This window comes from Kogia breviceps, assembly GCF_026419965.1.
Source record: "Kogia breviceps isolate mKogBre1 chromosome 20 unlocalized genomic scaffold, mKogBre1 haplotype 1 SUPER_20_unloc_9, whole genome shotgun sequence".
Classification (NCBI taxonomy): domain Eukaryota; kingdom Metazoa; phylum Chordata; class Mammalia; order Artiodactyla; family Physeteridae; genus Kogia; species Kogia breviceps.
The window spans coordinates 136,966-205,000 of NW_026711575.1; the positions used below are offsets into that span (position 1 = coordinate 136,966).

Below are 68,035 nucleotides of genomic sequence, written 5' to 3' on the forward strand. Positions count from 1 at the left end.
ATGGCCTTAGGTGTGTGTGACACACACCTGGTGACAGTGATGAGAGAAACAAGTTTCCAGACGGGTGGGGGAGCAGATGTGTCATCAGGTGAGTCCAGTGTGAAAGGTGCTGGGGTGGAGGTGGTTGCTGGGCAATGAAGAGTATGAGGAATTATTTACTATTTCTAACTTTTAAAATATTAAACTTTTTATAGACCATATTTCAAGATTTTTATATCTACAAAAGAAGATAGATAAAAAGTTCCTTCCTAAACTTCTTCACAATAACTGTTATCACGTACTTTTCTTTTTAAAGCGTTTCTAATTTATTATTTATTTTTGGTTGTGTTGGGTCTGTTGCTGAGCACGGGCTTTCTCTACTTGCTGCAAAAGCAGGGGCTACTCTTCATTGAGGCGCAGGGACTTCTCATTGCGGTGTCTTTTATTGCTGAGCACGGGCTCCAGGCGCGCAGGCTCAGTAGTTGTGCCTGAGGAGCGTGGCCGATCCGCAGCACGTGGGATCCTCCCAGACCAGGGATCAAACCCGTGTTTCCTGCATTAGCATGTGGACTCTCAACCACTGTGCCGCCAGGGAAGTCCCTCCTTATATGTTCTTCATCTTTGTTCAAACTTGAAAACTGAATGTAACATACGCAATTATTTTCTTAACTGTAGCTGTGTATTGAGGAGAAAGTGTATGATAGACAAATGAGATGTAGGGCACTGGACAGCAAATGACAGATCAGGGAGCTCCAAGCCCTCACTCCCCGCTAGTGACATCAATAAAGCAACCAGAATTGGTTCAGCGCTGGGAACTCAAGAAGTGGCAACAATCATCTCTTTTCTGCTCCCACCACTCTTAGACCTGGCAGGAGTACGGATTACCTGCCGATATGTGTGTGTGCGTGTGTGTCTTTTTTCTTCGTGCCATAGCTAGACTTGCTGATTGAGCCTGCGTGGATTAAGAAAGCCATGGCCATGTTGCACTCACAATACAGTGGACCCTCTGTCGCTCTTGTGTCTTTGGGAGTTGAGTGCACACAAAGTTTGTATGATGGATCCAGGCGCGAACTTCCACTTGTCCCCTTGGCTCATACCTGCCATGCAAGGGGAATGTTCTTCCCTTGGGATATCAGCTCAAACGTTTTGCGGAGAAAGGCTGCACAGGTGTAGGTTGGGGCCCGCAACCCTCGGCATGGACGATGGGGCAAACCAAGTGGATTGCTCGGGGCTCCTGATATGAGGAAACAGGCTGAGGACATAGGGAGCCCAGTCCTGCAAAGTGAAGGTTCAACTTGCCTTTAGGTGGCTCTGGGTGTGGGTGGAGGAGAGACATTGAGGGGCTGAGATGCCAGCTGCCTCTCCCAGGACTGTAGAAGGAGGGGGCAGAAAAGCAGGAAGTGTGGTAGGAAGTGTGGTTCAGGTTTGTTTCTGACACACTCATCTTTCTTGCTCTTGACCCCAGGCTATAAGGAGGAATTTATTCTTGTTTTTGAAAGTTGCTTTACCTATTCCAATCCTTTACTTTTCCATTTATTTTTTTCAAAAGGTATATATATATATTTAAACTTGCTATTTTCATTAAAGTTTGTCATCATTTTTTCCCAAGTCGATACCTATAGATCTAGATCATTTACAAAATATCAATAAACCAAAGCACAACGTGATAGTACTGTATCCTCTGACTATACTTGAAATTTACTTACTTGGTCCCTCTTAATGGTTGCTTTCTAACTGTTCTGTTCTTAATACTGGTATCAATATTCTTATTGCACATGTATTTCCACAAATGTCCCCACCCATCCACTTCTTATCATTGTGGAATATGTAAAGATCAATTAGGTGGTTGTCAATCGTTTCCTTTATGGCTTCTGGGCCCTGGTTTTTATGTTTTAGTAACCTCTCCACTCTGCAATTACAGAATAAAATGTCATCCGTGTTTCCTATTGGTACTTCCATGGTTTTAGTTTACGCAGTCCATCCCCCTGCAGAATTTTTCTTGTTTACAGCGGCCGGCGGCCCAGGAATAGCGTGAAGAGCGCGTCTCTTTCGCGGCAGCCTCCAGGCAACCTCCTCCCAGCTCCTCGTGCCACGTCTGTTGCCGGGGTCGCGCCGTGCCGTGCCGAGCCGTCAGCTAGCTCCGAGGCGAACGCCCCGAGAGGAGCTCGGTCGTTTGGGCGGGCCGCGCTGCACCCTCGCCCTTCCGGCGATCGGGATCCGGCCCGGTCACGTTCGAGCCGGTTGTCGGGCGCCACCTGGCGGCCGCTTTTATATCGTCCCTTGTCTCCGGAGCTTCGGCGGTCTTCGCGGGTGCTGAGACGCGGCCTCCGTGTCTGAAGCAGAGTTCCGGGAGGCCGCCGAGGCTGGTGGCGACTGCCCCGGTGGCTCCGAGGTGTGGGCGCCTCCTGCTATCGATGGAGATTGGGCGTGCAGGTTTGTTAGTGTGTGCCCGTTGCCGCGCTCCCGCGTGAAGTGTGGGGGTTGTCTGGCTTGGTCGACCAGCATCCACTTGTGCCCCTCCAGCCGCGGGGACCGAAAGGACTCGACACGACCAGGACTAGCCGCCGCGTTCTGAAGGGAGACAGTGTTCCGAGACCCTCGGTGCACCTGAGGCTTGATGATCCATCCTCGTAAGTCACTTTAGGGGCGTTCTACCATCTCGGTCCACCAGCGTCCCACTCCGGAGGTGGGGAACGGCCCGGGCCCGGTCGTTGAGGCCGTTGGAGGTCGTGACGTGCTTGTTGGATGGCGCGCTTGGGTCCCGGTCTCCAGGGTATGGGCGCCACGTGCTCTCGCAGGGGATGCAGACGTGCATACACGAGTATTGTGAGGCCAGTGCCGCACTCCCTAGAAGTTGCTGAGTGGTGGTCTGGGCAGTTCGAACGCCCGCCCTGGTTCCCTCTGCCCTCGGGGAACGCCCGCATTGCTCCGCGTGGTAAGGGAGGGTAACAGTGCACAGGCGTCGCCCTCCGTGTGTCCTGGTGGTCATACTTTCGTTTCCCAAGTCTCGCCTGGGGGTGGCTGAAAGTCTCCTACGGACGTGGACGGCGCCAAGTTTCCGGCAGCCTTCCCTGTGGATCCCGTTTGCCCTAATTCCTAAATTTCTTTCTCTCTGCAGTGGTAACGGCCCGGGTGCTGAAACGAGGACGCACTGGGAGGGGGGGGACGCGACGCCCCCGCCAATAGGCCGCCCGTTGCTGCATCCCGGCAACCTTGAGGATCCCTTGCGTCCCGGTCCTGTCGCTGTGGTGGACCTCATCCCCAGCAGCCACTTTCTCCGCGATCCGCGAGAAGCGACCACAGGCGGCTCAGACTGAATTCGCGCAGGCCGAGGTGCGTCTACCCGTGAGTGCACGGCGTCCTCTCTTCTGATGACCTCATCGTTAAAGGGCTTGTGTGTTGACCACACACAGGTTCCCTCACTGCATGTGACGACACGTACAGTCGCGAGCGAGTAGGGCGCTCAATGAGCGCCCACGCTCCTGCCTGGGACTTATGGTCGGAGAAACTTAACAAATGGGAACTGGCGATCTGCCTGGGGGTGTCTGTTGACGGTCGTGAGAAAGCCCGAAGTTCAACGCAGTCCTGGTTGGGCGCGGTTGTAAAAGGATCTCATCCCAGAATGGTCTCTGAACTCGCGTGTGGACGGGGACAACCCGGGGAGAGAAATAGGACCTGTAGTGGACCTAGCGAGTGGAGAAGAGTTGAGGTGCACATTTTCTTCCGTGCCATCCAAATCTAGTCCAATGATTTTCCTTCCATTTGGACCTGGCGTACCTCGGCCTGCGCGAATCCCGTCTGCACCGCCGGGCAGGAGCTCCACCACAGCGACAGGACCGGGACGCAATGGATCCCCAAGGTTGCCGGGATGCAACAATGGGCGGCCTATTGGCCAGGGCGTCGCGTTTCCGTGGGAAGGAGGATGGGGTGTGCGGGGTCCCCCTCCCATTGTACTCTCGTTTCGCCATCTGGTCCGTAACCACTGTGAAAAGAAATTTGGGAATTAGGGCAAACGGGATCCACAGGGAAGGCCACGGGAAACTTGGTGCCATCCACCTCCGTAGGAGACTTTCAGCCACCCCCAGGCGAGACTTGTGAAACGAAAGTACGACCACCAGGACACACAGAGGGCGACGGCGTGCACGGATACCCTCTCCTGACCACGCGGAGCAACCCAAGCGTTCCCCGCGGGCAGCGGGAACCAGGGCGTGCGTTCGAGCTGCCCAGAACGCCACTCAACAAGTTCTAAGGAGCACAGCACCGGCCTCACAATACTCGTATGCACGTCCGCATCTCTGTGAGAGCACGGAGCACCCATGCACTGGAGAACGGGACCCAAGCGCGCCATCCAAGAAGCACGTCACGACCTCCAATGGCCTCAACGCCCGGGCCCGGGCCGTTCCCCACCTCTGGAGTGGGACACTGGGGGACCGAGATGGTAGAAAATTGAACGCGTCTGAAGTGACTCACGACGACGGAACATCAAGCCTCAGGTGCACCGAAGGTCTCGGAACACCGTCTCCCTTCAGCACGCAGCAGCCGGCCCTGGTCGTGTCGACTCCGTTCGGTCCCCGTGGCTGGAGGTGCACAGGCAGATGCTGGTCGACCAAGCCGGGCAACCGCCACACTGCCCTCGGGGGCGCGGCAACGGGCACACACAAACAAAACTGCACGCTCAATCTCCATCGATAGCAGGAGGCGCCCACGCCTCGGAGCCACCGGGGCAGTCGCCACCAGCCTCGGCGCCCTCCCGGAACTCTGCTTCGGACACGGAGGCCGAATCTCAGCCCTCGCGAAGACCGCCGAAGCTCCGGAGACAAGGGACGATATAAAAGCGGCCGCCAGGTGGCGCCCGACAACCGGCTCGAACGTGACCGGGCCGGATTCCGATCGCTCGACCGGCGAAGGTGCAGCGCGGCCCGCCCAAACGACCGAGCTCCTCTCGGGGCGTTCGCCTCGGAGCTAGCTGACGGCTCGGCACGGCACGGCGCGACCCCGGCAGCAGACGTGGGACGAGGAGCTGGGAGGAGGTTGCCTGGAGGCTGCCGCGAAAGAGACGCGCTCTTCACGCTATTCCTGGGCCGCCGGCCGCTGTAAACAAGGAAAATTCTGCAGGGAGATAGACGGCGTGAACTGCAAACTGAAACCATGGAAGTACCAATAGAAAACACGGGTGACATTTTATTCTGTAATTGCAGAGTGGCGGGAATACTAGAACATAAAAAACAGAGCCCGGAAGCCATAAAGGAAACGATTGATAACTTGACCGCCTAATTCATCTTTACATATTTCACAAGCAAAGTCAAATGATAAGAAGTAGATGGGTGGGAACATTTGTGCAAAACAGAACATTTAGAAAACAGCCACTAAGAGGGATCAGGTCAGTAAATTTCAAGTACATTCAAAGCATACAGTACTATCACTTTGTGCTTTGCTTTATTGATATTTTTTAAATGACCTAGATCTATAGGTACCGACTTCGAAAAAAATGTCGATGACAAACCTCAGTAAAAATAGGAAGTTTAAATATATATATATATATATATATATATATATACCTTTTGAAAAAATAAATGGAAAAGTAAAGGATTGGAATAGGTAAAGCAACTTTGAAAAACAAGAATAAATTCCTCCTTATAGCCTGGGGTCAAGAGCAAGAAAGATGAGTGTGTCAGAAACAAACCTGAACCACACTTCCTGCTTTTCTGCCCCCTCCTTCTACAGTCCTGGGAGAGGCAGCTGGCATCTCAGCCCCTCAATGTCTCTCCACCCACACCCAGAGCCATCTAAAGGCAAGTTGAACTTTCACTTTGCAAGACTGGGCTCCCTATGTCCTCAGCCTGTTTCCTCATATCAGGAGCCCCGAGCAATCCACTTGGTTTGCCCAATCGGCCATGCCGAGGGTTGCGGGCCCCAACCTACACCTGTGCAGCCTTTCTCCCCAAGGCCTTTGAACTGATATCCCAAGGGAAGAACATTCCCCTTGCATGGCAGGTATGAGCCAAGGGGACAACTGGAAGTTCGCGCCTGGATCCATCATACAAACTTTGTGTGCACTCAACTCCCAAAGACACAAGAGCGACAGAGAGTCCACTGTATTGTGAGTGCAACATGGCCATTGCTTTCTTAAAACACGCAGGCTCAATCAGCAAGTCCAGCTGTGGCATGAAGAAAAAAGACGCACACGCACACACACACATATCGGCAGGTAATCCGTACTCCTGCCAGGTCTAAGAGTGGTGGGAGCAGAAAAGAGATGATTGTTGCCACTTCTTGGATTCCCAGCGCTGACCAATTCTGGTTGCTTTATTGATGTCACTAGCGGGGAGTGAGGGCTTGGAGCTCCCTGATCTGTCATTTGCTGTCCAGTGCCCTACATTTCATCCTATCAGTTTCTCCTCAATGCACAGCTACAACTAAGAAAATAATTGCGTATGTTAAATTCAGTTTTCAAGTTTGAACAAAGATGAAGAACATATAAGGAGGGACTTCCCTGGCGGCGCAGTGGTTGACAGTCCACATGCTAATGCAGGAAACACGGGTTTGATCCCTGGTCTGGGAGGATCCCACGTGCCGCGGATCAGAACGCCCCTCAGCCACAACTACTGAGCCTGCGCGCCTGGATCCCCTGCTCAGGAATTACAGAAGACACCGCAATGAGAAGTCCCCAGGCCTCAATGAAGAGTAGCCCCGGCTCGCAGCAAGCAGAGAAAGCCTGTGCTCAGCAACAGACCCAACACAACCAAAAATAAATAATAATAAATAAATTAGAAACTCTTTAAAAAGAAAAGTACGCAAAGGATAACTCAGTTATTGTGAAGAAGTTTAGGAAGGAAATTTTACCTATCTTCTTTTGTAGATATAAAAATCTTGAAATATGGTCTATAAAAAGTTTAATATTTTTAAAAATTAGAAATAGTAAATAATTCCTCATACTCTTCATTGCCCAGCACCCACCTCCACCTCAGCACCTTTCACACTGCACTCACCTGATGACACATCTGCTCCCCCACCCGTCTGGAAACTTGTTTCTCTCATCACTATCACCTGTGTTCACCACACACCTAAGGCCATTGTAGTCATTCACATGGTAATTAGGGGATTTTTCTCTACTTAACCTAAGGGCTGTATTTATTGTTTTTAGTGAAAATCTCTCCCATCTGTTCTGCGAAGTCACAGCCTTAATGGAGTCTGGAACAAGTGGGTGTGAATGACGGGAGGAGATTATTTCCACATCAGTCTCCCTAACAGGGCGGTGAACATAATTGGCATTTGTATTTCAGGGGTGCACTTAGAAGATCCAGGCCAAAAGGAGAAACCGGACCATTTGGCAAAGATGGACCAATTCAAGAACAAAAATAAGTCTCTTCTCACCTGCTGTTTCCTTGTCAAGCACTCAGCCACAACTTGTCCTCCTCTGCATCCTCATGCAGGGTCACATGAAAAACTGAGCAGATAAAGATGAGGAAAGAGAAAGCAACCAAGAGAATCCAGGCATTTAAAGCATTGTCAGGTAGCCAGGCATGAATCCCCTACCATTCACCTGGGAATGAGCCCTACCACCTACCCACAGGCATGTGTAGATATGGTGAACGCCCCTCTCTCCAGGGTCAACAAGAAGCAGTGTAGGCTATTGCACATAATCAAGAGAGTAATATTTTCATTTACACATAAAAAATGAAAATCCTTGGGTGTTGTACTTTTATTAGAGCTACTTTTTCAGAGTTATTTCATTAATGTTCAGTTCCTAGGATTTACACCAAACTCCAGGAAACCCGCACAATGATCAGTTGAGGAATGTTGACTCCACAGAAAGAACACCACTCTCAAATGTTTCCTGAAATAATTCTTGATCAAATGCAGCAGCATTTTTTCTCCAGCACCCGCCCCAGTGCTTCAGAGCGCCCACGCCCTGGATGCCCTTGCCCACAGTCACTTTGGTTCCTCCCCATGTGGGAATCAGGCAACATGAGAGCCTAAACCCTATTGTTGCCCTCCATGGCCGTGCACATGTGACCAGTCCACGCTGTATCTACTAAATGGCGGGGAAATCAATCCAGGGACTCATGTCTTGTTGGAAGGCCTTGTCACAAAAATCAGGACTAAAACCCCCTTACACAGGAATGCATCAGGAGTACGTAGATCATAAGCCCACTGTTGGGTACCACAATCCACACAGGGCAGACACACTCATCAAATATAGAGTGAAGTTTAATTTTGGGGGAAATTTATTCGACACTTTCAGATACATTAGTGAAATAGTCGTTGGAGTTTTTTCCTACTAAATGTCATGGGGAGAAACATTCTTCATTTCATAATTTTTGTATAGGAAAGTATGTGTAAACTGTCAAGTGCTACCTAAGTCAATGTTAATCATTAACTACGACGAAGACAACTACTGATAATGTGTCAGGAACGGGGTGGATCACAACCCTTTGATCCCGAGATACTGAAAAGAGAAAACATTCCTTTGGAGACCCTTTGATTGAGATTTACCTACGTTTACTTATTTATCTTTAGTACAACCCCGTTACTCATAGATTAGTTGTTGTTTTAACACGTAACATAAGCTAGGTTCTGAAATTATGCTTATGTGAGAAAATTGTGCAGCTAGATCATGACAGAGCTAGAACTGAAACGTAGCTCAGGCTGTTTCTAAATCTCAAATTCCTATATATGCTGGTGTTGAGCTGTGGACCCCAGATTCAAGATTGGCCTAGATATGTCACCTACCAAATCAGTGGTTGGCATCCGCCCTGTTAACACACTTCCTCCTCCAGTCTGTTCACACAATGACTACCGTGCTTAGGTTCTCCCAACACAGGAATCCTCCAGTGTGCTGACCCAGCCTCCCGATCACCCCCATGTCTCCTGAGTTTTCTGGAACAATTCTCATGCCCCTCTGACCTCTCACCACATCTGATGATCAACACCCCAAACAGAGATTACAAAAAAGATCTCCCCTTCCTATGGCTGCATCTAGCATACGTATCTCCCAATGAGTTTTATAAATATCTGGATTCCTACGACGAAGTGATCTTAAATCATTCTCCCAAGCTTTGCACACACTTCAAGTGTTCCTCTTGTTTTTCTGAATCCCTGAAATTCTCGCCCTCCCTCACTTTCAACAGTGTGCTCACCTCTTACCATGTAGATGAAGTAGATAATTTGAAGAAATGTTTCAGCTCACTGTCATGAAGTCAACACCTCTTCCTGCATCTTCACCCATTGGCGATGCTGCTCCTGTTTAAACTGAAAGTCATTTCTACGCCTGGATAAGCCCATTTTTCTCAAATGTATCCTCTACTCTCCTGCTCTCTGGAGGATGTGTTATTATTCACTGTAAACTGAAGCTCTTCTACCAGCAAACACCCATCTCTTCCCAGTCCATTCCCTTTCATCTTTTTCAGTTTCTTCATTCTAGAAACAAAATCTCTGAACCAATTTATCTCTAGTTCCTGCCCAATGCATTTCCTCCTTCCAAAGGAAACTGAAAGAGTAGTGCAGGATTAGTGACAATCTCTGGGCGCCCCTCCCACACTTTGATTTACTACCGGTGATCTCCCTGTTAGTATTGACCTGCATATACAGAAACCTTTATAACATTATAGATATCTCTCCATAATTAAATCCAATGAATGTTTCTCAATATTTTACTTGGACCCAAGCAGAATTGGACTGTGACCTCCATCAGGAACTTTATATTTCCAAGGCCCTCTGACATCGCAAACTCCCCATTACCTCTAAACTAGTCACTTCCTCCCAGTGGACTGTGTGCGGTTCTCCTCAAACAATACTATTTCAGCATCTCAATACTCCCTTGTAGCCCTCTTCTCTCTTTTTACTATATACACCTTCTTCAAAAACTGTTATAATTATTCAGTCTTCGACTGTTACCACGATGATAATAATGCGTAAAAACGAATGCTACATTTCATTCCTGAGGTGTCATCCATACTTGCAGGCACTTACAATGAAATGTATATCAGACAGAAACCAGGAACTTCCTCCCCAAATAAAAACTACTCCTCTCGTCTGCAGTTTGACATAACGGCTCCACTAATTATTTGGGGCTCAGTCGTTGACATAATGTCCCAGAACCACACAAACATAACCAAGCATCGATTTCATCTCTACAATGAGCGCTCTCGTCTCTGTTCATCTCCTCCCTGATATCCACATACATGGTTCCAGCTACACTTATACTGCCTCACTTTCAGGTTAAATGTCAGTGCCTCAGAGAGTCCTTCTTTAAATTACTAGCTAAGTAACTCTCCTCTCCCTGTTGTCTTGAATAGAACCTAAAGGCAACACATCTACTATTTCACAATATCTCTAGTCGTCTGATTTTTTTCTTTTTTTTTTTTCCTGTTTTCTTCTCTGGACTAATTGCAGAAAAGTCAACTGTAGACTCATAAAGCTAGTTTCTCTTGACTATGACGTATGAAATGTACAGCCACAGAAATTCCATGTGCACAGTAACCTAATCTACTCTCAGATGGCCTGTGACCAAAGGGCTTTAACCAAATTAAATAACCATCTTTAGATTAAAAATTCCTTGAATAATAAATGACTTTGATTCCTCCCGGGGAAAGTTTTCTTTAGTAATCACGGGAAACAAAATGTGTGAGGAAACTGTGTTTGTGTCTTTACTTAAGTATGCACCTACCACACTCCTGAGTGCAAAGTTTTAGTCTCTTTGTATAGAATCAGCCATAGAGTTGTCTGTGGGCTCCTGTTAATGGATCTGATAACCTCATATCTTTTATAATCATAAAGAAAGAACTCCTTTAATCTGGATGCCAATCAGGATAAATCTAATCAAGGAATAACTTACCTGACACAAGCTTTTCCTTCTCAACATGTTAACCACTCAGGTACACGTAAGGAAAGTATAAGTGATTCCTTTAATTTGCTAATATTCTAAAAGCCTCCAAAAGCCATCTTGATGCCTTGGGCTAGAGGTCTCACTGTTTTGTGAATTGTGTTCAGTCCCGGGAAGAGAATTTGCAGCAAGAGGATCAGTCTTTATATAAATGTGTTTAACGTACAAGCAGTCCATCAGGCTGTGGGTTTCGTGTGGCTTTACCAAAAGACTGGTGTTTTTTTGATGTTATCAAACATTCAAGGAAGATATTTTTAGGGTTTTAAAGCATTTGTATTTTTATGCCAAGATAAATAATACTTAAATTATAATCAATTACATGAAGTTTCCAGGGATGCAGGAGAGAAAAGAATACAGTTGGAGAAATGGGGCTTGGCCAAGGAAGAGATGATTCTTCAATTCTTACTATGGGCCTGGGAGTCAACAATGAGGAATATTTGCAGGTTTTATGACAGTGAGCTGAAGAATTTCCTCAAATTATCTGATTAATCTGTCTAGTAGAGGTGATTCCTTTTGTGGAAAGTGATGAAACTACTGAGAATGATTAAAAATCAAAAGATATGGAGAAGATCTGAAATATTTGGGAGGCATAGAATAAGAATTAATTATCTAGATGTAGTACAATGGCCAGAAATATTTGAAAGAGGTTGGGAGATTTGTGAACCCCACCAGATTTAATATCCCAGTTAGATTCAGTCATGGAAGAAGCGGGTACTTGGAGCCCTCCAAGATTGGAATCTTGATCAGCAGATGTGATCAATTTGGAGGGAATATGAAAAGAGGAATATGGAAATTGTTGGTCTTCATAATTATATGTTGAACTGACTTAATTTGATAAATTTGGAATAAGAATGAAGACAGGTTGGCACAGATGTTAAGAGAGTGGGGTTAGTGCACTGGAGGTTCTCCTAGCATTTGGGGTCAGGGAGGAAACTGAATAATACCTTGGAATATCATAAGTTAATAGCCTTTAAAACCCCTTTGATTTTTATTTCGTAATAAGCAAATTTCGTATACTATTTCCCTTATGAGAAGCAGTAGACAAAGCCTTCCTAGTTTGACCCTGTGAAACAAGAGTTCTCCTCTTTTGTCGTAGACAACTTCACATTTGCAAGTTGGGTGGTTGTTTACTCCCAGGGCACATGAGTCGCTGTATTTCTTTCCCCGCAGCCACAGTCTTGACAGGAGTGCGACTCCTTGTATAAGCGAGTCTGCGAGGCAATGAGCTCTGTCATGGGATAGAGCTCAGTGGAGGGACGAGCAAGAGCAGACTTTCAGACCTGGGGAGGGCAGCGGTGTGAGGACGGCTAAGTTCAATACACTCAGCTTCAGAGGTGCTGGCTAGAGGGCTGTGCGGGGCTGAGGGTGCAGCAGAAAAAGAAGCAGCCCTTCAGCAACACCGGCCCAGAGGGCAGGGTGCAACCACGTTTGCATTTTATTTTTTTACTAATTTTTAATCTGTTTTCTCAGAATACAATTGACTCTTTTGAAAACTCCAAAAGTCAAAACAAAATACTCCCTTTCATTCTTGTCAAAACCAGCCACTTTCCCCCTGTTTAGGAAACCTTTGCTCAGAAACTGGAAGCACTTTACAGAAAGCATTTTTTTCCTTCATTGGTGCATTGAGGAGGATATAGTAGGTAGAGGAAAACTTAGAAAACTGTAGCCATATGGGAAGCCCTGGAGAGGCCTGAACCATCGAGAGTCTCCTATTAGTCTGTGAGCAGGGAAGACAGGAGGAAGCTACAGGAGAGACAAGGATAGTCAAAGCGGTGAGGTCCCAGGAAACGAGGAGGGAAAGAGGGACCTCAACGCACAGGAAAGGTCAGTCGGGGATGATCTTACAGTTTGGCAGCCGTGGGTCCACTGGCTTGTGAAGTTGAACCCTCTGTCCTCATTCATCTGGTGATGAATGCATGCTCTGTGTCGAGGTTAGTTAGGCAGCAACTGCGGACCCCAAGTTGTTGATACACTTTGTTCTCTCACACAAAATGGTGGACATTGCATCAAGGCTCTCTGACTTTCTAATGACTAATTCACCTGTAGCTTTCATTCATTGGGTTTCGTTATGTTCAAACGTGTCATGTCAGCTCATTTAATCACTCAAGTCTCTTGAGAGGTTATTAAAGTGTTTCCCACATGAGAACAGCGAGGTTTGTATTGAGGAATACTTTGCCTGTAGTCACTGCTGATAAGTGGCAGAACATGTCTATTGCCTGCCTTGTGCGAAGTCTGGAGGTTTAACTGAAAGTAGTGGGGAGCGGGGATATATTTGGATTCCCAAGTACACATTTTTTAATTGTCAGTCGGCTCAGAATTAACATTCTGTTGTGGACTGTGCAGGTGATTTCCCACCACCCCACATGTGATGCTCCTTTATCATGAAAGTCACTCTGTATTCAGAATGTGCCCAGCTCTGTGATGCATCTGAAAGGCATAGGCCAAGTCAGCCCAGAGGAACATTGAACTTGACGTCAAACAGGATTTGAGCTTTCGTTACAAACAGCTGCCTTTTCTCAGTACTGTCACCCTTGACCATCACCTCTGGACATTTGGGGAGACGGGGCAGTCCGAACAAGAATGTCCAGCATGCTTTTAGGAATCAGTGACTTTCAAGACCTGTGAGTGTGGACTTCATCTAAAACTGGGGTAATGTCAATAGCAGGTTTCTTTGAGTGAAGTGTCTCTGGCATCTAGTTGAAGTCAATCTAGAAAAATCTCTCCAATCGTACCACAATTCTGTGAACGTATCACACTTATTAATCTAACCTTCTGCATATTCCTTGGCCTTAGAGGAAAGGATGGCTCTGTTGTTACTGGTGCTAAACTTCAACGCAGCGCCCATTGTTTCAGTCCTTCCTTTTTGGTGCTTTTCCTCATCCTGATCTCGCCCATATCCCACCCATTTTATTTTTGGTTGGTTTTACCCTTAAAGATATATTCTAATTGTCAATATCCTATAATATGTTTGCAATTACTGGTATATTCCTCCATTTCATACCTTTTCTCTGTGTGTTAAAGATCAATCTTTTCAACATGTTCACAGACGGTAGCTTCAGGAAGAACCCATTTACTTGAAGGTCAACAGTAAGTTTATGGGGATGAACCCTGCTGCCCACATTACAGACATGATCTTAGGGTAAGAGGAATTCAGCACAAGCACCTTGACCAAAAGTGGACATCAACGCTGGCCCAGCAGAGGTTTTTGAATAGTTTTCATTTGGAACCATATTACCCCAAAGACAAAGTGTACCTTGAGTTTCAAAAGGGCAGTTGCTTAAGTGTAGCTCACGACATATCGTGTTTGAAAAATAAAGAAGACCTAAAACTGAATCAGAAAACGATGGCAGTGAGAGGCTAAAAAATAGAAAAATCTATGTGAATTCAGCAAAGTGAGATTCTATGTGAACATAAGTAGCATGCTGTGTGGGGGGGGAGTGAGTGGAGACCGTCACTGAGGGAGCAGCTTAGAATTCATGTGTCGAGAGCTGAAGAAATGAGTTTTATGTGAGCAAACTTTTAACTGTCTTTCCTTTCCTTATCAATAGCAGAGACTTCACACTGGAGAAGAGCCCGTTGAATGTAACAAATATGAGGAGATTTCACATAGAACCCAACTTTCGCGCCACATGAGTGACCTCTCACAGGACAGAAACCCTATGCTTGCAATCAGTTTGGAAGTGCCTTCAGCCTTTAGTCATCATTGAATTAACAGAAGCTAATTTATACTGGAGTGAAACCATGCAGGTCTCATCAATGTGGGAAGGCTTGCAGGCAATGCTGTAACCTTAGATGACATGAGAAAACTCACCCTGAAGTGAACCCCTATATATGTGATAAATGTGGAATATAGTTTAGCTGGAGTCTCACATTTAAATACACCAGAAACTCACAGTCGAGTGAACCCTTAATGTGATAAATGTGGGACACACTTCAGCAGAGCCTTAACTTTTATTTACACTTATGAACTCCCAAGGTGAGAAGCCCTCTGTCTCAAAACACTGTAAAACCTGGTGCTTCAATTGTTCTATTCTTTTTATATTTTCACTTAATTGCCCCTCAGGACTTCAAATTGAATTACAAATAAATTTAATTTTTCACAAGAGTCCTTGTCCTGTGGAATTTGTGGACCCTGCCATGAAAATCCCAAGAATTCAGTCAGGCAGGGGTTTATTCCTATGTCATAATTTTTAGCCAAATGTTTTTTTTTTCCCCCACCAAGAACAGAAAGATATGTCAGGACTGAGAAGGTGGAAGATCATTCCAGAAACACAACATTGTAAAGCAACTATACCACAATAAATAAAATAAGGTAAGATAAAATAAAATAAATCATTGCAGACATGGAGACTTCCATTTTCAGATTTGGAGAGGTTAGGGGCTGCATGATAAGGTTTGGCTCCTCGTCAGATAGATTGCTTTTCTTTGTTGGCCTAAAAATATTCATTATAATCCTAGAGCCCACTGACGTCTAACGGGTGAAAGCATGGTATTGTAGGGGTCTATAGAGCATGCGATGATGCCTGCAATCTTTGTGCATACGTGCTCCTGTCTGTGTACCTGCACACGCACACACACAAACATGCAAGCAAGGGAGAGAGCATCTAGCATCCCTCTGATCTGAAGGAGAAAATGTGAGTCTGAAATCAATGGCATAAATGTGTCATCAGGAGAAAGAACAGCTAAGTTACCTTATTCATTAATTTATCACATTGTCTATTATTAACAAATATTTACTGAAAGCTTCCAGGATTTCAGAACGTGGCTTGTTATGAGGACTAAATTGTAAATAATACAATGTTCCTGTCTTCATAGAACTCTACATTCTAACGCAGTCAATTCAAATACACTGCAATATAAAATTTCTGATATTAAAAATCAAACATACCTAAGGCTTTTCAAATCGTGTACCTACAGAATGTTTGCTACTAATTTAGAAAGAAAAGTTGCCACTTTATAAAATAAAACTGAGATTTATAACAGTGTCATTATAGAACTTTGGAAAGCCAAAAATTGTCAAAAAGACTGGGTTATTAAAAACTATTTTACAAAATTCTGAACCTTTGAAAAGCTATTCTGCAAGATTTGGGAAGAACAAAGATCGATGTCCATTCCTAACAGCCAAGATAATTATTCAAAATACTATGAAATAAGTATTATTAAATTAATACTTCAATTCCAAAATACACTTTTGAAAATCAATAATGGTTTTTATTAAAATACAAAAACTGCTGCACATGCCCACTAAGATTCCATTTAGCCTCGATTTTATTTGAGATTCAGTGGGGCACCATTTTATTTATTCATTTATCTTCTTCCAGGTTTACTGAGATATAACTCAACTCCGTGAGTCTCTGAAGAATTTGTGGGTGGATCACAATTAAAGTGTCAGTGCTGGCCCGAGAGATGGTGTGAGCTGAACTTTATGGATGGGTAAGTAAAGATCTGAAAGACAAGTTTAAGCCCAACCCTCTCCAGAAGTACCATTTGTCTACAGATCCAGGAAAGGAACCAGATATCTTTGGTTTTTTCAGAAGGCTGCATTAGCCACTTGGGTGCCTGATATGTTGGCACTGACCCCTGCACCTTAAACCCAGCCTCACCCATCAAATATCATGGCATTTACAAATGAGGAGGTTGGGAGAGGCATGTGGGTGGTGACTTGGATTCTTATTTAGAGAGCACCCTCAATGGCTGCCAAGGTTGAGTGCAGCTACACAGTACAGATTCTTTTTGTTCCTGATATGTCCTCTGATTTCTTTTACTATATCATTTTCCACAAGTCTCATGTTTAGCAGCATCCTGTGCTTCTCCACAAGCCCCCAAAGATCATCTCCTTTAAAGAGGCCTCCCGCTTCACCATATTGCTACTGGCCTGAGACTGCCATCTGCCCCATAGCCCTTTCCAAGAGCTTTTTGACATTCTCACGGCTAATGCTCTGACAACAAATGTTACTTTTTCTCACTCATGTCAGCCTACAGCTTCTGGGTGTGGATCCCCCCTTACGGTGTCTGTCTACCACCACCACCAGGACCCAGCACACTGGTCTCCTTTCCTTCTCGTCTCTGCCGCACACTCAGCTCCGCTGGCGTCTCCTGGGCTCTCACATGGATGTCGAGCAGGGGAGTGCACTGTTTGTGCATGGACTCTGGGAAGGTGTGTGCTTGCATTTTGGATTTTTAAAAATTGTAATATGGAGAGATTCTAACTGAACTAGACACTATACATCTTCATATACAGAATTCCAGACTTCTTCAATGTAAAAGAACATCAGTGACCCAGCCTAATCCAAAAGGGAAGTGAAGAGCTACCCCTGCTCTACTCGGCTCCCAGATAAGAGGAGCTTTGATCAACATCAAGACAAGAAACATGGGTGCTCCTGTTACTGAACCAGGTTCATGTGCCCTATGCAGAGAAAGACCAAAACCTGAGACACTGAGGTGCAGCAAAGTCAGGCTTTATTCAAAAGGTATCAAAGAGAGAAGACAGGAGAACAAGTCTCAGATCCCCACCCCAAAGGCCAGAGGCTTGAGATATTTGAGGGATAAAGAAGCTTGGGGGCCTTAGGCCTGCAGAAATGTTACAGGAAGTAGGGAAATGTGAGGTAATTGGTGTTCTGCAGAGGCGTATGAGTAATGTGTTTCTTCGTGGGATGTACGTTCAAAAGTGGAGGCACTTAGCATTTTCTGAGGATGGAATTTCTGGGCCTCGGACCTAAAACTTTAGGGACACCTGCACAGGCCCAGGTTGGGGGCAGTGGTCTCAACTCGTCTTACCAGCTCATGCTTGAGTTAGACACAGCTGACTCCAAGTTCCTGAACATAACTGAGGTGAAATCTTATTGTTTAGGCAACACGAAGCTTGGAGGACATGCAACAAAACAATTAAAGTGAGCTTACTCACTGAAGACGGGCTACAAACAGAGGGGTGTTTAACGAGCTTTCAGACAAGCTCAAGAATTCGGTTAGTCACCAGTTTCTGTTAACCCCATGGGGCAGAATTTCCCTCCTTTTCTAGCAAACGAAGCCAAACTGTAATAAGTTCATCATGGGTGTGATTCCCCTCACTTGGATTGCTTCCCTTTCAATCTTTTGCTTGGTCTTTGGTGACAGTCAGGGCTGACATGCTGAGCACAGTCCCTGCACCGAAAATTCCTGGCCTGGTTCTGAGAGGGGCCAGAAGAGACATGTGATAGTGCGGACAGCCTAGGCCATCCCAGTGGTTCAGGAAAGACCGGGATTCCTTCCCTAGATTCATCTCTGTGCACTTTTTGCCTCAGAGCACTGAGACATACGGGGACACGATCTAAGGTGAGCATAAAATAAAGGGGCCCAGGGACAGTACACTTGACCTTTCATGCAGACCTTAAGACAGAGAGGAGACAGGAGCCTTGTAGATTTTCTGCTCAATTAAACAGATTCTCACAGGGCACATATTTCCCTGGAATTCATCGTAAAGGCAAGTGTCCAAATCTCGGATTTAAGAATTTGAGTTCTTGCCATTCTTGAATACTGATTATTGGTTGGAAGTAGGAGAATAAGAACAATTATTTTACACTTCCCCCAATATCTCACAGATCCCCAAAGCAAAACTTATTGCTGACCCTGAAAATGGACTGAAGCCAAACGAGACTCATTAACTGTGATCATTCTTTCCATTGCTCTGCCATAGATTTCCTGCTTCAGGCTTCTCTCCTAGCAGGAGCAGTAGTGATATAATACTATAAATGGTGTAGTTTCACACACATGGATTTTTCTGCTCTGGAATAAACCATCACGTTTTAATCTAGTCATAACCAACTTTACTCTAAAGGAGAATTAACATGGGTCGGTTTTGTGTATATTTACACCTTACTTATAAGCCCCCAGTGACACGTAGACTCTTGACTCTGCACCAAGCCAAGGGGAGAAAAAGCACCAGCAGTAGAGTTGAGGTCAAGAGCAAGAAATACTGGGTAAGGTACCAAACTGCGTCTCCTTGATAAGGGTAAGTGGCTTGTGCAGATGGCATGGAAGTTAGAGAAATAGGATCAGGAGAATGAAAACAAAGAATGCAAGGAGAGGGCAGGAGGGACAGTGAGCTAAATCCCATTTCTTGGCAAACATTGCACACTGCTGGGACGTGATCTGCTGAAAGGGACCACGAGAGACCACAGGGAGCGCTGGTCAGTTTCTGACCTCTAATGTATACTTATCACATGGATTAACAGGAGAATCAATAAACATTGTCTACACTTGACATTTTGATAAATAGAGCTATATTATTTGCTGAGGTGGCAAGTGTTTCCATGGCAGAGATATAAGTTATATAAGAATATCTTATTTTTAGGGTGTTTTTACTGCCCTTATATTATTTGTTACATGATAATCACAGCTACCCTGGTTATTGTACTATGATAGGCTATCTGGTCAACCCCAGTTCTGATTGTCCTTTGCTCTGTGACACAGGACATATTAACTTAACTTCTCTAAGTCTGGATTTTATCATTTGTAATACGATGGTGATAACACCTAATCCACAGGGCTATAGAGAAGGCTAGAGGAGAGCATAGATAGAAGATATTTACCATATGGCCTAGAAGAGTAATTTCTCAATACATAAGAACCACTATCACCGTAGACAAATCATTAGGAAGAGATAAATGGTGGAATTTTGGAGAGATCGTCTCAGACCTGGATTCTAGGACCACAGACAATGTTATGAATTCTACCTTCAAAATATCACTTAATTCCCTCATTCAGAACGGCATTATTTCTTGTTAATATATTTATTTATTTATTTTTGGCTGTGTTAGGTCTTCGTTGCTCTGCGCAGGCTTTCTCCTGCTGCAGCGAGCAGGGACTACTTTTTGTTGTGGTGTGCGGGCTTCTCATTGCAGTGACTTCTCTTGTTGCTGAGCACAGGCTCTAGGGACATGCGCTCTGCAGTTGCGGCACGTGGGCTCAGTAGTAGTGGCTCGCGGGATTAGTTGTTCGCCAGCATGTGGGATCTTCCTGGACCAGGGCTCGAACCCGTGTTCCCTACATTTGCAGGAGGATTCTTAACCACTGAAGCACCAGGGAAGTCCAGAGGTGCATTATTTTTCCCAGTCATATTCTAACCCATGCTCTCTTCCTCTCTATCTTGATTCAATCTACCTCTCACACGGCTATGGACTTCAGTGTGTTGTTTTCTTCCCAATTATAAAATGACTATGTTGATTTACTTTCATTTTGAAAGTTAAAATTATCCTAAGTGTGGGAGAGCCTTTGCTGGGAGTGAACCAGAAGTGCAAGCGCTCCAGCTTCTCTTCGGCCACGCGGAAGCTTCTCTGCTGGGACCGGTGGCCGCAAAAAACTTTCTTTCTCCCGCCCCAACGCCCGCCGCGGCAAATTGCCTCGCTCGCCTGCCAGCCTACGCCACCTTCTCTTTGCTCCGGCTCTGAGTGGCCCGGTCTCCCGCTTGCCCGGCCCTATACACTTTCTGCTGCCACTGCCTCCTCGTGTTCTGCCCGGCTAGCCGGCCCGCCCCGCTGCAGTGATGTGTGACAAGGAGTTCATGTGGGCACTGAAAAATGGAGACCTGGATGAGGTGAAAGACTATCTGGCCAAGATTCTCAGCCATCACATCCATTGAAGTGTGTCAAAATTACTACCGGTGTCCTGAATGCCTGGGCGAGCTGTGATACAATGTGGGTCCTGATGTTCAGCTTCTCTTCTTCCCCGCCGGGCTTCCTAGAGCTCAGGAGCTTTCTCATCCATGGATTGAGATCTGATGTCTGACCCCTGGATTCACTCACTGTCCAGGAGCTTCGCTTCAGACTGACGCTCGACTGGCAGAGTTTGCCTAAGTATAATATATCCACATTAACATAAGTCTCAAAAAATCCGTGTGGATGAAAGGCTCTTGGTGCTCCAGCCAGGAGTCAGTGCTGTTCCTCTGAGGGGGGAGAGCCAAGTTGAGGACACTGGTCCACAAGAGACATCCCAGCTCCACGTCATATAAAATGGTGAAAATTTCCCAGAGATCTCCAACTCAACGCCAAGACCCAGGTTCACTCAACAACCAGCAAGCTACACTGCTAGATACCCTATGCGAAACAACTAGCAAGACAGGGACACAGCCCCACCCATTAGCAGAGAGGCTGCCTAAAATCATAAGGTTACAGACACCCCAAAACACACCACCAGACTTGGACATACCCACCAGAAAGACAAGTTCCAGCCTCATCCACCAGAACACAGGCACTAGTACCCTCCAGCAGGAAACCTACACAACCCACTGAACCAACCTTAGCCACTGGGGAGAGATACCAAAAACAATGGGAACTATGAACGTGCAGCCTGTGAAAAGGAGACCCCAAACACAGTAAGATAAGTAAAATGAAAAGACAGAAAAACACACAGCAGATTAAGGAGCAAGCTAAAAAGCCACCATACCTAACAAATGAAGAGGGCATAGGCAGTGTACCAGAAAAAGAATTGAGAATAATGGTAGTAAAGATGTTGCAAAACCTTGGAAATAGAATAGAGAAAATGCAAGAAATATTTAACAAAGACCTAGAAGAACTAAAGAGGAAACAAGCAATGATGAACAACACAGTAAATGAAATTAAAAATTCTCGAGAAGGGATCAATAGCAGAGTTCAGCACCACCAAACCAGCTTTACAACAAATGCTAAAGTAACTTCTCTAGGCCAGAAACACAAGAGCAGGAAAAGACCTACAACAACAAACCCAAAACAATTAAGTAAATCAGAATAGGAACATACATATTGATAATTACCTTAAATGTAAATGGATTAAATGCTCCCACCAAAAGACACAGACTGGCTGAATGGATACAAAAACAAGACCCATATATATGCTGTCTACAAGAGACCCACTTCAGACCTAGAGACACATACAGACTTGAAAGTGAGGGGATGGAAAAAGATATTCCATGCAAATGGTAATCAGAAGAAAGTTGGAGTAATAATTCTCATATCAGACAAAAGAGACTTTAAAATAAATACTATTACAAGAGACAAACGATACTACATAATGATCAAGGGATCGATCCAAGAAGAAGATATAACAATTGTAAATATTTATGCACCCAACATAGGACCACCTCAATACATAAGGCAAATAGTAACAGCCATAAAAGGGGAAATTGACAGCAACACAATCATAGTAGGGGACTTTAACACCCCACTTTCACCAATGGACAGATCATCCAAAATGAAAATAAATAAGGAAACACATGGTTTAAATGATACATTAAACAAGATGGACTTCACTGATATTTATAGGACATTCCATCCAAAAACAACAGAATACACATTTTTCTCAAGGGCTCATGGAACATTCTCCAGGATACATCATATCTTGGGTCACAAATCTAGCCTTGGTAAATTTAAGAAAATTGAAATGATACGAAGTATCTTTTCTGACCACAACACTATGAGACTAGATATCAATTACAGGAAAAGATCTGTAAAAAATACGAACACATGGAGGCTAAAAAATACACTACTTAATGACGAAGTGATCACTGAAGAAATCAAAGAGGAAATCAGTAACTACTTAGAAACAAGTGACTTTGCAGACACAACGACCCAACACCTATGGGATGCAGCAAAAGCACTTCTAAGAGGGAAGTTTATAGCAAAAAAATCCTAACTTAAGAAACGGGAAACATCTCGAATAAACAACCTAGCCTTCCATCTACAGCAATTAGAGAGAGAAGAATTTAAAAACCCAAATTTAGCAGAAGGAAAGAAATCATAAAGATCAGATCAGAAATAAATGAAAAATAGATGAAAGAGATGATAGCAAAGATCACTAAAACTAAAAGCTGGTTCTTTGAGAAGATAAACAAAATTGATAACCCTTTAGCTAGACCCATCACGAAAAAAAGGTAGAAGATTCAAATCAATAGAATTAGAAATGAAAAAGGGGAAGTAACCACTGACACTGCAGAAATACAACAGATTATGAGAGATTACTACAAGCAACTCTATGCCAATAAAATGGAAAACCTGGAAGAAATGGACAAATTCTTAGAAATGCACAAGCTGCCGAGACTGAACCAGGAAGAAATAGAGAATATGAACAGACCAATCACAAGCACTGAAATTGAAACTGTGATTAAAAATCTTTCAACAAACAGAAGCCCAGGACCAAATGGCTTCACAGGCGAATTCTATCAAACATTTAGAGAAGAGCTAACACATATCATCCTCAAACTCTTCCAAAATAAAGCAGAGGGAGGAACACTCCCAAACTCATTCTATGAGGCCACCATCACCCTGATATCAAAACCAGACAAAGATGTCACAAAGAAAGAGAACTACAGGCCAATATCACTGATGAACATAGATGTGAAAATCCTCAACAAAATACTAGCAAACAGAATTCAACAGCACATTTAAAGGATCATACACCAGGATCAAGTATGGTTTATTGCAGGAACACAAATAAATCAACGTGATAAACCATATTAAAAACCTGAAGGAGAAAAACCATACGATCATCTCAATAGATGCAGAGAAAGTTTTTAACAAACTTCAACACCCATTTATGATAAAAACCCTGCAGAATGTAGGCATAGAGGGAAATTTCCTCAACATAATAAAGACCATATATGACAAACCCACAGCCAACATCATCCTCAATGGTGAAAAACTGAAACCATTTCCACTAAGATCAGGAACAAGACAAGGTTGCCCACTCTCACCACTCTTAGTCAACATAGTTTTGGAAGTTCTAGCCACAGCAAGCAGAGAAGAAAAAGAAATGAAAGGAATCCAAATCGGAAAAGAAGAAGTAAATCTGTCACTGTTTTCAGATGATATGATAATATACATAGAGAATCCTAAAGATGCTACCAGAAAACTACTAGAGCTAATCAATGAATTTGGTAAAGTAGCAGGATACAACATTAATGCACAGAAATCTCTGGCATTCTTATACACTAATGATGAAAACTCTGAAAGTGAAATTAAGAAAACACTCCCATTTACCATTGCAACAAAAAGAATAAACTATCTAGGAATAAACCTACCTAAGGAGACAAAAGACATGAATGCAGAAAATTATAACCACTGATGAAAGAAATTGAACATGATACAAATAGATGGAAAGATATACCATGTTCTGGGATTGGAAGAATCATCATTGTGAAAATGACTCTACTACCCAAAGCAATCTACAGATTCAATGCGATCCCTATCAAACTACCACTGGCATTTTTCACAGAACTAGAACAAAAAATTTCACAATTTGTATGGAAACACAAAAGACCCCGAATAGCCAAAGCAATCTTGAGAATGAAACATGGAGCTGGAGGAATCAGGCTCCCTGACTTCAGACTATACTACAAAGCTACAGTAATCAAGACAGTATAGTATTGGCACAAAAACACTAATATAGATCAAGGAACAGGATAGAAAACCCAGAGATAAACCCACGCACTTATGGTCACCTTATCTTTGATAAAGGAGGCAAGAATATACAGTGGAGAAAAGACAGCCTCTTTAATAAGTGGTGCTTGGGAAACTTGACAGGTACATGTAAAAGTATGAAATTAGAACACTCCCTAACACCATACAGAAAAATAAACTCAAAATGGATTAAAGACCTAAATGTAAGACCAGACACTATGACACTCTTAGAGGAGAACATAGGCAACACACTCTGACATAAATCACAGCAAGATCTTTTTTGACCCACTTCCTAGAGAAATGCAAATAAAAACAAAAATGAACAAATGGGACCTAATGAAACTTAAAAGCTTTTGCAAAGCAAAGGAAATCATAAATGAGACCAAAAGCCAACCCTCGAATGGGAGAATATATTTGCAAATGAAACAAATGACAAAGGATTAACCTCCAAAATTTACATGCAGCTCACGCAACTCAATAACCAAAAAACAAACAACCCAATCCAAAAATGGGCAGAAGACCTAAACAGATATTTCTCCAAAGAAGATATACAGATTGCCAACAAACACATGAAAGAATGCTCAACATCATTAATCATTAGAGAAATGCAAATCAAAACTACAATGAGCTATCATCTGACACCGGTCATAATGGCCATCTTCAAAAAATCTAGATACAATAAATGCTGGAGAGGGTGTGGAGAAAAGGGAACACTCTTGCACTGTTGGTGGGAATGTAAATTGATACTGCCACTATGGAAAACAGTATACAGGTTCCTGAAAAAACTAAAAATAGAACGACCATATGACCCAGCATTCCCACTACTGGGCATATACCCTGAGAAAACCATAACTGGAAAAGAGTCATGCACCAAAATATTCATTGCAGCTCTGTTTACAATAGCCAGGATGTGGAAACAACCTAAGTGTCCATCAACAGATGAATGGATAAGGAAGATGTGGCACACATATATAATGGAATGTTACTCAGCCATAAAAAGAAACGAAATAGAGTTATTTGTAATGAGGTGGATGGACCTGGAGTCTGTCATACACAGTGAAGTAAGTCAGAAGGAGAAAAACAAATACCGTATGCTAACACATATATATGGAATCTAAGAAAAAATGTCATGAGTAGACTAGAGGTAGGACGGGAATAAAGACACAGACCTACTAGAGCATGGGCTTGAGGATATGGGGAGGGGGAAGGGTAAGCTGTGGCAAAGTGAGAGAGTGGCATGGACATATGTACACTACCAAACGTAAGGTGGATAGCTAGTGGGAAGCAGCCGCATGGCACAGGGAGATAAGCTAGGTGGTCTGTGACCACCTAGAGTGGTGGGATAGGGAGGGTGGGAGGAAGGGAGATGCAAGAGGGAATAGATATGGGAACATATATATGTGTATAACTGATTCACTTTGTTGTAAAGCAGAAGCTAACACACCACTGTAAAGTAATTATAATCTAATAAAGATTTGAAAATTATCCTAAAATAAATAAAATCCGAAGCAATATAATTTATTAAATGATTTTAATATTTAAAAAAAAGGAAAAAGAAAAGAGAAGATAAAATACCTCAAAGCCAGCTACTCTTGACGTAGCAGGATGCTCACGGGGCACAGTGGCTTTCAGGTGGGGGTGGCCAGCGGCTCTGACTGAGGTGTTGCTACCAGTCCCCACCCGGCATCCTAGACCTGTTTCCACAGTGAGATTTCATACTGAGCTGTGTAGTCAATGACTTTGCAGGCAGAAAGTGAACAAAAGGAGAAGCATGGTTGTTGAGTCTCCAACAGAGAGAGTCCCCGTGGGAAATATGTGTGACCTCCTGAGACAGTGCTGGGAACAAGGCCAATAATCAGAGGGGTTCGGTTGTTCTAGACAAACCTGGTGGCTGTTACTTGACATGACCCTGACTCAAACAATCCAAATGCCAAGTGGGAATAAACCTATCAGTAATACCGGTGAATCCTCTGATAAAGGCAAATAGGATACGAGAAAAATATTTTCAGTACAGCAGGAAAAGGAAGCCCTGGGAACTTTTCATGTTGTGAGGCACGACACAGCAGAGCACCGTGGACCTCGTGACAATGTGGAAGTGAGCGTGACGTTCAAATAAGAGCCGCGAAGAAACTAGGGAGCGATTTAGAGGCCGCGGAGGCTCGTGTGGTTATCGCAGAAACGGGAGTTCCAGATATAGATGATGTGGGTGGGAAATGAAGCAGCAGGGGCTGAACCGGCAGCTCTGAGCAGCCTCCCTGTGTGACAAGCTCCCCAGCCCCAGAGGCACGTGAGGCAGCAGGAGGAATTGCTGGGGAGGGGGCCCGGAGCAGCGTGCCGGGAGCAGTGAGAACCATGTCCGGAAGGCAGAGGGGGGCTCACGGGTCAGGGCAGAGTGCAGCCCGCAGGCAGGGGCTTCCTGGAGATTGCTCCGAACAAGAGCAGCGTGGCGCTGGTGAAAGAGAAATGAGCACCGGCCAAGGCTGGAGGGACAATCAAGTGAGAGCAGGTCGTGAGTAGACAGTGAAAGTGGTTAAGGTGTTGGGTAAGAGACCATCTCCGAGAATCCTGAGGGATGCTGGCGAGGGTAGGTAAGGACCCACGGACCATGAGAGCTGAGAGAATGTGCTGGGCCTGGCCAGGGGACTTGAGAGCTGGGAGGATCAATAAAAACTTACTTTATTATTGCAGAGGTAAGGCCTAGACACTTTGCAGATCACATTCAGAAACTAAAGTATTTCTGTATAAAGTTTGTATATATTTTACATATTTTTTTTTCTGGGTAAATAAACACAGTAATTCATCAAGATTAACAATACTTATATTTTTGAGGCTTTTTTTTTTTTTTTGGTCTGTTTGTTTGTTTTAGATTTTTTTTTTCTAATTCAATTGACACTAAAACACCCAAACGGAGTCGTTTAGTCTCCAAGAAGATTATTCAGTTGGTGACTCCAGTTAGTATTTTGAGACTCTTTATTGAAATTCTGAAAAAAGTTAAGAATATCCAGAAAACGTAATATTTAAATTTCCATCAATTTAGACTTTCCTACTAAGTGGAGGTGAGGTCTGTGAGTCTCATCTCTGGCTGCAATTTAAAATACTCAGCTAAATGTTTAAATATGCTGCCACCCGGCTGCCCCACTGCTGCAGACTCTGCCCTAATTGTTCTCGCGAGGTGGAGTCCTCCGTGAAAGAAGTTTCGAATCTCCCAGTGTGATTCTGACGGGAAGACAAAGATAATTACCACTAAGCTAAGGGGCAAGAAGTTAAGAAAAGTGCAACCGATGTCAACCTTAGAAAGCACATCTGCCATCTGTGTTCTGCCTCTTCCCATCTCCAAAACATAAACACACAGGCGCACACACCTCCCCAGTCCCCACCAAGAATCCATCCTCCGGACTTCCCTGTATTTTAACATCTGATTCCCACAACCATGCTGGATCCCCACAGGTTTCTCTTACTCCTCTCTCCCCTCACCCTCTTCTAGGCTCCTCCCGTGGTGCCCCGCCTGAGTTCTTCCAGAGCCCAAGGCTGAGGCCTCTCTACTCAGTATCCCACTCCGTGGCTAACATGGGATCTACCCAGACAAAATCTTCAACATTAGCTGAATTGAGGTAATGAAGTTGCTATCTGTGGTGTCTTACTAGCTGCTTTTTCTGCATGCTGGGAGGGCAAGGTTTTGTTATCCTTTTCTGGGTCACCCTCTCACCAAACCCCAAGGTTTCATGCTCGGAGTCGTGTGCTCTCCTGGGCATAGGTGCAGATGTACCTTCCATATTCTTTTTCCTAACTGTGTTTCTCGCTCGCTCGCTCGCTAGCTTTTAGCCATAGGAAATAAGCGTTCAAACAGACACATGAGGATAATATCATGAAAATGAGAGGATGCATTATCCGCAGATCCTTAATAACACCCCGCCCCATGGGGCTCCTGCCCATCTCTGCCGCCCCGCTCTTGACCATCTCCCCATCGCTCCCTGCATCTAATGACGCCAACCTCCTCTCAGACCCTAGAACACACCGGGCTCTTTGCAACCTCTGCTCCTGTCCTTTCTGCCTGGAATAATCTTTATCCTGCTCATCACCTGCACACCCTACAAGTCTCACACTGCTCTCATCCCCTCAAGGGGACCTCCCTGCACCTTTTCATGGGGAAGCGAGGCTCATTACCTGAAGAGGAAGCTCAGAGATCCTCTCTGACCTGTGAGGTGACAGCTCTGCACATCCTCCCTCCACCACAGTGCCTGACAGCGTTTATTGATTGATTGATTGATATTTATTTTTCTGACAATATTTAGATTAGAAATTGATGGTAGTTGAAGGGATTAAAGAAAAGACATGTGGACATTGTGTGAGGATATTGGTGCATACAGACACAGAGGCTATGAACACATGAACCCAGTGAAAGTGTAAATTTTAATTTTTAAAAATTAAATTTTAAAATTATTTAAAATTAAATTAAAATTATCCTTAGACTTCTAAAAATCTCAAACATAAGGAGCTCTGTTACTCCTCAATATAATCTTCAGCTATGTCAATAATCAAAGGGAAACAACCAAAGTAAATGTTGTCAATATTTATGATTGAAGTAAAAGCAATATTTTGAATGGAAAACAGAAGTTGGTCACTGGTCGATATTCTGTTCTTTCTTTATAGTAATTGAAAATTCTCCTTGGGAACATTGATTGACAAAATGAGGAAGTGAAATTTATAAACCTCTTATAAAGACTTGGGTTACCCTCATTTATAAATAATGACACTCAGAAGAGAATTAGGGGTTTTAATGTTAAAACGTTAAATAATAACCACATTATGAATTAGTTAATAAAGTGGTTAATAAATCAGTTAATAAACTGGTTTATCTTCTTAATATATTCATTCTACTTTAAGGAGCATAATTTATAATTGCCTGTGACATCCGGTAAATGAATGTATATACTTTCAGTAAACTTCCAGGATGGAATAGAAAAGTGTATCGTGGACAAACAAGTTGAAAAAATGAAAATATATAGTTAAAATCAACTTTGTTGTTATAGCATCTAGACCAGAGGGAAAAAAGAAATCAGTAAATATATAGAAGATCTGAGTGATACTATTCATCTTGAAGCAATGAACATTTGTAGAGCTCTCCACCTAATAATTGCAGAATAAATTAATATTTCTTTCTAGTAAACGTGGAAAATTTACCAAGATATTCTGGCCAAGAAAAGAGGCTCTTTAAATAGGAAAATAATCAAAAGATTACAAATTATGTTAAGAGAATTGAACAAGACCTTGCATGTAAGGGCTCAGGTGGGCACAGAAGACTGCTTCCCACGCACCACTCTAACCACAGGAAGGGAAAACAGAGTTTCAGCTGGAAGTCATTAGGTCATTGTGGATCGAGGGGGATGGAGGAGCAGAAACAGACCGTGAGAGATGAAACGGGTCCAAAGCAGGACCAGAATCCAGCACTAAGAGTGACCACCCTGGGGCCTATTTAGACAATGGACACAATTATCTCCAATCATTCATTGGGATATTATTGTGTTTGTTACATGGTCTTAGATAACTGCTCATGAATACATCATCTCATGTCATTCTCCACACAGCTCTATGACACGGTATAATGGTCATTTCTGCTTTAGAAGTCAAGAAAGTGAGGCTAGAGTTGGTTCGGTGGCTGGCCCAACATCGCACAAACAGGAAGGGGTAGAGCTAGGATGGGAATGTTTGTGTAATTCAGGACGAGCTTGTGCATTTCCTAGCAGCATCCTCATGTCTAAATGGATGAGCCATTTAGACCTGTGGGCATTGTGGAGCAATGCCCTTTACACAAGGGCATTGCCCTCACACAGGTCCCTTTAATTCAGGTTTGGGAAAGGAACTGTGAAAAGTCTCGGCATATTTTGCTTAATCTTTTGAAAAAGAAAAGAATATATAGGGCTTCCCTGGTGGCTCAGTTGTTAAGAATCCGTCTGCCAATGCAGGGGACACGGGTTCCAGCCCTGGTCTGGGACGATCCCAACTAAGCCCGTGGGCCACACCTACTGAGCCCGCGTGCCACAGCTACTGAGCTCGTGAGCCACAAACGCTGAAGGCCGAGCACCTAGAGCCCTTGTTCTGCAACAAGAGAAGCCGCCTCAATGATAAGCCCACATACCACAACAAAAACCCAGTGCAGCCAAAAATAAAATAAATAATACAATAATTTAAAAAATATATATATATAAGATTTGTAAAACATTAAATAAAACACAGCTGTCACTTTCTTCCAAGTGTAATGAGGAAGAGAAGGAAACAAAACTGAAACATTTTAATAATTAATTAGTTAATTAACTAATTCCCATGGTTCAATTTTTTTGGTTTTTTTTTGACTGCTTGGGTCCTCGCTGCGGCACGTGTGCCTCTCACCGCGGCGGCTTCTCCTGTTGCGGAACTCTGGCTCTAGGCGCGAGGTTCTGCGCAGCTGTGCCTCGCGGGCTCAGCTGCTCCTCAGCATGTGAGATCCTCCCGCACCAGGGATCGAACCCTCGTCCCCTGCACTGGCAGGTGGTCTCCCAACCACTGGGCCTCCAGGGAAGTCCTGGTTCACTTCTATTCTCCACCCCTCAACTTTGGGGGCTCTGCTCAGCTGCTCGTTAAGGTGCAAACGCACAGATCTCAAGACGGCCTCCTTCTCCAGCAGAGACACCGGTAGAGGCTCTAAGCAAGGCCCACAGTCCCTCCCTGCTTGGCCCCCTGAACCTCCTCTTTTCCCCGCCCTTCTGCCGTCAGGAGGATCCTCAGCATCTTCCCACATCTCCCCCCCCCCCCCCCCCCGTCTTAGGAGAGTGGCTTCTACATTGATTTCCTGAGCAACATTATCAGCGGGACCCTTCCTCATTCTAACTCCCAGATACAAGGACATTCCACTAACAGCGTTATGCATTGCTTTTAAAAAGATACACTTAGGGCTTCCCTTGTGGCCCAGGGGTTACGAACCCACCTGCCAATGAAGGAGACATGGGTTCGAGCCCTGGTCCGGGAAGATACCACATGCCACAGAGCAACAAAGCCCACGCACCACAGTTACTGTAGCCCATGTGACTAGAACCCGTGCCCCGTAAAAAGAGAAGCCACCGCACTGAGAAGCCCGCACGCAGCGACGAAGACCGAGCACAACCAAAAGTAAATAAGTAAATTTATAAAAATAAAAAAGATACACTTACCTACCTGTATTAGGTTTCTGTTGTTGATGTAACAAATTACCAACAGTTCCTTCTCTCACAGTTCTGAAGGTCAGAAATCCAATACGGATCTGACTGTGCTAGTTTTAACGTGTCAGCAGTCGTGTTCCTTCTGGAGGATCTGTGGCAGCGTCTGTTCCCTGCCTTCACCGGCTTCTAGAGGCCACGTGATCTCCTCGCTTTCAGGCCCCGCCGGCAATCACGTCACTCCCAGCGCTGCCCCAGTCCTCACACCCCCTTCTCTGTCTGTGACTCTCTGTCCTTCCTCTTTCTTAGCTGAAGACCGTTGTGATTGCTTTGCACCCACAAAAATTATCCAGCAGAGCCTCCCCAAGTCCAGATTCTTAATTGAAGCACACCCACACAAGTTCCTTTAGCCGTGTGAGGTAATATATTTGTATGTTTGGGAATTAAGCCAGAGGCTTTCTGAGGAGCCATTATTCTGTTGACCACACTACCCTTTCTGCACAACGTGAAAAGAGATTGTTTTACACTGATGCAAGAAATGTTCACATATTAAGGTATGGGGAAGTCATTCTGGCTTTTACATGACTTGAACTTTAGGTTATCCCAAACAGCCTGTTTGTAACCTATTCAACATGCACTGTACATCTGCTATTAACCATTAAAGAAAAGACTGCATTTGAAAATCAAATGGAGCAACTATGGTTTAGGATTTCAAAATGGACCAGGGGGCCACTATAGACAAGGTTTCAAACACATTCTTTTATTAGTGAAAACTTGAGTTTCTGACCTGTATTGTTAGCGAACACAAGTTCATGTGCCTGATGCCGAGTGAGACCAAGGTTTATTGCAGAGCCATGCAAAGGAGAATGGAAGGCTCATGCTCAAAACCCCCAAACTCCCTGAAGGGTTTCAGCAAAGCATATTTAAGGGCAAGCTTAAGGAGGGGTGGGGTTGGTTGTTGGTGCAGGAATCCTTTGTCCACGAAGGTCAGGCCACGATGTTTCTGTAAACCTCCAACAAAAGAAATGTTATTCTCTGTTCTCCAAGTTTTTATCTTTATATAAACGGAAAAGTGTTATACTCTTACAGGTCAGAGCATTGAGAATGGGCTATCCTGTATATTTCAGGCTATAGGCAACATTTTTAACTTGAAGGAAAATCAATAGGTTATATACGTTAAAGTAAAAACAACAACAACAACAAGAAAAAAAATCTAATATGAAGTTAGATTGTTCTTCCCTGTTACAGTAACAGACTCAAGGACACCAACAGCCATTGTCAAAACAGTATCAGCTGGCAGCTGCCACCTGCAACCTTACGGTCTCCAGGTCTCCCCTTGTAACAATGCAACAATTTCAACCCCAACCAGCCCTTTCTTAACAGGCACCCTTATCACTTGCCAGCTCCAATTATAATTCTTCTCTTAAACTTTTATTTTATATTGGCGTATAGTTGCTTAACAGTGTTGTGTTCGTTTCAGGTGGACAGCAAAATGATTCCGTTATACATATACATGTATCTATTTTTTTTCAAATTTCTTTCCCCATTTAGCTTATTACAGAATATTGAGCAGAGTTCCCTGTGCTATACAGTAGGGCCTTATTGATGATCTTTTAAAAAATATAGCAGTGTCTATGTGTCTATCCCAACTTCCCAATCTATACCCCCCAACCCTTAACCTCTGGTAACCATAAGTTCATTTTCTAAGTCTGTGAGTCTCTTTCTGTTTCGTAAATAAGATTATTTGTTTCATTGTTGGCTGTACCAATTTATATTCCCACCAAAAGTGTAGGAGGATACCCTTTTCTCCACACAGTCCTCAGGATTTATTGTTTGCACATTTTTTTGATGCTGGCCATTCTGACTCGTTTGAGGTGATGTCTCATTGCAGTCTTGATTTGCATTTCGCTAATAATTAGCCATGTTGAACATCTTTTCATGTGCCTCTTTGCCATCTGTATGTCTTCTTTGCAGAAATGTCTATTTAGGTGTTCTGCCCATCTTTTCATTTTTGATATTGAGCCGCATGACCTGTTTATAAATTTTGGAGGCTAATCCCTAGTCAGTTGCATCATTTGCAAATCTTTTCTCCCATTCTGTGGGTTGTCTTTTCATTCTGTTTATGGTTTCCTTTGCTGTGCAAAAGCTTTTCTGTTTAATTAGTTCCCTTTTGTTTATTTTTTTAAAATTTTCATTACCCTAGGAAATGGATAGTAAAAGATATTGCTTTGATTTATGTCAAAGAGTGTTCTGTCTATATTTTCCTCTAAGAGTTTTATAGTATCCAGTCTTACATTTAGGTCTTTAATCGATGTTTAGTCTATTTTTGTTTATGGTGTTTGAGAATGTTCTAATTTCATATTTTTTTTACATGTAGCTATCCAGTTTTCCCAGCACCAATTTATTGAAGAGGCTGTCTTTCCTTCATTGTATAGTATTGCCTCCTCTGTCATAGATTAATTGACCATAGGTGGGTGGGTTTATTTCTGGGCTTTCTATCCTGTTCCACTGATCTATATTTCTGTTTTTGTGCCAGTAGCATACTGTTTTGATGACTGTAGCTTTGTAGTATAGAGTGAAGTCAGGGAGCCTGATTCCTCCATCTCTGTTTTTCTTTCTCAAGATTGTTTTGGCTATGCAGGGTCTTTCCTATTTCCATACAAATTTTAAGATTTTTTTTTTCTAGTTCTGTGAAAAATACCACTGGTAACTTGATAGGGATTGTATTGAAGCTGTAGATTGTCTTGGGTAGTATAGTCATTTTAACAATGTTGATTCTTCCAATCCAAGAACATGGTATATCTTTCCATCTGTTTGTGTCACCTTCGATTTCTTTCATCAGTGTCTTATAGTTTTTGGAGTACAGGACTTTTGTCTCCTTAGGTAGGTTTATTCCTAGAAAATCCTAAAGACGTTATGAGAAAACTACTAGAGCTCATCAATGAATTCTGTAAAGTTGCAGGATACAAAATTGAAACATGGAAATCTGTTGCTTTTCTATACACTAACAATGAAATGTCAGAAAGGGAAATAGAAACAAATCTATTTACCATCACATCTATCTATCTATCTATCTATAATTCTTCACAAACAACTCATGTCATTTTGAGTTCTTTGCCTTTATAAGCCTCCCCAATCTTGTAGTCCTGCTGAACACATTTCAGGTCCTTCTAGAATCTGTCTCTCCTAAGCTATAGACCTCAGTTTGGCTCAAATAAAATTCTTTTCTATTCCTAGTATAGATTGATGTAGTGATTATTTATATTGACAACACAATTAAAGAGTTTCTTTATAACAGTTTAGAAGGTAATGAACAGCTAAAATACAAGTTACAGATACTAAAGCCCACGTTCATTTAGTGCACGGAGGCTGTTACAAGGGCAGGGAACAGGGACGTGCCCTGGGCCCAGGAAGGAGGGCCTCGACAGCTCTCTGCTCCTCCCAGGTGCCCTGTGGCCCACTGTGCCACCTCCGGGGGATGGGGGACAGCAGCTCAAGCAACATGGAGACGCTGGGGACATGACTATGATTTGGGAGGTGTCCGGACCTGCACCTTTCAGAGACCATCTCCGTCGATGACACTCCAAGCCCTGGAACTGCCAACCTGAGGTCCTCTTCTTATGGAGCAAGGGCTCATGTGAATGAGGTGTAGAAAGCGCAACTCTGACAGCAGATGTTTTAATCAAAGTAAGGGTTTATTTACAGATCTCCAGGCAAGGGAGTGGGAGACAAGCCACAGATACACTCCAATTTGGCCTTTGAATTAGGGGCTTTTTTAATGGGCAGAAAAAAGAGGCTGCCATTAATCATCATCGCTTGACATTTCTGTGACTCTTTTTTTTCCTTTTTTAACAAATCGAAGTATAGTTGACTTATTGATACAATATTGTGTTACTTTCTGGTGTATAGCAAAGTGATTCAGTTATATATATATATATATATTTTTTTTAATTTTCCATTATAGGTTAGTACAAGATATTGAATATAGTTTCCTGTGCTATGCAGTAAATCCTGGTTAGTTACCTATTTTATGAACAGAATTGTGTAACTGTTAATCCCTTAATATATGTGACGTTTGTTCATCATAACTTCAACGTCAGGGTGTCTCTGGTTTATGATTCTCAGGCCAGGTGGTCCCCGGCTCAGGGGTCTGTGAGCTCATCCTGCCCTGGAGAAACAACCTGAAGTTGGAGTGAACGACGACATCTACAACAGCCCCTGGTACATTGATTATGTTAACAAGAGAAGTGTAGTCACCCGACTCTGCTTGATGAGTGTTCAGTTAGCACAGGATTGAGGTCAGAGGTGACAACGAAAAGGAAGAAAGTTTTGGATAGAGAGATCATCCGTAAACTCAGTGAGGAAACTGTTTTAGGGGGACTTGGATTCATCCTGGAGGACGTGAGAGGACAGCACCTCTCTCCTGGTTCCCAGCCCCCATCAGCTCCTGGATGGACCCTTGCCCCTGCTGAAGAGGACCCTCTGGGGGAAGGAGGAGATGCTGAGACCGCGGCCCCTGAACCCCTCTCTCCTCTGGCCCATCTCAGGGCTCCGAGTTCCCGCAGGAGCAGGAGCAGAGGCAGAGGCCCAGGTGGGAGCGAGTGGCCAGGGGGAGGCGGAGGTGCACAGCCCAGCAGCGGCCCGAGTGCAGGAAGCCGGGGCGGTTCTGGTCCCGTGGGAGAGGAGCCTGGGCCTGAAGGCCTTCTGCGAGGAGCGCGGTGCCGCCCGCCGGCTCCCCACCTCTGCCGCCTTCCCTGTGGGCGGAGGCCTCTGGGCGGCTCCGGACAGGGTGGCGGGCCCTCCTTCTCGCCTCTCCTTCAGCTTCCGGCCGGGCCCCTGCAGAGGAGCTGCTTATGCCTGCAGCGCTTTCCCCACCCGGAAGCCCGGGGCGCGGAGCAGTGAGGCCACGGCCCTGGGCCATGGGCTCCGCCCGCACCGAGGGGCTCCTCCCAGACCCGCCGGTCAGCTAAAGGAAGAGCCGGTGGATCCACAGCCGCCTCCTCACCAGAGAGGAGGTTCGTATCTTGTCGCAGGAAGAATTCAGGGACAATAGGGAGAAGGAGAAGGCACAGCGAGGACTTCTGGGGCACAGAGGGCCCGTGGGGGTAAGCAGCGGCGCAGAGCTACTAGGATAGGCTGCTTACAAGGGGCGTGAAATGAAGGGGCGGAATATTCATTAGGGAGGGTGGGGCTTGGGGTCGCACTTCCTGATTTTCACACCAGCTCCACCTTTCTGAGGGGAGGAGAGAGGTTCCTCCTTATTTAGCCTTGCTGGGAAGTGTCCCGGCCCCGGTGCATGATGGGAACTTCTCATCTGCAAGGTTAATTTTATGTTTTGCGAGCATAATGAGCCAAAGGTTACATTTGGAGGCCAGAGATTCCCGTTTTCCAACCTTCCTTTGCCTCCAGGACACTTGTCACCCCGAAATGTATGGTTTTCTGTCCGTCCAGAAGTTCCTGCTTTTCTTTGTCTGCCTACAGGCCCTCGTTGTTTACACGATGTATGGTTTCATGCCATCTGGCCCTACCCCCTTTCTCTGCTCAGGTGTAGCTGTTTGCCTGCTGGAGCAGCCAGAGGTGCAGCCCTGGGATCCGGGCCGGTTGGGGGCAGGGGTGCTTAGACTTGTCACTCTGGTGTCTTCCAGACTGAGGCCAAAGAACTGGAGCGGGATGCGCTGGGCCCCTGTGTTGTCTGTCCTGAGCCCAGGGCTGGCACTGGACAACAGGCAGGAGAAAAATACATATGCCCCTTCAGGCCCCTTCTTTAATCCTTCATCTCTGGTGTGAAAAAGCCAGGATTTCCCATCCTGGGCAAATATTATTCTGTAAAAATATTTTGCAGAAGGCGTTCTGTTCTCTGCCAAAATGAGATGTCGGTCGAATTAACATTACCAGAGTCATCTGTAGGCATTGTCTGCGAGCAGCAAGGGCAGCTCATAGCCCCAAACCCTTTAGGCGCTGGGAGCAGAACATGGCTGGTCGACTCCCATGCTCATGAGCTGTCAGAGAATCTGGAGCCTGACAGGCCAAATCATCCTGAGACCCATGGGCCAAATTCTGCCCCCAGACTGTGCTGTAGGAGCTGCAAGCTAAAAATGATTTTTGTAGTTCTAAATGTTGAAAAACAGTTTTAAAATTTTGCAACGTATGAGAATTATATGAGATTTGCATTTTTGTGTCTATAATTAATGTCTCATTGGAGCACAGCTCCTTTGTTTACCTTTTATCTGTGGCTGCTTTCCTGCTACAATGGCAGAGTTGATGGATAAAGCAGAGGTCATATGGCAAAGTTTAAGGTACTCACTCTCTGGCCCTTTAGAAAAGTCAGCCAGCTCCTTCTCTAGAAAGTAGTATTTTCTTACCACTCTATGCTGAGGGTTACACTTAATAAGCAGGTAAACTTTTGGTGAATTTTACCCCTCGAAATAAACCTTGGGTAGCTGTAAAACTGATATACATTACTCTCAGGAATCTCATAATAAGCCTAGCCACCTAATGTGCAGTTATTAGTAGGCTGAGAAGGGAATTCATGTGTTGACTTTCATCCAAGAAATCACCACAAATTAGCTTAACTGGAATACGACTCCTATCTGAATTAGCATCAACTACAAAAACTGCCAAGTATTTCCAATCCTACAAATGGGGCAGAGTAAACCATAAAACTAGTTTGACTTTGGTTTAGAGACATCTCTTTTTCTTTCTTTTTAAACATCTTTATTGGAGTATAACTGTTTTACAATAGTGTGTTAGTTTTTCCTTTACAACAAAGTGAATCAGTTATACATATACATATGTTCCCATATCTCTTCCCTCTTGAGTCACCCTCTCTCCCACCCTCCCTATCCCACCTCTCTAGGTGGTCACAAAGCACAGAGGTGATCTCCCTGTGCTATGCGGCAGCTTCCCACTAGCTATCTAATTTACATTTGGTAGTGTATATATGTCCCTGCCACTCTCTCACTTCGTCACAGCTTACCCTTCCCCCTCCCCATATCCTCAAGTCCATGCTCTAGTAAGTCTGTGTTTTATTCCCGTCCTACTACTAATCTCTTCATGACATTTTTTTTTCCTTAGAGTCCATATATATGTGTTAGCATACGGTATTTGTTTTTCTCCTTCTGACTTACTTCACTCTGTATGACAGACTCCAGGTCTATGCACCTCATTACAAATAACTCAGTTTCATTTCTTTTCATGGCTGAGTAATATTCCATTGTATATATGTGCCACATCTTCTTTATCCATTCATCTGTTGATGGACATTTAGGTTGCTTCCATGTCCTGGCTATCGTACATAGAGCTGCAATGAACATTTTGGTACATGACTCTTTTTGAATTATGGTTTTCTCAGGGTATATGCCCAGTAGTGGGATTGCTGGGTCGTATGGTAGTTCTATTTGTAGTTTTTTAAGGAACCTCCATACTGTTCTCCATAGTGGCTGTATCAATTTACATTCTCACCAGCAGTGCAAGAGGGTTCCCTTTTCTCCACACCCTCTCCAGCATTTATTGTTTCTAGAGTTTTTCATGATGGCCAATCTGACCGGTGTGAGATGATATCTCATTGTAGTTTTGATTTGCATTTCTCTAATGATTAACGATGGTGAGCATCTTTCATGTGTTTCTTAGCAATCTGTATATCTTCTTTGGAGATGTAACAACTGACACTGCAGAGACATCTCTTTTAACGGTAGCAGTGTTTGCCAAAGTTTACTGAACATGAAAATCAAAAAATAATAATAATTTATTGATAGAAAACCATCAGGATTTAATAAGTTCTATTTATACTCAGACGAAAGAAAGCTATAAAAATGGTCACATTGATGACACAATTACTATATAATTTACATATGCTTATGAAAATTTTATAAAAGCAAAAATAACTAATTAGGAATATTCTATTTTCTATCATTAAATAAAAAGCATTTTCATGCAACTTCCTGGTATACTGTGGCATCTGCTGCACAGTTTCTTTCCTAAAATGCATTCCTACATAATGAGAACACATAGATAAGACAGTTTGTAGTTTTCTTTTGTATTTATAAGTATATTTCAGTTGAAATTTATCAATAGTGTATGTAGCCTATAATACATTCTGGGAAATGCTGATTTATCTGGTAATAACGTGTTGTTTTGGATTTTTTTGAATTATCTAAAATTAAATTAGAATAAAATTAGGACCCCCAATAAAAGAATCAAAATAGTTACCATTTTGTCTAATATCATTTAAAATGGAAACTCATTAAATCTCAAATAAAATAGTTGGTAAATGGAATTTTAAGAGGCTTGTATAGAAAATTTTCTATTCTTATAAAGTATACTGATGTTCAAAAACATAATGTAGAATTCAAACAATTAAATTTAAAAGTACTTATTTTATGGTGGAGTGAACACCAAACCTTGCCCGTAGGAAAGGAAATCTAGCTTTCCTCTCCTTGCACCTTGCAGAATAGCTTTCCAAGGGGTTCAGAATTGTGTAAAATATTTGTAATAACGCAATCATTCTGACAATATGTAATCTTTCAGAGTCCTATAATTGAGAATGTTTTAAACATGGATTTTATTTTATCAAGTTCCGACTTATCAGTGTAGACTAGTTGCAAACATCTTATAATTGTACAATACATGAACACTTGTCAGAAACCTCTGGAGTGCAGACATACACATGGATCTCTGGGGTCAGCGGGTTGTGTCTCTGTGAATGAGTGTACGCGCCCCTGGTGTTTCAACACATTCTGAAAATGGAACTCTTACCATGTCTGCAATCATCTTTCACCTTCGTAGTCATGGAGATATCGACATCTTTTTGGTGGAAAACCAAACCAAACCAAAACAAACCCTTGGCTACAAAGTCTAAGGTAAGTGATGAACCTATGTCTGACTCTGAATTCTTGGAATGTTCCTGTCCAGGTGCACACAGTTCTTCAGGACTAGCACTCTTGTTAAGATTAAATTAATCCTCTTTTCAGTTATGAGGAAAATAGTGAATAAAATTTAAAAGCAATAGAATTAATGGAAGCATCACAGTTTAATCACAAATCATGTGTTTATTCCCGTGGCCATTCATCCTTGACATGTGCATACATATTTGAACACTAATATAACAGTTAACATCATTTGTGTTCTACTTTTTCAGTTACCATTCCAAGTTAGTTCCGGATTAACCCTAGTGTTTCTAAGTATACTTACAACTTGATAAAACTATACAGTCATTAACTGATCAATACTCACTGCATTGCAGGAAAACTGGCCCATTCTTACTGAACGCAAGGTGTCTTTGTGTTGAAAGACACATGCTCGCTCAGTAGTGCTTACATACGTCCAAGCGCTGATCCACTGAACTGGGGATGCTTTATTTCTTGTTACTTGCTACCAAATTTTGCATCCAACATTTAACAAGATACTTCACCATCTATACATTTCTACTGTCTATTTGTAATACACTTTCCCACAGTTGATAGTGTAGAGAATATTTTTTCCTGGATCTCAGCACTCATGCTTTTGTTTAGACATTAGCAGTTGTTTCTGTTCTGAAGTGTGCAGTGAGCATCTCTGGATTGGCCTGAGGTGAAGAGCTGAGTGACTATACCAGCTCACTTAACTCTTCCCTCACGGAGGGGCCTGGACGAATGGGACCTTAATGTCCCTTGTGTTCATTCTTCAGCATATTTTCTGAGGATTGTACACACCGGCGACGCATTATGAACGAGACACAAGGGACCCTGCTCTCACGTTGCTGGGTGGAGTACACAGACTCCTCTAAATTAAAGTCTGAGAAAAATAACTTTGAAGAGCGCTACCAAGACAACAAAGGTGGCGATGCTGGAAGCCCAGAGCACGCGGGCCGCTGCTGCCGGGACAGCGGGTCAGTGTCACCACGGCGGGACGTTCTCTGCTGCCGACTCAGCCTCCTTCATTACACGTGGCATTTGAGACGTGACAGGAAAAGACAAAGCTCTAATGTGCAATGGAGTGGGGAGGGGCCAGCGTCAGACGAGGGGGGCCCTGAGGTTTTCTGAGGAGCTAACATGCGGGCCGCCCTGCAGGTGAGCAGAAGCCACCAGCCCTGTGAGGGTCTAGGGCAAGGGCAGCCTTGTCGAGGGAGGTGCAAGGCAGAGGGAAGTGCAAGGTCAAACGTTGGAGAGGGGTCCCAAGCCGGATGGTGAGGCAACACTGCAGCTCCATTGTCCTGCGAGAGGGGCATAAATGATGGGGCGGAGGGGGAAGGGGAGGGATGGGCCGAGTCAGGGCCTGCCTCAGGCTGGGAGTCTGGGCTCTGAGATTTGCTCCTGCTGTGAACGCCCCTCTACGCTCCTAGTGCACATTAGACACCCTGTGCCCACACAGGGGGAAGACAGAGGGCCTAGCAGTCGTATTGGGCTGGATGCAGTAGGCGAGGCTCCAGCAAGGTCACAGGGTCTGAAATCAGCAGGGACGTTCGTGGCATCAGTGAGCAATTTCGAACACAGGGGACTGAAGGCCAAGTTCTGCAGTCTTGCTCAGCATGTGCCAAAATGAATTCATTTATAAATTTGCAGAAGTATTGTCTCAGAGAAAAAGTTCGTCTTTCTGAAGGTCACAAAGAAAGGCTACAAGGGACCCAGACCTTAGAAATCCTACTTCTGTGGAAGAGAGTCACCAGACAATTGCTTGGAGAATGTAAGGAACGTGTAGCTTTAAAGTAAAGCAAGAAAACACGGAAAAGCACGAAGAGTTCAGGGGTGAAGGGGCTCATGCGAAGCCACCAGGCTGTGTCGGGTGGTCGGCAGCCGCTCAGTGCTGCACACTCCCTCCCCTGTTGCCAGGATCATTCGTATTGGGCTTTATCTGCACCACTTGCACTCGCGGTTCAGCTGGAGTAACTCTTACTGACTCAGCTAGCTCCCACTTGACGTTCTCAGCTCACGGACATGTGGAGTCGGCAGGAACCCCCTCCTGCAGAGAAGGCCCAGGGCCTCCACCTGCCACATGTGTCCCCTGTCTGAGTTTATCAATGACATCTAGTCTCCTTCCCGTTACCTCTTTTCCACTGTTCACCACCATCCTGGGACACATGTCACTCCACACACGTCCTCATTGCCGTGACATCCCGTCCTTCCTTTGGGATGCTTATGATGCCTGCCTGCTTCTCTGCCGCGTCGCGGACCCGTGTGTGCTCTGCCCGCCACTCCCCGCCGCCTCCCGCCTCGCCCTTCCCTTTCGAGTCCCTGCCCCCCAGTTCAGCCGTCATTACTGGGCAGCAGCTCCCAAGGACTCCTCTGCAACCTGACTTCCCCGTCCCCGCATGTGGGCCCTGTAGCACGTTCCCCTGAGTAATTACCATGCATGAAACCCCATTCGTCTCCGTCTTCTTTTCCCCAGCTACATCCCCTGTGCACAGCCCGTCTCTCCTGGGCCCCCAGCCTCCATGGTTCACAATCATCCATGATCCCTTTCTCTAAACAGGGGAGCTTACCTGGCCACGGTGAGTCCAGCTGTAATGGAGGGAGGTGAGCTGTGATGGCAGGGCAAGGTAGAGACAGCAGGTCTGTACCCGGTCAGGCTGTGATTGGGTGGGAAGAAAGGGCAGTGCTCAGAAGAAGAGCGGATCATGGACGGTTCCTGAAGGTACACCGGATTGGGGCATATTTGTAATCGCAGGTGGAGAAGAGGTCTCATGGAGAGGCTACCGTTTAAAGAAAGCGGAAATCTCATTGCTAGTTTCCTCAGAAGGATTCAGCAACTCACTATCTTTACGTAGTAACATCTCATCAAGCGTTCTTTCAGTTAGAGGAACTCCAGGTTACACATCCCTTGGAAACTTATCCTATAAATTTTCTAGCAGTGGAAAACCATAGGCGAAGGTTAGGCATGGCAGCGTTGTTTGGAATATCAAATGATCAGTAAATATTGGTGTTTATTCCCATGTGGATTGGTGAAGTGAGCCGCTGCTCTTCTTTGTGTTTTGTCTAAATCTCTTGGGCCATCGCACGAAGCCCAGCAGAGTGTATGAAGCAGGGGTGCACCGTGACAAGTCGCCTCCAGTTAAGGAACCCAAGTTCCCATGCCCGATGCCCAGTGAGGCCAAGCAAAGTGGAATGCCAGAGTTTGGAGCAGAGAACGGTGTCTTGCAGGGCCACGCAAGGAGACGGCTGGCTTGTGGCCGGCAAAAGCCCAAACTCCCCAAAGGCTTTCAGAAAAGCATTTTGAAAGGCCAGGTGCGGGGGTCGAGGTTGGTTGGTTGTTGCAAACTTCTCGGTGCAGGAAAATCCTTTGTCCACGCAGGTCAGGTCGCGGTGTTCCTATAAACCTCCATCCAAAGAAATGTTGTTCTCTGTCCCGCAACTTTTATCTCTATGTGGATGAAAAGTGTTATCCCGGTAAAGGTCAGAGCCTTGAGAATCAGCTATCCTGCCTGTTTCCGGCCAGAGGCAGCATTCTGAACTCAAAGCGAAGGCAATAGAACACAGAGCTTAAAGGGAAAACACATCCACTGTGAAATGAAATTCCTTCTTCCCTATGATGTCACTCCTTACAATGCGTCTGACCGCCGGGCCGCTGGCACAGTGTGTGCCCGGGCGTCCGCCTTCCTTCCCACCAGTGCGGCTGTGATGGGGCCAGAGGTCTGAATCGGAGGTAAGTAGGGACGCCTTAGTCCTCTTGTACCTCCCAGCCAAGGGGCTCTTAATCTGAGCGGATTAGGGAGGCCGGGGAGCCTGGGGCCTCCCTGAAATCACGTATAAAATGTGTTTGTGCACAGGCTTTTGTTCATATAAGATTAAATGCTCTGGGTCCCGCCTCTGCAGAATATTTTAGCAAATGTCTAGCCTTTAGTTATTCTGGTGAATTGTACCAGAACACACAGCTACAGTAATTTCAGCACATATTAATTGTTAACTGTACCGAGTAAAAAAGTAAGCTTTCTAGGATTGGGGGAGACTGCTGGTTGAAAAGGTGTAAAAACATTCTGTGAAGCGCATTGAATTGAGAGCATTCGAGCCTGCACTTGAGTGTTACCCAATATTTTAATAAACAGTAGTTTGTTTCCCACTTGTGAGCTGCTAGGTTAAGTCTTTTGTTTGTTTCTCTGTTAGCTTGGTTTTCTACATAAGAAAAGCTAACTTATCGGGTCTGTCTGTCTGAACAGGATCACAGGACCACAAATTGAGGGCTGGTCCCAAGTACACTTTTAGATGGCAGAGCCTGTTTCTGTGGGTAATTGTAAATGTTTCATAGACATCATTTTACATGGCTTTGTGCTCTTCTAAAACTACCCCTCCGGGCTAATGTGCTTGCAATTAGTGCACTAACGCCTATAAATATTTATGCTTCCGTGGCAAGTGTGGCAAGCTGCTTCCAAACCAAACAAACAAAACACCAGGGAAATGAAGGTTATTTTTTGTTTGTTTGTTTTTGTTGTTTTTTTAATAATGGACTAAAATTGCCACTTGCTGTCCAATCTGTAGAAATGCCCAGTTTATATCGTCTGAGCCTTCTCTCCTGAGACCCAGAGTCACTAGGATATCAGGGTAAGTTAGACTCTCACGTCTTTCTAATTATACAGTGAGTTATGTAGTTATATTTATATGCTGTCCGCAGAATTCCCAAGCTGTGGTTGCAGAATATAAGAAATTTGCAAGTTATTTTAAATAGTGGGACATGTAGAAAACTGTATCAGGCCATCCCGCACTTTCTGTAGATCCAGGTTATACAGTAACGAAATGCCTTTAGGAACCCGGAGCGGAAATGCTCCTTGGCTCTCTCACTCTTGATCAGGACCGAAGCCCAGGGCGCCCTGAGCTGCTGCTGCCAGCACGGATGCCCGGCTGCTCAGCCCCGCGGGGGCGTTGCCTCCTGCCCACTCGGCCTCCTTTATTTTATATGGCATTGGACACATGGCAGAAAAAGAGAAATCTCTAAATTGGCAGAAGCCACCAGGTATGAAAAAGAGTGTTTTGTAATGTTGGTTTCGGTTGTTTGTTTTTCATGTAGCAATCCCTGACAGAACAGGCCCAAACAAGTGTTGAGACCAAAATGTAGCTTTTCTTCCACGGAGAGACCATCGTAGCAAAACTAAGAAACCCATCCGTCTTTTGTATGAGTCTGACATCAGTTCTGACTTGCCGTGGGCAAGTAACTGATTTCCAGGCTGGACTAAGGCCAGCGAGTGCTCAAGAAATGTTCTAGTGACTAGAGTAGAAACCAGTGTACAGCCAGGGTTTCATTAATCGTGCTTCGTGTGTGTTCTGACTTTAATCCTTACGTAAAGATCCATTCTCGGCCACCCAGGAAACCTACCTGTTGCTTGACTCCCAAATGCATTGGCTAGACTTTAGGACAAGCTAGTTTCATACCACCACATGCACAGTTGTCGTTGTTCTTTTTTAATACAAGCAGTGCGCATTTAGGTCAAATTTACCCTACTTTAGGGAAGTAATTCCCTTGTGGTCCCGTGGTTAGGACTCGTGCTCCCACTGCCAAGGGCTCTGGGGGAGTAAGACCCCAGCGTATAGCCATGCTGCACGGCCCCAAAACCCCAAACCAAAAACCAAACACATTTCCCTTTCATCCCTGTCAAGGTGTGTGATGTTTATTTGTATAACTTTCCCAACCTTTAAAACAAATTTTTAAAATCTACATATACACACAAATAACATAGATTCATTTTCAGTTCTGTTAAATAAATAATTCGTGTTGCCTTGCAACTTGCTTTTCTCATGTAACAGTAAGACTTTGAATTACCACCATTTCCTTATTTTTTTTCTTTTAGTTTTTCCAATGCTGTATAATAACAGTACAGAAAGTTTTCCAAAACCACGTAACACTGCTGTAAGCATATCCAGGTTCATATTTTATTTCTATCCCTCACTTATTATGCTCGTCACTATGTAAATAATTGTGTCTAATTTTTCGTGTATAAATTTTACTTAAAGTGAATAAAGCCGAGTCACCAAGCATTTTTTATGGTTTCCTTACAGATTCTAGTCTTGTTTCAAATTCCTTACAACTTTCAGGCAAAAACTTCATTGTAAAAGTTAGGTTAAACTTTAGACTGTATGTAGGGCACCTAATTCTGTTATTAAAGTTGGTGGTGACGGGAGATCCCTGGTGGCCCAGGGGTTAGGGTTCCGGGTTTTCACTGTCCTGACCGGGTTCAACGCCTGGCTTGGTTCCCACAAGCCATGCAGCACGACCAAAAATACAATTTTTGTGGTGATAACCAGTTTTCAGATGAATTCCATAAAAATATCCAGCACAATAATGATAAAACACAGTATTACAAATGAGTTCATAACATGGGGCTTTTGCAGACGTAGGACCAGTGGCTGCTGCTCTGTTTCTGAGAACAAGGAGCCTCCGCTCCCCACGGAAGGAGGCATCTTTTAACTGACACCCTGAAGGGGTGACAGGGGCTGTGGCTCAGCAGGGGTGAGGGGAGGGAACCACGGCAGCCAGGAAACGTGCCCCCGAAACTGAGCCCTTCCCGGCTCAGTCGTGTTCCAGACGTTCACACGCAGGACGACCTCAGCGAAGATGGGCCTGAACTGACTCTTCAAGCTTCAGACCCTTGTTGCTTCATCTTCCGAAACAATCCCCAAACCGTAAGGGATTTGCCCACCTTAGGGCAACGCCTGTAAAGTAGTAAATGTTTTCCCAAAGATTGGAGAGGTCTTTTATTTCCTGTGATTACAAGTCTTTCAGAACTAATTGTATGGCCAATATCCCTGTTCCCTTTGCTGCCGTCCGCAACACAGCTTTTAACTCAGTGCACAAATAATTCACAGGAGACTGAGGTTGGCATTGACAAAGCTACGTTGTGCACATTTGGGGGCCTGTGCGTTTTCGTTGTGGGTTTTAAAGTACATTGGCTTTGGTCACCGGGTTCCTGCGAGGTGGGGCCCAGGCGTGAAGGCAGGTCCCACTCCCAATCCCGGGATGCATTATACCCTGAGCTGTGGCCCATGTGGCTCAGCCTCTGTGTCCGGGGGAACATTCTACTACACAGAACAGTAGTTCTAGGAAGGCTTGCTGCTGCCGTTATTTCAAAAAAATGTTTCTCTGAGGCCTTGTTCTGGCCCCTCTGTGTTCACACATCACAAGGGTCAGTGCAAGTCCTCTGAGAGGGATTCGATCCTCACTCCAGAACGTGCTGCTTAATTCATACCCTCCCAGAAAGAGCCGCTGCTGAAGTTGTTCCAGGCAAAAATGAAAGCAAAATAAATTTTTCCAAAAATAAATCCGGTTCCAAAAATATTTTTCAGCCTGTTACAGTCCAAGGTTTGATTTTCAATATCTATTCTAGAAGCAGATTTACTTTTTTCTTGAATACACACGTATAAGCTGAGAGGCTGGAACACTGCTACATGGAGTTGATTTCTTTTCCTGTTACTCTGTAGAACTGTTTTATTATGTCCCTGATTTTGGCCACGCCCCCTGTGCTCTCCAGACTTTGTTGACACGGGAACAATCTCTGCTTTGCATCTGTTCACATGAAGCCCACATCTGAGGAGGCTCTGAGACATGCGCGACCCTGACGGTAGCTCCAGGACCCGCATTGCGCTTGGCCAGCCGGTGTGCAGTGGAGGAGCGGCAGGTGAGAAGCCACATAGGGCAGGCGCTGGGGCTCCTCCGGACACCACGATCCACCCGAAGCTCCGGTCGGAGTGACACAGGCTCTAATTTGTCCACCTTCCAGGTCTCAGGGTTCTGCTCAGGTGTGACGCTACAGAAGTGGCCAGTGAACGGCTGACCCCCCCGCCCTGAGTTTACCGCCCGCAGCTGCCCGTCTGGGCGCTGAGAGACCAGCCCTGGGAGCACGTGGCAGAGCCGCCGCCACAGCCGCCTCCACAGCATCTGAACTGCCTGTTCCCACCACTCACGCTGGGCCGCCCTCCTCGGCTCCCCTCTCGCCCTCCCTCCCCTTTTCGCTTAACAAAATGCGCTCTCTGTTTGAACTTCTTCTGGCGTTTCTCACTGGTCTGCAAGGTTGTACGGTAACATTTCTAAAGCACTTCGACAGCTTTGAGCAAGTTATATTATTTTTTACGTCTGTCTACATTTACTGCCTCTTCAGTCCGCCATCTTGAAACCAAATGGCAACTACTAAAGTTCACAGAGACAAAAGTTTGAGGATCTGAGCAAAACTTAGTGACCTCTCATTATAAAAATATAGAGGATTGAGTGCGTGGGCATACGCTCACTCAACTTCTGTACGTATCTACTCCTGCTAATTGCGTTTTTTGCAGGCGATGAGTTAAATCAACTCACCGCCTGTACTTAAGGGAGAGACGATGAACTTAAGGGAGAGACGGGGAAAGTCACAAGTGCCCTCAGCTGTCCTGCACATCCGACCGTCTGGAGGGGAGGAAACTGCGAGCAGGGGAAGAGAAGAAACACCTGGAGGAGGCTTCCTCATCCCCCGCTCCAGACGGGGCGCACGGGCTGGGAGAGCAGGTTGGCATGCACCCCCCTCACTAAGACTGTGCGGTTCATGCTGGTCTCGAGGGCACGCTTCGGGCTGCACTTGAGGGAGTCGACTGTGCTGCCTTCACTGTGATGGCAGGTTCGGTGTGCTCTGCCCGCCCCCCCACCCCCCCGTCACACTTCACTTTGCCCTCAAGTCTTCATTTTTTCCGGCAAACAGTGTGGCTCAGCGGGCAGAGCTGAGCACGCAGTAGGCAAGGACTGGACTCTCGGGTGTAATATGTATTCATGTTAGTATATTAACTCATTTATATTTGTTAATTTACTCTATTAGAACTATATTAACATAACACATACATAATATATAATACGGCAATTTTAATATAACAATATGTATATTCCCATAGTATCTGTTCATATTGATAAGGTACAGGCCAATTCAGTTAGTCACATCAGTGGCTAGAAGGCTAGTGAAGAGTAAGGAAACCAGAAGAGCCCAGAACTTTGAAGATCTTTGAGGGAACGCCGTGCGCATGATGTAAGTAGAGAGAAGTATATGGAACGTGTTGGCTGGGGCTGCCTGCACTGCTCCTTTTGACCCCTGTTACTGGGTCAAGAGTGAACCAGGGCACCCCAAGTGCGTGGGCAGAGCAGGAGAGCAGAGGCCAGGGCCCAGCCACCCTGGCCAAGTCCCTTCCTTCTCTCACCACGTCGCCGTGCCCCAGTCCGCCCGCGCCTCTCCTCCTCAGGTACATTCCTGGGAGCAAATGTTATCACTTCTGCTCCTGAATGAAGTGTACATCGTGCAGGAGACAAGGCACTTACCAGATGGTGACACACATCTCGAAGCCGGAGACAGGGAGAAGAAGAAAGAGAGAAAGAGAGAGAGAGATGGGCGCGCGAGAGAAACACCACACTTATACTAGAATATAAAGTATAGGGGGAAAAAAATTGATGTTTAAACGGTTTATAACAACTCAGCTTTTATTTTCACCAATGCCCGCACTATGCAATTGAGTAGTCATCTAAGTTGCCTCGTTCTAAAATCATAACGGAGGCTTTCAAGTTTGAAATCATGCAGTTTTCTACATGACGAAAAATGTACCTTTGAAGGCAATGTTCAAATCCTCCAGTGCGTTCTTAGCCAAAGCAGAGCTTTGTAGCATCTCCAGAGAGCCTGTCCGAATGTGCCCCGGAGGTTAGGGGGAGTTTCCTGGGTCACGGTGGGCCCTTCTCTGTTAGCAATCAGCGCGGGTGTTCCCTGTAACTGCTGGTCCGGAGAGAGCTCTGCGAGTGGCTCTGGCGCCTGCAGACGCAGGAGCACTTTGTCCCCATCAACATCTTTGGCAGCCGCAGCTTGTAAGCAGCCTCAGCTCCCGGCCGGCCGCCCGCTCTCCCTCTTCCCCCGCTGGCTCCCCTCGCCGGCGGGATCAGGGCGCACGGAGCCTCTTGTCCCCGCCTACCCTTCCCCACTCACAGGCACGGAGAGGCCCGCAGGGGGGACCCCATCTGCTCACACAGCCTGTGGACTCGCCGTGGAGGTTCGGGTGCATCCGCATCCTGGTGGCTGGAGGAGCCTGATCTCCTGCCATGTGCGGCTTGTCACCTGCTGAACAAAGACTCAGAATCCCTCTGGGAGCGGGCGTGGCCGAGGGGAAGGTGAGAGTCATATGGGCCAAGTGTGGAGGAGAGGGTTTCCTAAGTTCCACAGCACAGACTAAAATCTTTCTGAGCTGGAAACATTGAAGGCTCAGCACCAGCCCCACCAAGTGGAGGGATTGGTGGATGTCCTGAGCCGGGGTTTCTCTGAGAAATGCGAGGAGATAGTGGGAGGAGGGGAGATGCCCCTGAGATCCTGGGACCTGACGTCCACCCATCTGACCTCAGCATAGGAGGTGCGGGTTCTAATTAGGTTTTTCCCCAAGTCAGAGCAGCTGCTTTCCCTGGGCCTGATGTTGACTCTTTATTACAGTACTGAGATAGATGCAGAACAGGACACCAAGACCTGCAGCTGAGTGTCCTCTAACCCCTTCATGCTTGATCTGGCATAATGCTCGCTGATACCCAGCTGTCTGTCCCCTCTACGCAGTCACTTCTCTCTCACCCAGAGCACATTCGTGGAGGCCCCACTGAGTTCCACCCCGTTCCAGAAACTGAGGTGCAGCACTGGGTGGTGAAAAAGGAGGAGTTCCCATTCTCATGCAGGCGACAGACTTGTGGGGGAGACAGAAAAAAATAAAGTGGACACAACGACCAATGGTGATATGTATCTTGGAGAAAAATAGTCAGGAAGGAAGGTTGAGCAAATTTCTGAGTGTGTTTAGTGAGCAAGCAATGGAGAGGGCAGAGTGTTCCAGGCTGAGAGAACAGCAAGTGCAAAGGCCCTGAGGCCACAGTGGGCTGCATGTTGAGAGTCTTAGTTACTAGTGTGGATTCTTAGATTTCTCTTGAGTCTACGTTTTGCTTGTATTTGTATTCTTCCTTTCACTTTCTTAGCTCATTAACATAAAAGCCTCACCACGAATCTGTTGAATGTAGCATACTCTATTCCATCGATTGAAAGTGAAAACTTTGGTGATTTTAAGTCACCTCAGTGCATGTTTATTGAGTGGCCTCCCTGGGCCCAGCACTCTGTGAAGAGCTAGGAGGCTGTGGAATTAACTTGAGGGGTCTCCACCTTGATGACCCCAGTTCATGACCTTCCTGTGTGTCCTCAGTCTCCTTCCACTCCACCTCCTCCCAATTCGTCTGGTCACGAGTTCTGATCCTGACACCCTCTCACACTTTCATCTTCTATGTCCAGCTCCTTCCAGGGGCCTCTGCCTAAAGGACGCCTGGCTTCCCAACGTCAGTGCATCCCAAACTGAGCTGCATCTTTTTTGGAAACCCCTGTGGTAAGGAAAGCCACTAATGCGCCCCCCAAGCTCCAGGAATGGCTTTTGCCTCACCCCAGCCCACCCCAGCACCCCGCACCATGATCCCACTGCTGCAGGACGCCCCACCATCCTCTCTTTCTTTTCAATCCTGGGATGCACACCAAACTTTCCCTCCTCCCAAAGGCCACACATGTGGCAGACAAATATATATGGGTCACCACATGTGGTCACTGCTGGGAAAGAGCAACAGGATCCCAAGGCAGAGGACAGAAAAGTGTCCCTGAGCAGGTAGCGCACAGGTCCTTGTGGCAGCAAAGCCTATAAAGGGAGAGAGGCAGGCATCACGCTGCAGCCTCTCCCCACTTTTCCCCCAGTGCACACTGTGTTCCCAAGCCACCATCTTGGTGGGCTGCCGTCCGTGTGTAGTGTTGGGGGACGCCCATGGATTCCTTCATTGCCTTATTCATTCATCTTTTGTGTGTCCTGCTCAGTGCCACGTTAGCTAGAGAAGTCATCCTCGGAGACCCAGCTCAGATGTTGCCTCATCCAAGAAGACATGCTGAGGTCCACCCTTTCTTGCTGCCTTTGTCCCCATGTGCAACACCCCAGGGCTGTGATCATGCTTTGATGACCTCTCCAGCCTGTGAACTCTGTGAGGACACTGGACCAGACTCACAGAGCAGCTCGTAAATGTGTGACGATGGCTAAATAACTGAATAGTGAAAGGATTAAACACAGGCCATGTGTAAGTCAAGTTCACCGAAGGTCAGTTTCCTCCTCCTCCTCCTCCTCCTCGCTCATTCCAGGACCAGGAGCCTGAGGGGCGTTATCGCACCCTCACCTCATCTGCCACTTCAGTAGTCTGGGGGACTGTTGTCTTTCATTTCATTTTGTTTACACTTTGAAGACATTTCGTGGCTGTACCTCTGAGTATTGAGAACCTTAAAGGCAGGAGCCCTTCTGTGGTGCCTGATCAAGGAGAAGACATTATGGGAGCACAGGGTGTTGAGGAGGCCGTGACCCGGTGTCTGGGTCCCTGGCCAGTGGGAAGTGGGGAAGCAGAAACAGAGGAAGTTTTCACACACACACCCCCACCAGGACACATGCCTCCCTCTTTACCTTTTACCAACCTGACTATGATTACCTAGGGTTCAGTGTTTCTCCTTGGTAGATTTACCGGCCACCAGACCTCAGTTCTAAGCCTTCTGCATGGCCTACATCAAGTCAATAGTGCCTTTGGCGCCTCTGCTCCTAACTCTAAGTAACTCTGACAGTTATGGTGGCCGAGCTGGTGGCTGGCTGAGTTCCTGGCATCTCACCGTGAGATGTTCAGCTCCTGCTGTCTCCTGTCGCTGATGTCCCCGAAACCCCAGCTTGCAACATGGTGGTGGAATGTCTTGAGAGAGGAATGGAAGAGTGAGTAGGAGAAGTGCGGGTGGTGTCAGGGCGGCTTTGAAATATAGGGGACTTTGCTCTTGGCTGGTCCTGACCTTTTGCAACTGGCCAGAAGCCCTGAGTGCGCACAGTCTCATGGGAACTCAGACGACCTAGCCGGAGGGTGTGGTCCACAGAGGGCCGAAGGGTGTGACGGAAGCAGCCCACCCCCAGGCGCCTGAGGAGCCCAGGTCTCAGAGCGCACTGGGGGGTGGAGCCTGGCTGGCGGTGCGCCCCAGCGGATGCCATCATCGACGGCCACACCACTCTCAGGTTACGTGGGCTGTACTTGATTGGGAGACTGTGGATTCCGGGGCATAAGGGTGTAGCCACCTCTCTCTCCATCCAGCTCTCTCTCCATTTGCCACGGCTGGCCCCACCCCCTTCTCTCTTCTTTGGCCGCCAGCACGAGGCACCCGTCGGTGGAGTAGTGGACGGCGTGGGTGATTTGTGAGGTTGTGAGAAAAGACAACAGGACTGCGCTCGTGTCCGCTGGGCCTTGTGGCAGCTGTAGGACGGTGGAGCAAGTTGAGGATCTGCAGGAAAACATGTAATACCGAGGACCTGTGTGCATAAAATGGTTATGATGGAATGTATATATTGTATCTTTCACATTTATAAAATGATAGAAAGTGTTGTGTACATGTGTATATCTTAATGATCTAAAATGGCAAAATTCTTATTTAATTATTTATTTTTGGCTGCATAAGGTTTTCGTTGCTGTTTTGCGGGCTTTCTCCAGTTGCGGCGAGCGGGGGCTACTCTTTGTTGCGGTGCACGGGCTTCTCAGTGTGGTGTCTTCTCTTGTGGCAGAGCACAGGCTCTAGGCTTACAGGCTTCAGTAGTTGTGGCTCGCCAGTTCTAGAGTGCAGGCTCAGTAATTGTGACACATGGGCTTCGGTGCTCAGCACCATGTGGGATCTTCCCGAACCAGGGGTCAAACATGTGTCCCCTGCAGTGGCAGGAGGATTCTTAACAACTGCTCCACCAGGGAAGCCCTACAATGGCAAATTCTTAAGTGAAATAGACGAATCAACCACAGGCTAAAACATGGATGAGCCTCGACAACGTGACACTAAGTGTGACATGCCAGACAGAGATGTCCAGAATTGTGCCATTGCAATTACTCGAAATATAAAGAACAGGCAAATCCATAGACAAAAAGCACAGCGGTTGCTGAGGGCTAGTGGAGAGGAGGGGGAAGGGGAAGTGGCTGTATAATGAGGTCTGGATTTCTTTCTGAGGTGATGGAATGTTCTCAATTAGTACTGATGACGCTTGTACAACTTTCTATGTCGACACTTAATCACTGAATTGCACACTTATGAAAGGACGAATGTTATATGTTTATCTATCTCACTTTAAGAATCATCAGGAGTAAATGTGATTTTTATAAAGAAATATCAAAAACTCATATAATACTGTGTTGTTTGTTGATTGTTTTCGTTGAGCCAAACTGACGACTAGCTCGGAAGTCGTCTTCTCAGGTTGTTACCAAAAGCAAGTTCCTTTGCTCAACGCACGGTAAGACCAAAAACACTGAAACATCCAAGTGTGGAGGAGACGAAGCTTTATTGCAGGACCACACAACACGACAGGTGGCTCATGCCCCCAGAAAATTCAAACTCCCCAAAGGTTTCAACAAAGCATTTGGGAAGGCCAGGTGAGGGCGGAGCATTGTTGGTATTGCAAACTTCTTGGTGCAGGAATCCTTTGCCCATGTAGGTCACGTCACGATGTCCCGGTAAACCTCCAAAAAAACAAATGTTATTCTTTTTTCTGCAAGATTTTTATGTCTGTATGAATGGAAATACAAACACACATCACCCCCCCCCCCACTTCACAGTGCTGTTGGGCAACAGCCCTAGCACAACCTGAGAGCCTTCGTGGTATTCGGACTCCATTACCTTTGGTGTGTGTGTGTGTGTGTGTGTGTGTGTGTGTTCGTGTGTTCTTTTACCTTTAGTTTTGAGGACAGAGGTAGGGCCGAAAAGAGGTGAGCAAAGCCTTCCCCTGGAACCTGAGGAGGTGTTTAAGGGTTCTGGTTGGCAGATCACCAGTGTGCTGAGTGCCAGGTCCTGGGGACAGAGCTTCTCGAAAGAAAGAATGTGCTTCTTTGTGTCTTGGTGACCTTCCGACCGACCGACCGACCCTGGTGGGATGTGGAGCCCATCCGTGGGAAGGGCCCTTCTCGCCTGGGTCTCGGGAGGATCCTGGGTGCAGAGAGCTCCGCCCTCTACCTTGTATTTTGCCCGTGGAGTGGAGTTGGACGGTGTTTCTAAAGACTCACGCCGGGATACCAGGTTCTGCCGATTCCGGGACCGAAATAGGTCCTGCTCCATCCCCTCTCTCCCTCTCCCCTCTACTGCCTTCGTTCAGGCTCGCACCTCACCGGTCTCTGTCCTGGCTGGGCCTCTGACGACCCTGCCGGCCTCTACCCTGGCCCCTGCTCCCTTGGTTTCCGTGCCGCGTAGAGAGCCATGGTCCTCAAAAGGCAACTGGTCACCTTCTCCCTTTTGTGGAGTCAGTCCTGGCATGGCTCCTCCTGGCCTGGACGTTAACATCACGTGCAACGACTGACAGACTGTGTCCTTCCTCCCGGCCTGATCTTCTACAGGCTCCCCGCCGAAAAGGGGGGGTAAAAGTCCGCGTGTCTTCCCAAAGTTGAAGATTGGACACGCCTGCCTGGCCGATCGATTCCTAGCTCCGCCACTTGGGAAACCTACTGGATCTTCTGTCGAGACCGCAGAGACATCTTCCTTCGCGGTGCGGTCGTCGGCAGCGGTTCTCTAAGCCGGCCCCGACCGTGTCGGAAAGATGTGTCCCTCCGCCTGTCGAGGACCCGACGAGAGTCAGATACCTTAAGCTCGGTGACTTCCCTGCTGTCTCCCTTTCTGTGGCACAAGCCCATATCCCTGGGTGAGCCCTGTCTTCGCGTGGGCGTGACTTGGCACCACGGTCCGGAGGTCGTGGTGGAAGATCGTGTGCCCACGAAGAAGAGATCCTTGCTCCCGGGGGGGGGGGGGGGGGGCGGGGGACGTGGACTCTGGGCATCTAGCGTCCATCTTCTCCACGTTCTTCTGAACCCTGCTCTCCCTCTTTCCGCCCCACAGCTCGCCTGATGGTTCGTGGGGAGATGACATCCCAGCCGGCGAGAGCCAAATGATCTTCCCAACGCACGAGAAAAGGAGAGGCGCGGGCCCGGATCCGTCTTAATTTTCTATGCCTAAGAATTTCTAAGAGTTCTCATCCTCCTTTGGCATCGCCCGCGCCCCCCACCCACCCACCCCCCCCTCACCCACCCCCACTCACACACACACACCCCCCCCCCCCCACACACACACACACTCCGCACCCCCGCCAGAGTATAGTTGCTTTTTCAGATTGCCTCTCTTTGCTCAGATCCAACAGAAGAGATGTTAGGTTCGGACGCTTCTCTGGGTCTTTCTTTGTTTTCTTAGGAGGGCTCCCCGTGTCGCATGAAACTCAGAAGAAATACATGCGTAAGCTTCTCTCCTTGTGAGTCTGTTATAACACGTGGAAGATCATTTAAAGATCCGGAGGAGGCAAACTAGGATTCACGCACCCAAAGTGGAGCCGGGTGGCCGGTGGGAACGGGGTTCCAGGTGCCTTCCTGTTTGGGGGAGGGGGAGATCTCCCCCTCTACCCCTCTTGAGTTCCTGTGGCTGGACTCATTCTAAAATGGGCCCGATGGGCTTCCCTGGTGGCAAAGTGGTCGAGAGTCCGCCTGCCGATGCAGGGGACACAGGTTTGTGCCCCGGTCCGGGAGGATCCCACGTGCCGTGGAGCAGCTAGGCCCGTGAGCCGTGGCCGCTGAGCCTGCGTGTCCGGAGCCTGTGCTCCGCAACGGGAGAGGCCACAAGAGTGAGAGGCCCGTGTAATGCAAAAAAATAAAAATAAAAATAAAGTAACATGGGCCCAAGGCGCGGAGAGACGAAGGTGTGTGGGGGGAGCGGGGTGACCTTTCCTTTCATTCGAGGGCTGAGAAGTGGCTGAAGCGGGCGGCGTCTCTCCTGCTCAGACCGAGGAACGAACGGTACATGGGTGAGACAGACAGGGAACCGGACCGAGAGACTTAGGTTTTGGGGTGTGCCGTGAGCGAACGAGCGAGCGAAGGAAGAAGCTAAACAGAGCTCGGGTTTGCGGTGGTCCGCAGTGTTTGTCTCCGAAGGTTTCTCGGGCCCGAATGCCCTAATTTGCCGATCGCGGCGGCGGCCTCCTACCTCCGGAGGCAGGGAGTGCACCTTTCAGCCGAGAGATGGATGTCTCGCTTTCAGGGAGACACAGAGGAGAATCCCAGTGTCCCTCGGACAAACGTGGCTGCTTCTGGAGTCCCCCTTCGCTCAAAATCGTCAATGTGCCACGGAGGCCCGTTTTGGGGTGGCCGATCCTGGGCCCAACACCCTTCTCACGGAGAACAGGAATGGTCAGAATGGACGGTATCAAAGTCCAGGGCGCCACCAGCCTGTTTCAAAGACCTATCTGCCAGCAGCAGCTGTTAGCTGTAACCTCGTACTTTCCGAGTCCCCTCCACATACCCCCCCCCCCGCCCCACCGCCGCCGCCGCCCCCGCCGCCACTTTGCCATCTTGGCCAATCCCAACGGATCCTCGCTTCACGAGCACCCTTACTGCTTGCCAGCTTCAGGGTGAACAGATCAGGTCGGCCGGCGGGGTGGTGGTGGTGGATCACGGTGGATGAATAGGAGGAGCGGAGAGGACGTGTAAGGCAGGGAATCTCTCCAAAGGTGGGCTCTTGGTGGGACGGAAACAAACGTTTTCTGTTTTCTTTTCTTTTCTTTTCTTTCTTTTTTTTTTTTTTTTTTTGTGGTACGCGGGCCTCTCACTGTCGTGGCCTCTCCCGTTGCGGAGCACAGGCTCCGGATGCGCAGGCTCAGTGGCCATGGCTCATGGGCCTAGCCGCTCCGCGACATGTGGGGTCTTCCCGGACCGGGGCACGAACCCGTGGCCCCTGCATTGGCAGGCGGATTCTCAACCACTGCACCACCGGGGAAGCCCGGAAACAAACGTTTTGAATAGGGCACTGCCTGAGATTGGGTGAATCGGAGGGACCTCTACGGGGCCCCCCCCCACCCCCTCCCCACCATGAAAGGGCCCCACACAAGCCTGCCCTTTTTACCCCAGTTGAAAACCCTCTCTAAAACCAGAAGGCCAAAAGAAGAATGACCGTGAGAGATCTGACCGGCCATCGCTTGGGACAACAGTGAGGCCAGTGAACCCAGTGAAAAGTGGACAGAGGGGCCTAGGTCCCTTGGCTCGACCCCTTCGCTGAGAAGCCAAAGCCTTTTACACGGGGATGAGCTTTTGCACACTTAGGTTTCTTCGGCCGGTGCAACGTTCACGAAACACGCCAAAGGAAGATGATCGAACGATGGACGTGTTTGTTGTCTGCCTGAGCCCACACGATACGAAATAGAAACTGGGGGAGGGTGTGTGTGCTGATGTTCGGGGTCTGGTGGGAGAAATCCTGGAGGGTTTTTGCCCTTAGGGTGCCTTGGTCTGGGGTTGACTTGTGTGCGCTGAGAAAGAGGGCCGTTATTGAAGGCGCTGTGCAGATTTTGGACACCCTGATCCATGGAACCCTGAAGTTTGGGAACCTAGAAATCTTTTGGTCTGCATTTGAGTTGGAAATCATCTCCTCGACAGAAAGAAGTACATAGAAGGAGGAGGAGGAGGAGGAAGAGGGGGAGGGGGAGGGGGAGGGGGAGGGGGAGGGGAAATGGAATTGCATGAGCAGATCAGCCCTGGGGGCCTGAGTCTCAGACACACACAGACACACACACAGACACACAGACACAGACACAGACACAGACACAGACACACACACACACACACACACACGCGCGCGCACACACACACACACACACACGAGGCTCGCGGGAGTAAAAGAAGATGAACTTTTCCTCTGTGGACACCCACCCACGACTATACCTAGTTGTCCCAAGACGAGAAGCTCAGCTGTACATTGAACCCTTATCTGTTCCTGTGCTTTCTTGCCGAACATTCTCATGCGCTTCTTTCCCCTCGTGGAAGCACTTGGTATTCCCCACAGGTAGCCACCGTGGAACCAGCTGCTGATGATCCAAGAATTTGGAGGATTTCTGGAAATGATCAGTGATCCCGAGACAAACTCTCCCTTTCGTGATCCAAGCAACTCGGGGGGTGGGGGGGTGGGGCTGCCTCTCACCCCCACCCCACCCACCGCCTTCTCCCTTGTGTACAAGCTATCTCTTTTAATTTAAAAAAAAAAAAAAAAAAAAAAAAAAGTTTTGCCGTGCTAGCCTTAGAAGCCTTGTGGAAACGACCTTCATTTTTCTGGTACTGCTGTGCCAGAATCTGGAAAGGGCCTGGTAACAGGTACTGTATGTCTGTAGCTCCCTTCTAGAGCTGGCCTGTTTCTGCGTAGGGATCCGAGTGCCACAATGAACTTGTGAGAGAGCTCTCTTGAATGGCTTAGAAGGGAGCACTCCGGAATTCAGTCCACTAGAAAGGGAAGGGACCCAAAGGTTTTAGGCAAGTTCACGTGGTGATCTAGGCTGAACCCTTCAGCCGAGAATAGCCAAGGTCAAGGTATGGGTTTTATGAAACTAGGCACGTCTTTAGCGTGATCAGCGTTCGAGGTCATCCTTTCCTTCTATCTACGTCGACCCCAAATCCAGTAAGTTCACGGGAGTGAACCAGATTCGTCGGCAAGAAAAAGAACTTGGGGATGATGGCTGACATCATCGTCTGAAGTCTCAGGAAGTGTTCACGGGCCATCTCGTCGTCATGGGATCTCGAACAAGTGATGTCGATAGCTCTAGGTGCAGGAACTCCTTAAGAAGCGTTATGTTTTGTGGTATGTCTACTTAAAAACAGTCTCGCCCAGACCTTTTGGGTCACTTTAGAAACTTCAGAGTTGGCATAAGTGGAATGATGGGGAATTCGTGGAATGTCTGGATCCTTTCCAAAGATAACCTATGGAAACGTTCGTTCATGGCTCGACAAGTCTCAGTGGACCTACTTCTGTCTCCTTATTACAGAAAGACTAAAGATGTTTCGATGTATGAGTCCACACCTCTGGCATCACTCTGGGGAAAAGAAAACATTTTTAAAAAGTGACACTGTGTGAAAATGTATGCTGGTGAAATGGAATCATCCCTTTGCCAGTCCAGAATCACTGGTGTCACAGACGCCGTTCACCCTGGCTTCCTAGTTCCTGTTCATGACCGATTCAGGTTTCTGAGGGTTCCGAATTCTGATTGTCCTTTTCTTGTTTTCTTCTCCATTCGTGTCTCAAAGAACTTTACGTTCCAAAAATATTTTTTAACCTACCAAATCATAGATTGTCCGTTTGTCACAAAAACTTTTAGGTTGAGAGATCTTTTCTTTCTTCCTTCCTTCCTTCCTTCTTCCTTCCTTCCTTCCTTCCTTCCTTCCTTCCTTCCTTCCTTCCTTCGTCCCTCCCTCCCTCCCTCTCCTCTCCTCTCCTCTTGTCTCCTCTCCTCTCCTCTCTCTCTCTCTCTCTCTCTCTCTCTCTCTCTCTCTCTCTTTCTTTCTTTCTTTCTTTCTTTCTTTCTTTCTTTCTTTCTTTCTTTCTTTCTTTCTTTCTTTCTTTCTTTCTTTCTTTCTTTCTTTCTTTCTTTCTTTTTCTTTCTTTCTTTCTATCCCCCAAGTCTGTGCGTTGTGTTTCTTTCACTTTGTTCTGTTCCTAGGTACTAGGGATTTCTTTTAAATTCCATTAGCTTAAATAAGGGGCTTTGCATTTTTTGGCGAAAGCACCAGAAATGTATTTTCTCATTGAGTGTCGGAATGTTGTTTGCCGTGGATGAGGCAGGCTCTCCTTCTGCCAGATGACTGACGATTGGATGGAGGACAAGAGTACACGTGAGTAGGATCACGAACACTTACTGACGTTTCAGAGGACCTTAAATGAAAAACAGAGAAGCCTAGCCTCCCCCCTCCCCGCCCTGTAAAATTCGTCTGAAGTGGAGAGAAGACCTTGTTAAAAAATCATTTTGCTTTTCGTTCGATCCACATGGTGCGTGGATTTCCTAGCAGAAACTTAAGCGAGGTGTGTGTTCATCATTCAGCAGAATTCTAATTCTCTAGTTCTAAGGAAAACTACTCCAACGCTTGAGGAAGTCACCTTCCCGTGCAATCCTTAGGGAAAGCTCCCACCAAATTTAAGGATAGGAAATTTGGTTTGTAAACAAACGAGAGTCTTCATTTGGCGACCTTTGGTAGAAGTGGGGTGGGGGGGTTGTCTCACTTTCCATGGTTCCACTGTGCACACATGTCAATGACTAGGTGAAATCGCACCAAGAGCCTAACTACGTGTTTCAAATGTCAGTTTCCGCGATGGATGAACGGTAGCTGCGTCAAGTTCAAAGTCTGCTGCTTCCCGTTCGGTCTGCAGTGACTCCACCGATAACAAACGTGCGTGCCCCGTGTCCGGGGACCGATCCTCTTTCAGAGCCTGTCGGTGATTGCCTGGCGTGTATGTGTCTGTTTCCCAGGTCACACGCAGTGTGTCGTTGTGTTGCCCCCCGCCCCGGTCTGGTCTCCCCCGTCCATGGAAAATAAAAAGAAAGAATTGCCCGGGAACGACGAAAGTGCGGCTAAGAAACCCAAAATGATGACGCTGGGAGTCATCACTTGGATGGGGTTAGGAGACACCTGGGCATGCCTAGGACAACGCTGCCACCGTGTGAGAGACCAGCGCAAGGAGAGCTGAAGAAAACAAAGAAAAAAAAGGAGGAGGAGGAAGGGGAGGAGGAGGAGGAGGAGGAGGAGGAGGAGGAGGAGGAGGAGGAGGAAGAGGGTGGGGGGCGGGCGGGGGTGCGGGTGGGGGGAGGACAGGCTGAAGATGTCTCCAGGCGATGACGTTGGTGAAACCGTTCCCATTCAGAAAAGCACTTCCAGAGAAGAGAGTTCAGGACCCAGAGGGCACAAAGGGTTATCGTGTTGGAGGCTGATCTTCAGTTAGGGGAATAACAAGCAAACACACAAAACCTAGGACTGCTTATCCAGATGTAGAAAAGATACCACGCCAAGAAGGCAGGCAGGAGAGCAATGTTGAAGATTGCTGTTCCTAGGACCTTCCAAAATGAATCGGAGGCTTTCATGGCATGCTTTCTTTGACGGTCCACCACTCAATAAATCGTACTTTGGCTCTCTTTTTATTTCTCTACCTTTTAAATGGTGAGCGAGTAAGAGAGTTTTAAAATGTTTTGATAGGATTTTTTTTTTTTTTTTTTTTTTTTTTTTTTTTTTTGTGGTACGCGGGCCTCTCACTGTTGTGGCCTCTCCCATTGCGGAGCACAGGCTCCGGACGCGCAGGCCCAGCGGCCATGGCTCACGGGCCCAGCCGCTCCGCGGCATGTGGGATCTTCCCGGACCAGGGCACGAACCCGTGTCCCCTGCATCGGCAGGCGGACTCTCAACCACTGCGCCACCAGGGAAGCCCCCTGATAGGATTTTTGAATGTCGTGGGAGAACGGTATTTTCCCCCCGTGGATGAACAAGATTGCTTTTTCGAGCTTCACCTTTCACGGTCATTTTAGGGTCCTGAACTGCCCTGCCAAGTGAGCCCTGTGTGTCGCTGTGTCCCTTCAGAAGGGTTGGTGCTTGATGACATCATGATATCGAAATCTTGATGGTTGACTTACAGGACCACTGTTGGGAGTTTGTTTGTCGTCTTAATCTTCCTTACCTACTGCACTCACGTGACTGTCCACTCTTTGTCTCACTTCTCTCTCCGCACCCCCACCCCCCACCCCCCACCCCCCACCCGGTCCTTCTCTCATAGATATAGACGTACGGGCACAGAGAGCGCTAACAGTGCGTCCGTACCTATCTCTACATCGTTACAGGTGTTGGTACAGATAGACATGTACATGTCGTCTTTACCCCCTCCGTGGGCACTTAGTGGAGTTGCTGGGTCGCATGGTAGTTTTCTGTGCAGTGTTTTGAGGGACTTCCTTTCTGTTTTCCATACTGCTGTCTTTTGTCGGAGAGCCGTTCTCTCACCCGCCGGGTGACATCTCTGAGTCCTCCCTCCGGCGTGCCACGGTGGTGGTGGTCTCTCTCAGCTTGAAAAATACGTGTTGGATCGGGAGGAAGGAGGCACTTTTTCTGCTTGTACGAACTTGCTGTCGCAACTCCAGATCCTGTGCCTGTCCGAATATCTTCGTCCAGAGAGATGCGTGTGTGCGCTTTTTTCGTTGCCCCGTTGGATTCTTTCACTAAAAGAGGTTTTCTGTTTTATTTCTGTTTGTTTTGTTGTTGTGTTTTGTTTGTTTGGTTTTTACTAAGAAAGTTGTGTTCTTTCTTTCTTTCTTTTTTCTTTTTTTCTTTTTTTCTCTTCTTCTTTTTTTTCTCTAATGAAAATGTTCTGTTCTGGCCTCCTGCCCACTTTTCTCACTGGGTCGCTTGTTTTCTGGAGGCTGAATTGTGTGAGGTCTTGGTCTGTTTTGGATAGGCTCCCCTGACGGGATGTGCTTGGGCTTGTCCTAGGCCTTTATACGTCCACGTCCACGTATACGTATGCCACAAGCGTACGTAATGTGTGTACGTATGCGATACGTGCACGCTTTTCTCTTTGTTTTAAAGGCCAGAGAAGTTCTACAGCTTGACTTCTTGGTTGGTATGGTTTGGTGTGGTCCTGGTGGGACTACGGTTCGCTGTCAGTACTCACCGCACTCCACACACACACGCACGCACGCACACGCACACACACGCTCACACACACTCGCACTCAGAGTGTTGCCTTGTGTCGACGTACCGGAACTCAGTTTCTTTAGTGGATGGCTATTGACTCCACCCTCGCCCCCTCCCCCCCAGCCGCCCGCATTCCCCCAACCCCCGCCTCACCCGCCCCCACCCCCCCCACCCCCGCCCGGCCCGTGATGGATCGTGGTCAGTCCGTTATGAAATCCATGTTCTCGTGACCGCAAGTGCATTTTCCCCACCCTCGCAGCACCGATGTGTTGTCTTTGGACGAATTCCTGCGTTGTTCCCTGAGCGCTTGCCTGGTTTCGGTTTGCCAGTCCCCGACTTCCGTCCCTCTCTCTCTCCCTCCCTCCCTCCCTCCGTCCGTCCCTCCGTCCTTACATCCGTCCCTCCGTCCCTCCGTCCCTCCATCCGTCCCTCCCTCCTTCCCTCTCTCCCTCCCTCCCTCCCTCCCTCCCTCCCTCCCTCCCTCCCTCCCCCCCCCCCCGTCCGGGCAGCCGGGGATCTTGCTCGTGCCCCTCTGGGCAACCCGTGCCGGGCGCCCCGGGCCCCGCCGGCGTCTCCGCGGGATTTCCCCCCGCCCAGGAATCGCGTTGGGGAGCGCGTCTCCTCCGAGACAGCCTCCCGGCGACATCTCCCCGGCTTCCCCCGCCCCCCACCCCCCCACCCCCGTCTGCTGCCCGGGTCGCACCGTGTCGTGTCGTGCCGACCGGGGAGCTAGCTCCGAGATGGACGACACGGGGCCGCCGCGCCAGACGCCCGCCGCCTCGTCCCGGGCTGAGCTCGGGCGTTTGGGCGGCCCGGCGCTGCCGCCGCGTCCTCGGTGGCCGGCCGGCGACAGGGATCCGGCCCGGGGACGTTGGAGCCGGTTGTCGGGAGCCACCTGGCGGCCGCTTTTATATTGTCCCTTGTCTCTGGAGCTTCGGCGACCTTCGTGAGGGCTGTGAGTCGGCCGCCGGGCCCGAGGCAGAGTTCCGGCAGCCAGGCGACGCTGGTGGCCACTGTCCCGGTGGCGCCCAGGCGTGGGCGCCTCCTGCTGTCGCTTGAGATTGGGCGTGCAGGTCTATGAGGGTGTGACCGTCGCCGCGCTCTCGAGCCGCTCTGGGGGACCGCCTGGCCCGGTCGACCAGCATCCGTCCGCTCCCCTCCGGCCGCGGGGACCGACCCGGCCACCCGACACGACCTGGGCCGGGCCGCCGCGGTGGGAAGGGAGAGGGTCTTCCGCGCCCTCCGGAGCGCCTGCGGATGGGCGGTCGGTCGGGCTTTCTCCTGGCTCACCCTTTGGAGCGTTCATTCCCCGACCCCCCCACCCTCCCTTCCTCTCTTCCGCGGTCCCCACAGCGCCCCGCTCCGGAAGGTGGGGGACCGGCCCGGGCCCGTGCGTTTAGGTTAGGCCGGTGGCGGGCGCGACGGGCTCGGTGGCGGGCGCGCGTGGGGCCCCTCCCGGTGGTCGGATTCTTTCTCACCGATGTTTGGCCGAGTCGGACTCGGGAGGTGGGGACCGGCCTGGGCCGCGAGGGGTGACCCGGAGAGACCGGCCCGGGCCCGGGCCCGGGCCCGGGTGCGGTCCCTCCCTCGTGGGCTCTGGTCGCCTGGGAGGCGCCTCCCGGGGCAAAATGTTTCCAAGTGCCCCTGGGTCCGTGGACGTGGACGGACCGGGCCTTGCTCGCGCGGGTGGCCGGGGAGGGCGCACCCGGCCCTTCAGCGTGCCCACGGGGGGTCCTGGTCGGCGGACTTTGAGTTTTTTCTCACCCTCCCTCCCCCGCCCCCTCTCCTCCACCCGCCGCGAGTCCCGGCCGGGGTGGGGGTGGGGACCGGCCCGCCCGAGCCGTCCTGGGTGGCCCGGATAGGGCGGCCCGGGCCCGGGCGCGGTCCCCCGTGGGGCCCGCTCGTCGGAGACGGCCGAGTGAGATATTTCTTTTCCTTTCACCAAGTCTTGGCCCGGAGACTCGGAGGGACCGGTACCTGCCCGTGCGGGTGAACCGGGGAGGGCGACCCGGCTCGCGGCCCTCTCCCACGTTTGCCCGCCCCGCTTGGCCCGCCCCCCCTCCCCCCCCCACCCCCCCCCCCCACTCCCCCCAAGCTCCTCGGGTCGACCAGATGGCCCCGAGAGCTCCGGGGCTGGTGTGGATGGGGAAGTGTTGGGGACAGGCGGCCGGACCGAGGTCCCGGGGACCCCCCCTGCGACGCGTGCGTGGGCCCCGCTGCCGGGCGCCGTGATTTTTTTCGCCCGAAATGGGCCTTTTTTGCCACCAGATAGGTGCTGACACGGTCTTCTCTGGCGTCTGTCGCTGAGGACTTTGGGAGTCTGGACGCGCGCAGGGTTCTGGGCTTTGGATCGCCGTCTGGTGGCCGAGCCGACCCTCGCCACTTGAGCCGCCCGCCTGGGCCTGCGCGCCGGCTCTCGTGTGTGCGTCCGGCTGACCCGACCCGCGGTGCCGCCTCCGGTCTCTGGCTCACCCGAGGGCGGCGGGGCGGCGGGGCGTTGGGTCTTCTACCCCGTGTGACTCCCCTCCCCGCCGCAGGCACCCGGTGGTGGCTGAGACGACGACCCCACCCCGCAGGCTCCGTGCCACGTGTCAGGCGTTCTCCTCACTCGCGGGGTCGTCGGCCACTTTTGCCTGAGAGGAAAAAAAAAAAAAAAAAAAGAAAGAGGGGGTTTGGGGTGCCGCCGGTGAGGCCGAAGCAGGCTCCTCTGGTGATGGTCCTCGCTGTGTGTGCCCCTCCCCTTCGGGGCCGGGTGGTCCCTGGCTCTCTGGCATGACTGATCGATGTGGTGATGTCGCGCTCTCCTGGGCCGGGCCTTAAGGTCGCGCCAGACGAGGGACGGACGTTCTTGGCGAACGGGACCGCTCTTCTCGTTCTGTCCGCGGGCCTCCCCGCCTCTCTCCTCACGCTCTCCCGGCCTGTCGAGGGGTGTGGGGAAGGGCAGGGGTGGTGGTCCCCGGCCCTGACCTTCGGCCTCCCGCCCCCTGCCTCACGGCGTGGGTGGCGGGGCCGTGGTCCTCGGACGCAGCAGACGCTCTCGCTTCGCCTCCTTGGCGTGTTGCCCCCGTGGGCGGTCCTCCCCGCGTTGGTGGGGGGGTGCCGTCCCGCCGCTGCGCCGCGCGCCCCTGCCGGCGCGTGAGCGTGCCTCGTTCGATCCTCTGTGGTGCCCCTGGAGCGCTCCAGGTCGTCCCTCAGGTGCCCGAGGCCGAGCGGTGGTGTCGTTCCCTTCTCCCAGCGTGCTCCTCGGGGTCCCCGCCGCCGCGGTGGTGCGTCCCGTGAGTGGCTCTCTTGGGGGGGTCGAGACGGTAAGGGAGGCGTGCCTCTGTTTTCCCTCCCTCGGTTGGGGGAAACAGGGGCCGCCTCGTCGCGGTCGTCCTCCCACGGTGTTGCTGTGGCACGGGGGGACTGACTCGGGCCAGGCGAGCGTCCGCGTGTGCCCACCCTCCCCCCCCACGTGTGTGTGTGTTTGTGGCGGTCGGGGGGGAGGGGGTCGCACGCGGGCGTGGGTGGCGAGCGCGTTGGGCCGGGGCCTGTGAGAGAAGGGGGTCTTTCCGCCCCTCTCGGGCGTGCTCCCTCCTCTCGGGGCCCCCGATGGACGGGCCTGGGGGCGGCGGAGGTTGTGCCCCCGGCTGTGGCCGCGAACGCTCCTCTGGGCCTCGTGCTTACCCATACCGCAGACCCCTCTCCCAAACCCCGCCCAGTCGTGGACTTTGGCGGCTCGTGGAGCGCCTCCGTGGGCGGGCCCGAAGGGGAGACGATGGGTTGGGGGGACGACGCCCCCTCGGTGAGGAAACCTTCTCTAGCGATCCGAGAGGGAGCCTTGGGGTACCGGACCCCCCAGCCGCTGCCCCTCCCGCGCGTGCAGTGGCCACGGTGTTGGCGACTGCCAGAGCACGTGGGCGGAGCCCCTCGCCTTCGCGGCGGGAGGGTTCTCTGCGCCGGCCCCGCGGTGGGGCCGGGCGCCGCTCTTTGCCTACCGCGGCCCGCGCCTCCCCCCCTCTGAGTCGGGGGAGGGTCCCGCCAAGGCCGGGCGTCCGGCGCGGGGCCGCGCGTGCGCGTGCGTGCGCGTGCGCGTGCGGTGACACACCCCCCTCTCGGTGGCGAGGCCGAGGGGGGCGGGCGGGGACGCCCGGGCGTCCCGA

General features: G+C 47.9%; 1 long non-coding RNA gene across 1 annotated transcript; it reads left to right on the top strand.

Moving 5' to 3' along the window:
• Window positions 1–36,326: 36,326 nt before the first annotated feature.
• LOC136793476 (uncharacterized) lies at window positions 36,327–49,227 on the top strand. Its single transcript, XR_010838766.1, has 5 exons — window positions 36,327–36,544; window positions 40,224–40,297; window positions 44,885–44,947; window positions 47,816–48,012; window positions 48,115–49,227. It is a non-coding gene; the product is annotated as an uncharacterized lncRNA (long non-coding RNA).
• Window positions 49,228–68,035: the final 18,808 nt, after the last annotated feature.